This window comes from Somniosus microcephalus, chromosome 4, assembly GCF_052327205.1.
Source record: "Somniosus microcephalus isolate GS21.2 chromosome 4, FLI_Smic_1.0, whole genome shotgun sequence".
NCBI classification, from domain to species: Eukaryota; Metazoa; Chordata; class Chondrichthyes; order Squaliformes; family Somniosidae; genus Somniosus; species Somniosus microcephalus.
In genome coordinates this window covers 54,466,738-54,538,826 of record NC_140990.1, presented here as the reverse complement: position 1 = coordinate 54,538,826, position 72,089 = coordinate 54,466,738, and the positions used below count along the sequence as shown (strand labels likewise).

The 72,089-nt window shown below is 48.8% G+C and overlaps 1 pseudogene; it reads left to right on the top strand.

Moving 5' to 3' along the window:
• Nucleotides 1–41,042: 41,042 nt before the first annotated feature.
• On the top strand, nucleotides 41,043–63,753 carry LOC147118919 (uncharacterized; annotated as a pseudogene).
• The last annotated feature ends 8,336 nt before the right edge of the window (nucleotides 63,754–72,089 follow it).

Below are 72,089 nucleotides of genomic sequence, written 5' to 3'. Positions count from 1 at the left end.
TGGGCCTTTCCCTGATACACCCCTATAGCTATGGGTTGGGTAATACCTCACGTGGGCCTTTCCCTGATTCACCCCTATGGGTGGGGTAATACCTCACACGGGCCTTTCCTGATTCACCCCTATGGGTTGGGCAGTACCTCACATGGGCCTTTCCCTGATTCACCCCTCTGTGTTGGGTAATACCTCACATGGGCCTTTCCCTGATTCACCCCTATGGGTTGGGTAATACCTCACATGGGCCTTTCCCTGATTCACCCCTATGGGTTGGGTCATACCTCACATGGGCCTTTCCCTGATTCACCGCTATAGCTATGGGTTGGGTAATACCTCACATGGGCCTTTCCCCGATTCACCCCCATGGGTTGGGTAATACCTCACATGGGCCTTTCCCTGATTCACCCCTATAGCTATGGGTTGGGTAAGACCTCACATGGGCCTTTCCCTCATTCACCCCTATGGGTTGGGTAATACCTCACATGGGCCTTTCCCTTATTCACCCCTATGGGTTGGGTAATACCTCACATAGGCCTTTCCCTGATTCACCCCTATGGGTTGGGTAATACCTCACATGGGCCTTTCCCCGATTCACCCCTATGGGTTGGGTAATACCTCACATGGGCCTTTCCCTGATTCACCCCTATAGCTATGGGTTGGGTAAGACCTCACATGGGCCTTTCCCTCATTCACCCCTATGGGTTGGGTAATACCTCACATTGGCCTTTCCCTGATTCACCCCTATGGGTTGGGTAATACCTCACATGGGCCTTTCCCTGATACACCCCATTAGCTATGGGTTGGGTAATACCTCACATGGGCCTTTCCCTTATTCACCCCTATGGGTTGGGTAATACCTCACATTGGCCTTTCCCTGATTCACCCCTATGGGTTGGGTAATACCTCACATGGGCCTTTCCCTGATACACCCCATTAGCTATGGGTTGGGTAATACCTCACATGGGCCTTTCCCTTATTCACCCCTATGGGTTGGGGAATACCTCACATTGGCCTTTCCCTGATTCACCCCTATGGGTTGGGTAACACCTCACATGGGCCTTTCCCTGATTCACCCCTATGGGTTGGGTAATACCTCAAATGGGCCTTTCCCTGATTCACCCCATGGGTTGGGTAATACCTCACATGGGCCTTTCCCTGATTCACCCCTATGGGTGGGGTAATACCTCACATGGGCCTTTCCTTGATTCACCCCTATGCTTTGTTAATACCTCACATGGGCCTTTCCCTGATTCACTCCTATGGGTTGGGTAATACCTCACATGGGCCTTTCCCTGATTCACCCCTATGGGTGGGGTAATACCTCACACGGGCCTTTCCTGATTCACCCCTATGGGTTGGGTAATACCTCACATGGGCCTTTCCCTGATTCACCCCTATGGGTTTGGGTAATACCTCACGTGGGCCTTTCCCTGATTCAGCCCTATGGGTGGGGTAATACCTCACATTGGCCCTTCCCTGATTCACCCCTATGGGTTGGGTAATACCTCACATGGGCCTTTCCCTGATTCACCCCTATAGCTATGGGTGAGGTAATACCTCACATGGGCCTTTCCCTGATTCACCTCCATGGGTGGGGTAATACCTCACATGGGCCTTTCCCTGATTCACCCCTATGGGTCGGGTAATACATCACATGGGCCTTTCCCTGATTCACCCCTATGGATTGGGTAAAACCTCACGTGGACTTTTCCCTGATTCACCCCTATGGGTGGGGTAATACCTCACATGGGCCTTTCCCTGATTCACCCCTATGGGAGGGGTAATACCTCATGTGGGCCTTTCCTTGATTCACCCCTATGGATTGGGTAATACCTCACATGGGCCTTTCCCCGATTCACCCCTATGGGTGGGGTAATACCTCACATGGGCCTTTCCCTGATTCACCCCTATGGGTGGGGTAATACCTCACATGGGCCTTTCCCTGATTCACCCCTATGGGTGGGGTAATACCTCACATGGGCCTTTCCCTCATTCACCCCTATGGGTGGGGTAATACCTCACATGGGCCTTTCCCTGATTCACCCCTATGGGTGGGGTAATACCTCACACGGGCCTTTCCCTGATTCACCCCTATGTGTTGGGTAATACCTCACACGGGCCTTTCCCTGATTCACCCCTATGGGTTGGGTAATACCTCACATGGGCCTTTCCCTGATTCACCCCTATGGGTTGGGTAATACCTCACATGGGCCTTTCCCTGATTCACCCTGTATAGCTATGGGTTGGGTAATACCTCACATGGGCCTTTCCCTGATTCACCCCTATGGGTTGGGTAATACCTCACATGGGCCTTTCCCTGATTCACCCTGTATAGCTATGGGTTGGGTAATACCTCACGTGGGCCTTTCCCCGATTCACCCCTATGGGTTGGGTAATTCCTCACATGGGCCTTTCCCTGATTCATCCCTATAGCTATGGGTTGGGTAATAACTCACATGGGCCTTTCCCTGATACACCCCTATAGCTATGGGTTGGGTAATACCTCACATGGGCCTTTCCCTGATTCACCCCGATAGCTATGGGTTGGGTAATAACTCACATGGGCCTTTCCCTGATTCACCCCTATGGGTCGGGTAATACCTCACATGGGGATTTCCCTGATTCACCCCTATGGGTTGGGTAATACCTCACATGGGCCTTTCCCTGATTCATCCCTATGGGTGGGGTAGTACCTCACATGGGCCTTTCCCTGATTCACCCCTATTGGTTGGGTAATACCTCACATGGGCCTTTCCTTGATTCACTCCTATGCTTTGTTAATACCTGACATGGGCCTTTCCCTCATTCACCTCTATGGGTTGTTAATACCTCACATGGGCCTTTCCCTGATTCACTCCTATGGGTTGGGTAATACCTCACACGGGCCGTTCCTGATTCACCCCTATGGGTTGGGTAATACCTCACATGGGCCTTCCCTTATTCACCCCTATGGATTGGGTAATACCTCACGTGGGCCTTTCCCTGATTCACCCCTATGGGTGGAGTAATACCTCACATGGGCCTTTCCCTGATTCACCCCTATGGGTGGGGTAATACCTCACCTGGGCCTTTCCCTGATTCACCCCTATGTGTCGGGTAATACCTCACATGGGCCTTTCCCTGATTCACCCCTATGGATTGGGTAAAACCTCACGTGGACCTTTCCCTAATTCACTCCTATGGGTCGGGTAATACCTCACGTGGGCCTTTCCCTGATTCACCCCTCTGGGAGGGGTAATACCTCATGTGGGCCTTTCCTTGATTCACCCCTATGGATTGGGTAATACCTCACATGGGCCTTTCCCCGATTCACCCCTATGGGTGGGGTAATACCTCACATGGGCCTTTCCCTGATTCACCCCTATGGGTGGGGTAATACTTCACATGGGCCTTTCCCTGATTCACCCCTATGGGTGGGGTAATACCTCACATGGGCCTTTCCCTCATTCACCCCTATGGGTGGGGTAATACCTCACATGGGCCTTTCCCTGATTCACCCCTATGGGTGGGGTAATACCTCACACGGGCCTTTCCCTGATTCACCCCTATGTGTTGGGTAATACCTCACACGGCCCTTTCCCTGATTCACCCCTATGGGTTGGGTAATACCTCACATGGGCCTTTCCCTGATTCACCCCTATGGGCTGGGTAATACCTCACATGGGCCTTTCCCTGATTCACCCTGTATAGCTATGGGTTGGGTAATACCTCACGTGGGCCTTTCCCCGATTCACCCCTATGGGTTGGGTAATACCTCACATGGGCCTTTCCCTGATTCACGCCTATAGCTATGGGTTGGGTAATAACTCACATGGGCCTTTCCCTGATACACCCCTATGGCTATGGGTTGGGTAATACCTCACATGGGCCTGTCCCTGATTCACCCCTATAGCTATGGGTTGGGTAATAACTCACATGGGCCTTTCCCTGATTCAACCCTATGGGTCGGGTAATACCTCACACGGGCCTTTCCCTGATTCACCCCTGTGGGTTGGGTAATACCTCACATGGGCCTTTCCCCGATTCACCCCTATGGGTTGGGTAATACCTCACATGGGCCTTTCCCTGATTCACCCCTATAGCTATGGGTTGGGTAAGACCTCACATGGGCCTTTCCCTCATTCACCCCTATGGGTTGGGTAATACCTCACATGGGCCTTTCCCTTATTCACCCCTATGGGTTGGGTAATACCTCACATTGGCCTTTCCCTGATTCACCCCTATGGGTTGGGTAATACCTCACATGGGCCTTTCCCTGATACACCCCATTAGCTATCGGTTGGGTAACACCTCACATGGGCCTTTCCCTGATTCACCCCTATGGGTTGGGTAATACCTCAAATGGGCCTTTCCCTGATTCACCCCATGGGTTGGGTAATACCTCACATGGGCCTTTCCTTGATTCACCCCTATGCTTTGTTAATACCTCACATGGGCCTTTCCCTGATTCACTCCTATGGGTTGGGTAATACCTCACATGGGCCTTTCCCTGATTCACCCCTATGGGTGGGGTAATACCTCACACGGGCCTTTCCTGATTCACCCCTATGGGTTGGGTAATACCTCACATGGGCCTTTCCCTGATTCACCACTATGGGTTGGGTAATACCTCACGTGGGCCTTTCCCTGATTCAGCCCTATGGGTGGGGTAATACCTCACATTGGCCCTTCCCTGATTCACCCCTATGGGTTGGGTAATACCTCACATGGGCCTTTCCCTGATTCACCCCTACAGCTATGGGTGAGGTAATACCTCACATGGGCCTTTCCCTGATTCACCTCTATGGGTGGGGTAATACCTCACATGGGCCTTTCCCTGATTCACCCCTATGGGTCGGGTAATACATCACATGGGCCTTTCCCTGATTCACCCCTATGGATTGGGTAAAACCTCACGTGGACCTTTCCCTGATTCACCCCTATGGGTGGGGTAATACCTCACATGGGCCTTTCCCTGATTCACCCCTATGGGAGGGGTAATACCTCATGTGGGCCTTTCCTTGATTCACCCCTATGGATTGGGTAATACCTCACATGGGCCTTTCCCCGATTCACCCCTATGGGTGGGGTAATACCTCACATGGGCCTTTCCCTGATTCACCCCTATGGGTGGGGTAATACCTCACATGGGCCTTTCCCTGATTCACCCCTATGGGTGGGGTAATACCTCACATGGGCCTTTCCCTCATTCACCCCTATGGGTGGGGTAATACCTCACATGGGCCTTTCCCTGATTCACCCCTATGGGTGGGGTAATACCTCACACGGGCCTTTCCCTGATTCACCCCTATGTGTTGGGTAATACCTCACACGGGCCTTTCCCTGATTCACCCCTATGGGTTGGGTAATACCTCACATGGGCCTTTCCCTGATTCACCCCTATGGGTTGGGTAATACCTCACATGGGCCTTTCCCTGATTCACCCTGTATATCTATGGGTTGGGTAATACCTCACGTGGGCCTTTCCCTGATCCACCCCTATGGGTGGGGTAATACCTCACGTGGGCCTTTCACTGATTCACCCCTATGGGTGGGGTAATACCTCACGTGGGCCTTTCCCTCATTCACCCCTATGGGTTGGGTAATACCTCACATGGGCCTTTCCCTGATTCACCCCTATGGGTGGGGTAATACCTCACATGGGCCTTTCCCTGATTCACCCCTATGGGTTGGGTAGTACCTCACATGGGCCTTTCCCTGATTCACCCCTATGGGTTGGGTAATACCTCACATGGGCCTTTCCCTGATGCACCCCATGGGTTGGGTAATACCTCACATGGGCCTTTCCTTGATTCACCCCTATGCTTTGTTAATACCTCACATGGGCCTTTCCCTCATTCACCTCTATGGGTTGTTAATACCTCACATGGGCCTTTCCCTGATTCACTCCTATGGGTTGGGTAATACCTCTCACGGGCCTTTCCTGATTCACCCCTATGGGTTGGGTAATACCTCACATGGTCCTTTCCCTGATTCACCCCTATGGGTTGGGTAATATCTCACGTGGGCCTTTCCCTGATTCACCCCTATGGGTGGGGTAATACCTCACATTGGCCCTTCCCTGATTCACTCCTCTGGGTGCGGTAATACCTCACATGGGCCTTTCCCTGATTCACCCTTATGGGTTGGGTAATAACTCACATGGGCCTGTCCCTGATACACCCCTATAGCTATGGGTTGGGTAAAACCTCACGTGGGCCTTTCCCTGATTCACCCCTATGGGTGGGTTGATACCTCACATGGGCCTTTCCCTGATTCACCCCTATGGGTTGGGTAGTACCTCACATGGGCCTTTCCCTGATTCACCCCTCTGGGTTGGGTAATACCTCACATGGGCCTTTCCCTGATTCACCCCTATGGGTTGGGTAATTCCTCACATGGGCCTTTCCCTGATTCACCCCTATGGGTTGGGTAATACCTCACATGGGCCTTTCCCTGATTCACCGCTATAGCTATGGGTTGGGTAATACCTCACATGGACCTTTCCCTGATTCACCCAATGGGTTGGGTAATACCTCACATGGGCCTTTCCTTGATTCACCCCTATGGGTTGGGTAATACCTCACATGGACCTTTCCCTGATTCACCCTATGGGTTGGGTAATACCTCACATGGGCCTTTCCTTGATTCACCCCTATGGGTTGGGTAATACCTCACACGGGCCTTTCCCTGATTCACTCCTATGGGTTGGGTAATACCTCACATGGGCCTTTCCCTCATTCACCCCTATGGGTGGGGTAATACCTCACATGGGCCTTTCCCTGATTCACCCCTATGGGTGGGGTAATACCTCACATGGGCCTTTCCCTGATTCACCCCTGTGGGTGGGGAAATACCTCACATGGGCCTTTCCCTGATCCACCCCTATGGGTGGGGTAATACCTCACGTGGGCCTTTCACTGATTCACCCCTATGGGTGGGGTAATACCTCACGTGGGCCTTTCCCTCATTCACCCCTATGGGTTGGGTAATACCTCACATGGGCCTTTCCCTGATTCACCCCTGTGGGTGGGGTAATACCTCACATGGGCCTTTCCCTGATTCACCCCTATGGGTGGGGTAATACCTCACATGGGCCTTTCCCTGATTCACCCCTCTGGGTGGGGTAATACCTCACATGGGCCTTTCCCTGATTCACCCTTATGGGTTGGGTAATAACTCACATGGGCCTTTCCCTGATTCACCCCTATGGGTGGGGTAATACCTCACATGGGCCTTTCCCTGATTCACCCCTATGGGTGGGGTAATACCTCACGTGGGCCTTTCCCTCATTCACCCCTATGGGTTGGGTAATAACTCACATGGGCCTTTCCCTGATACACCCCTATAGCTATGGGTTGGGTAATACCTCACGTGGGCCTTTCCCTGATTCACCCCTATGGGCGGGGTAATACCTCACACGGGCCTTTCCTGATTCACCCCTATGGGCTGGGTAGTACCTCACATGGGCCTTTCCCTGATTCACCCCTCTGTGTTGGGTAATACCTCACATGGGCCTTTCCCTCATTCACCCCTATGGGTTGGGTAATACCTCACATGGGCCTTTCCCTGATGCACCCCTTTTGCTATGGGTTGGGTAATACCTCACATGGGCCTTTCCCTGATTCACCCCTATGGGTTGGGTAATACCTCACATGGGCCTTTCTCTGATTCACCCCATGGGTTGGGTAATACCTCACATGGGCCTTTCCTTGATTCACCCCTATGCTTTGTTAATAGCTCACATGGGCCTTTCCCTCATTCACCTCTATGGGTTGTTAATACCTCACATGGGCCTTTCCCTGATTCACTCCTATGGGTTGGGTAATACCTCACATGGGCCTTTCCCTGATTCACCCCTATGGGTGGGGTAATACCTCTCACGGGCCTTTCCTGATTCACCCCTATGGGTTGGGTAATACCTCACATGGGCCTTTCCCTGATTCACCCCTATGGGTTGGGTAATATCTCACATGGGCCTTTCCCTGATTCACCCCTATGGGTGGGGTAATACCTCACATTGGCCCTTCCCTGATTCACTCCTCTGGGTGCGGTAATACCTCACATGGGCCTTTCCCTGATTCACCCTTATGGGTTGGGTAATAACTCACATGGGCCTTTCCCTGATACACCCCTATAGCTATGGGTTGGGTAAAACCTCACGTGGGCCTTTCCCTGATTCACCCCTATGGGTGGGGTAATACCTCACATGGGCCTTTCCCTGATTCACCCCTATGGGTTGGGTAGTACCTCACATGGGCCTTTCCCTGATTCACCCCTCTGGGTTGGGTAATACCTCACATGGGCCTTTCCCTGATTCACCCCTATGGGTTGGGTAATACCTCACATGGGCCTTTCCCTGATTCACCCCTATGGGTTGGGTAATACCTCACATGGGCCTTTCCCTGATTCACCGCTATAGCTATGGGTTGGGTAATACCTCACATGGGCCTTTCCTTGATTCACCCCTATGGGTTGGGTAATACCTCACACGGGCCTTTCCCTGATTCACTCCTATGGGTTGGGTAATACCTCACATGGGCCTTTCCCTCATTCACCTCTATGGGTTGTTAATACCTCACATGGGCCTTTCCCTGATTCCCTCCTATGTGTTGGGTAATACCTCACATGGGCCTTTCCCTGATTCACCCCTATGGGTGGGGTAATACCTCTCATGGGCTTTTCCTGATTCACCCCTATGGGTTGGGTAATACCTCACATGGGCCTTTCCCTGATTCACCCCTATGGGTTGGGTAATATCTCACGTGGGCCTTTCCCTGATTCACCCCTATGGGTGGGGTAATACCTCACATGGGCCTTTCCCTGATACACCCCTATAGCTATGGGTTGGGTAATACCTCACGTGGGCCTTTCCCTGATTCACCCCTATGGGTGGGGTAATACCTCACACGGGCCTTTCCCTGATTCACCCCTATGGGTTGGGTAGTACCTCACATGGGCCTTTCCCTGATTCACCCCTCTGGGTTGGGTAATACCTCACATGGGCCTTTCCCTGATTCACCCCTATGGGTTGGGTAATACCTCACATGGGCCTTTCCCTGATTCACCCCTATGGGTTGGGTAATACCTCACATGGGCCTTTCCCTGATTCACCGCTATAGCTATGGGTTGGGTAATACCTCACATGGGCCTTTCCTTGATTCACCCCTATGGGTTGGGTAATACCTCACACGGGCCTTTCCCTGATTCACTCCTATGGGTTGGGTAATACCTCACATGGGCCTTTCCCTCATTCACCTCTATGGGTTGTTAATACCTCACATGGGCCTTTCCCTGATTCCCTCCTATGTGTTGGGTAATACCTCACATGGGCCTTTCCCTGATTCACCCCTATGGGTGGGGTAATACCTCTCATGGGCTTTTCCTGATTCACCCCTATGGGTTGGGTAATACCTCACATGGGCCTTTCCCTGATTCACCCCTATGGGTTGGGTAATATCTCACGTGGGCCTTTCCCTGATTCACCCCTATGGGTGGGGTAATACCTCACATTGGCCCTTCCCTGATTCACTCCTCTGGGTGCGGTAATACCTCACATGGGCCTTTCCCTGATTCACCCGTATGGGTTGGGTAGTACCTCACATGGGCCTTTCCCTGATTCACCCCTCTGGGTTGGGTAATACCTCACATGGGCCTTTCCCTGATTCACCCCTATGGGTTGGGTAATACCTCACATGGGCCTTTCCCTGATTCACCCCTATGGGTTGGGTAATACCTCACATGGGCCTTTCCCTGATTCACCGCTATAGCTATGGGTTGGGTAATACCTCACATGGACCTTTCCCTGATTCACCCTATGGGTTGGGTAATACCTCACATGGGCCTTTCCTTGATTCACCCCTATGGGTTGGGTAATACCTCGCACGGGCCTTTCCCTGATTCACTCCTATGGGTTGGGGAATACCTCACATGGGCCTTTTCCTCATTCACCCCTATGGGTGGGGTAATACCTCACATGGGCCTTTCCCTGATTCACCCCTATGGGTGGGGTAATACCTCACATGGGCCTTTCCCTCATTCACCCCTATGGGTTGGGTAATACCTCACATGGGCCTTTCCCTGATTCACCCCTGTGGGTGGGGTAATACCTCACATGGGCCTTTCCCTGATTCACCCCTATGGGTGGGGTAATACCTCACATGGGCCTTTCCCTGCTTCACCCCTGTGGGTGGGGTAATACCTCACATGGGCCTTTCCCTGATTCACCCCTATGGGTGGGGTAATACCTCACATGGGCCTTTCCCTGATTCACCCCTCTGGGTGGTGTAATACCTCACATGGGCCTTTCCCTGATTCACCCTTATGGGTTGGGGAATAACTCACATGGGCCTTTCCCTGATTCACCCCTATGGGTGGGGTAATACCTCACGTGGGCCTTTCCCTGATTCACCCCTATGGGTGGGGTAATACCTCACGTGGGCCTTTGCCTCATTCACCCCTATGGGTTGGGTAATAACTCACATGGGCCTTTCCCTGATACACCCCTATAGCTATGGGTTGGGTAATACCTCACGTGGGCCTTTCCCTGATTCACCCCTATGGGTGGGGTAATACCTCACACGGGCCTTTCCTGATTCACCCCTATGGGTTGGGCAGTACCTCACATGGGCCTTTCCCTGATTCACCCCTCTGTGTTGGGTAATACCTCACATGGGCCTTTCCCTGATTCACCCCTATGGGTTGGGTAATACCTCACATGGGCCTTTCCCTGATTCACCCCTATGGGTTGGGTCATACCTCACATGGGCCTTTCCCTGATTCACCGCTATAGCTATGGGTTGGGTAATACCTCACATGGGCCTTTCCCCGATTCACCCCCATGGGTTGGGTAATACCTCACATGGGCCTTTCCCTGATTCACCCCTATAGCTATGGGTTGGGTAAGACCTCACATGGGCCTTTCCCTCATTCACCCCTATGGGTTGGGTAATACCTCACATGGGCCTTTCCCTTATTCACCCCTATGGGTTGGGTAATACCTCACATAGGCCTTTCCCTGATTCACCCCTATGGGTTGGGTAATACCTCACATGGGCCTTTCCCCGATTCACCCCTATGGGTTGGGTAATACCTCACATGGGCCTTTCCCTGATTCACCCCTATAGCTATGGGTTGGGTAAGACCTCACATGGGCCTTTCCCTCATTCACCCCTATGGGTTGGGTAATACCTCACATTGGCCTTTCCCTGATTCACCCCTATGGGTTGGGTAATACCTCACATGGGCCTTTCCCTGATACACCCCATTAGCTATGGGTTGGGTAATACCTCACATGGGCCTTTCCCTTATTCACCCCTATGGGTTGGGTAATACCTCACATTGGCCTTTCCCTGATTCACCCCTATGGGTTGGGTAATACCTCACATGGGCCTTTCCCTGATACACCCCATTAGCTATGGGTTGGGTAATACCTCACATGGGCCTTTCCCTTATTCACCCCTATGGGTTGGGTAATACCTCACATTGGCCTTTCCCTGATTCACCCCTATGGGTTGGGTAACACCTCACATGGGCCTTTCCCTGATTCACCCCTATGGGTTGGGTAATACCTCAAATGGGCCTTTCCCTGATTCACCCCATGGGTTGGGTAATACCTCACATGGGCCTTTCCCTGATTCACCCCTATGGGTGGGGTAATACCTCACATGGGCCTTTCCTTGATTCACCCCTATGCTTTGTTAATACCTCACATGGGCCTTTCCCTGATTCACTCCTATGGGTTGGGTAATACCTCACATGGGCCTTTCCCTGATTCACCCCTATGGGTGGGGTAATACCTCACACGGGCCTTTCCTGATTCACCCCTATGGGTTGGGTAATACCTCACATGGGCCTTTCCCTGATTCACCCCTATGGGTTTGGGTAATACCTCACGTGGGCCTTTCCCTGATTCAGCCCTATGGGTGGGGTAATACCTCACATTGGCCCTTCCCTGATTCACCCCTATGGGTTGGGTAATACCTCACATGGGCCTTTCCCTGATTCACCCCTATAGCTATGGGTGAGGTAATACCTCACATGGGCCTTTCCCTGATTCACCTCCATGGGTGGGGTAATACCTCACATGGGCCTTTCCCTGATTCACCCCTATGGGTCGGGTAATACATCACATGGGCCTTTCCCTGATTCACCCCTATGGATTGGGTAAAACCTCACGTGGACCTTTCCCTGATTCACCCCTATGGGTGGGGTAATACCTCACATGGGCCTTTCCCTGATTCACCCCTATGGGAGGGGTAATACCTCATGTGGGCCTTTCCTTGATTCACCCCTATGGATTGGGTAATACCTCACATGGGCCTTTCCCCGATTCACCCCTATGGGTGGGGTAATACCTCACATGGGCCTTTCCCTGATTCACCCCTATGGGTGGGGTAATACCTCACATGGGCCTTTCCCTGATTCACCCCTATGGGTGGGGTAATACCTCACATGGGCCTTTCCCTCATTCACCCCTATGGGTGGGGTAATACCTCACATGGGCCTTTCCCTGATTCACCCCTATGGGTGGGGTAATACCTCACACGGGCCTTTCCCTGATTCACCCCTATGTGTTGGGTAATACCTCACACGGGCCTTTCCCTGATTCACCCCTATGGGTTGGGTAATACCTCACATGGGCCTTTCCCTGATTCACCCCTATGGGTTGGGTAATACCTCACATGGGCCTTTCCCTGATTCACCCTGTATAGCTATGGGTTGGGTAATACCTCACATGGGCCTTTCCCTGATTCACCCCTATGGGTTGGGTAATACCTCACATGGGCCTTTCCCTGATTCACCCTGTATAGCTATGGGTTGGGTAATACCTCACGTGGGCCTTTCCCCGATTCACCCCTATGGGTTGGGTAATTCCTCACATGGGCCTTTCCCTGATTCATCCCTATAGCTATGGGTTGGGTAATAACTCACATGGGCCTTTCCCTGATACACCCCTATAGCTATGGGTTGGGTAATACCTCACATGGGCCTTTCCCTGATTCACCCCGATAGCTATGGGTTGGGTAATAACTCACATGGGCCTTTCCCTGATTCACCCCTATGGGTCGGGTAATACCTCACATGGGGATTTCCCTGATTCACCCCTATGGGTTGGGTAATACCTCACATGGGCCTTTCCCTGATTCATCCCTATGGGTGGGGTAGTACCTCACATGGGCCTTTCCCTGATTCACCCCTATTGGTTGGGTAATACCTCACATGGGCCTTTCCTTGATTCACTCCTATGCTTTGTTAATACCTGACATGGGCCTTTCCCTCATTCACCTCTATGGGTTGTTAATACCTCACATGGGCCTTTCCCTGATTCACTCCTATGGGTTGGGTAATACCTCACACGGGCCGTTCCTGATTCACCCCTATGGGTTGGGTAATACCTCACATGGGCCTTCCCTTATTCACCCCTATGGATTGGGTAATACCTCACGTGGGCCTTTCCCTGATTCACCCCTATGGGTGGAGTAATACCTCACATGGGCCTTTCCCTGATTCACCCCTATGGGTGGGGTAATACCTCACCTGGGCCTTTCCCTGATTCACCCCTATGTGTCGGGTAATACCTCACATGGGCCTTTCCCTGATTCACCCCTATGGATTGGGTAAAACCTCACGTGGACCTTTCCCTAATTCACTCCTATGGGTCGGGTAATACCTCACGTGAGCCTTTCCCTGATTCACCCCTCTGGGAGGGGTAATACCTCATGTGGGCCTTTCCTTGATTCACCCCTATGGATTGGGTAATACCTCACATGGGCCTTTCCCCGATTCACCCCTATGGGTGGGGTAATACCTCACATGGGCCTTTCCCTGATTCACCCCTATGGGTGGGGTAATACTTCACATGGGCCTTTCCCTGATTCACCCCTATGGGTGGGGTAATACCTCACATGGGCCTTTCCCTCATTCACCCCTATGGGTGGGGTAATACCTCACATGGGCCTTTCCCTGATTCACCCCTATGGGTGGGGTAATACCTCACACGGGCCTTTCCCTGATTCACCCCTATGTGTTGGGTAATACCTCACACGGCCCTTTCCCTGATTCACCCCTATGGGTTGGGTAATACCTCACATGGGCCTTTCCCTGATTCACCCCTATGGGCTGGGTAATACCTCACATGGGCCTTTCCCTGATTCACCCTGTATAGCTATGGGTTGGGTAATACCTCACGTGGGCCTTTCCCCGATTCACCCCTATGGGTTGGGTAATACCTCACATGGGCCTTTCCCTGATTCACGCCTATAGCTATGGGTTGGGTAATAACTCACATGGGCCTTTCCCTGATACACCCCTATGGCTATGGGTTGGGTAATACCTCACATGGGCCTGTCCCTGATTCACCCCTATAGCTATGGGTTGGGTAATAACTCACATGGGCCTTTCCCTGATTCAACCCTATGGGTCGGGTAATACCTCACACGGGCCTTTCCCTGATTCACCCCTGTGGGTTGGGTAATACCTCACATGGGCCTTTCCCTGATTCAACCCTATGGGTCGGGTAATACCTCACACGGGCCTTTCCCTGATTCACCCCTATGGGTTGGGTAATAACTCACATGGGCCTTTCCCTGATTCAACCCTATGGGTCGGGTAATACCTCACATGGGCCTTTCCCTGATTCACCCCTATGGGTTGGGTAATACCTCACATGGGCCTTTCCCTGATTCATCCCTATGGGTGGGGTAATACTTCACATGGGCCTTTCCCTGATACACCCCTATGGGTTGGTTAATACCTCACATGGGCCTTTCCCTGATACACCCCTATGGGTTGGTTAATACCTCACATGGGCCTTTCCCTGATTCACCCCTATGGGTTGGGTAATACTTCACATGGGCCTTTCCCTGATTCACCCCTATAGCTATGGGTTGGGTAATAACTCACATGGGCCTTTCCCCGATTCACCCCTATGAGTTGGGTAATACCTCACGTGGGCCTTTCCCTGATTCACCCCTATGGGTGGGATAATACCTCACATCGGCCTTTCCCTGATTCACCCCTATAGCTATGGGTTAGGTAATAACTCACATGGGCCTTTCCCCGATTCACCCCTATGAGTTGGGTAATACCTCACGTGGGCCTTTCCCTGATTCACCCCTATGGGTGGGATAATACCTCACATCGGCCTTTCCCTGATTCACCCCTGTAGCTATGGGTTGGGTAATACCTCACATGGGCCTTTCCCTGATTCACCCCTATGGGTCGGGTAATACCTCACATGGGCCTTTCCCTTATTCACCCCTATGTGTTGGGTAATACTTCACATGGGCCTTTCCCTGATTCACCCCTATAGCTATGGGTTGGGTAATACCTCACATGGGCCTTTCCCTGATTCACCCCTATGTGTTGGGTAATACCTCACATGGGCCTTTCCCTGATTCACCCCTCTGGGTTGGGTAATACCTCACATGGGCCTTTCCCTGATTCACCCCTATAGCTGTGGGTTGGGTAATACCTCACATGGGCCTTTCCCTGATTCACCCCTATGGGTGGGGCAATACCTCACATGGGCCTTTCCCTAATTCACCCCTATGGGTTGGGTAATACCTCACATGGGCCTTTCCCTGATTCACCCCTATGGGTTGGGTAATACCTCACATGGGCCTTTCCCTGATTCACCCCTATGGGTTGGGTAATACCTCACATGGGCCTTTCCCTGATTCACCCCTATGGGTTGGGTAATACCTCACATGGGCCTTTCCCTGATTCACCCCTGTGGGTGGGGTAATACCTCACATGGACCTTTCCCTGATTCACCCCTATATTTTCTATTTAGTACAGGGTATATTTTCTATTTAGTACAGGGGATAGGATGCTTGGTCATTACTGTCATCATCAGAACCAACCTGAGGTATTGTGGGAGGTTAGTTATACAGTTTGTGTCCGTGGGATATACTCGGATCGGGCCTCATAATTGACATGCCGTCATGTTGCCTGAGCTACTGGCCAAGTCTTTCAATTTCTTGTTGCTTATCCAGCTGGGGACCTCCCCCTGATGTAGCTGGTTCGTGTTAGCATGGACTTGGCCTGTTATCCATGACGCATAAGCGTGTCACAACATTTCCGCCTTAGTATGCCCTTCATCATACTCAATGGCATTCATTAGACAGTTAGTGGTTTTTGCGTGGGCCTCTAGAGTATGGGTAATTCCCAATAGGGTTTCCACTGTGGGTCCCTAGCTGACTCTCATGTTGAGCCTCAGTGTTTGTCTGCTTCAATACCTGTTTCAGTTTTTCACTCGGACTTTCGAGTTCCCTATCTACTGCCTCAATGCCTAAGGCATTAGCTAGTGATGTCCCTGTGTTAAATACTGCTCCCGCATCTCCTAACACACTTCTTTTCCTTCTAATCCTCCTTCTCCGCATTCCCAGTGCCTGGGTAGCTTGGTCTATAACATTTTGTATCAGGTATTTTTTCATACAACCGCTGGGCTTGTGGGCTACACCACACTGGGGGATATATTGGTGACAAATTCAATACCACCAGTACAAGCTCATGGCGCACGTTATCATATAATATTCTGCCATTGTCCACTAATACCAGTCCTCCTTTTGGTGCTGGGGGTGCCTCTGGACATTCCATAGAAACATAGAAGATAGGAGCAGGAGTAGGCCATTCGGCCCCTCAAGCCTCCTCTGCCATTCAATGAGATCATGGCTGATAATCCAAATTCAGTACCCTGTCCCTGCCTTCTCCCCATATCCCTTGATCCCTTTAGCCTTAAGAAATATATCTAACTCCTTCTTTAATATATTTAATGAATTGGCCTCCACTGCCTTCTGTGGTAGAGAATTCCACAGGTTCACCACTGTCTGAGTGAAGAAATTCCTCCTCATCTCTGTCCTAAATGGCTTACCCCTTATCCTTAGACTGTGACCCCTGGTTCTGGACTGCCCGGCCATCGGGAACATCCTTCCTGCATCTAGTCTGTCTAGTCCTGTTAGAATTTTATAAGTTTCAATGAGATCCCCTCTCATTCTTCTAAACTCCACCAAGTATGAGCCCAATCAACCCAATCTCTCCCCATACATCATTCCTGCCATCCCAGGTATCAGTCTGGTGAATCTTCGCTGCACTCCCTCCATGGCAAGAACATCCTCCCTCAGATAAGGCAACCAAAACTGCACACAATACTCAAGGTGCGGTCTCACCAAGGCCCTGTACAACTGCAGCAAGACATCCTTGTTCCTGTACTCGAACCCTCTCGCTATGAAGGCCAACATACCATTTGCCTTCTTAACCGCCTGCTGCACCTGCATGCTTACCTTCAGCGACTGGTGCACAAGGACACCCAGGTCTCACTGCACTTCCCCTTCTCCCAATCTATTGCCATTCAGATAATAATCTGCCTTCCTGTTTTTGCCACCGAAGTGGATAACCTCACATTTATCCACATTATACTGCATCTGCCATGCTTCTGCCCAATCACCCAACCTGTCCAAATCATACTGGAGTTTCTCGGCATCCTCCTCACAGCACACACGCCCACCCAGCTTTGTGTTGTCTGCAAACTTGGAGATATTACATCTAGTTCCATCGTCCAGATCATTTACATATATTGTGAATAGCTGGGGTCCAAGGACCGATCCCTGCGGTACCCCACTAGTCACCGGAAAAAGAGCCGTTTATTCCAACTCTTTGCTTCCTGTCTGCAACCAGTTCTCTATCCAAGTCAGTACCTTGCCCCCAATCCCATGTGCCTTAACTTTACTCTTATGCGGGACCTTATCGACAGCCTTCTGAAAGTCCAAATACACCACATCCACTGGTTCTCCCTTATCTATTTTACCAGTTATATCATCAAAAAATTCCAGTAGATTAGTCAAGCTTGATTTACCTTTTGTAAATCCATGTTGACTTTGTTCGATCCTTTCACTGTTTTCCAAGTGCTCTACTATTACATCTTTTATCATGGACACTAGCATTTTCCCCACTACCGATGTCAGGCTTACCGGTCTATAATTCCCCGCTTTTTCTCTACCACCTTTTTTGAATAGTGGGGTAACATTAGCAAGGGTTTTGGCGTGGTGGCTGTGGTTTGTAATGTGGTTGGTCTTGTTGTAGATGATGCTGTAGGTGCTGTGGTTTGTAATGTGGTTGGTCTTGTTGTAGATGATGCTGTAGGCGCTGGGGTTTGTAATGTGGTTGGTCTTGTTGTAGATGATGCTGTAGGCGCTGGGGTTTGTAATGTGGTTGGTCTTGTTTTAGATGATGCTGTAGGCGCTGGGGTTTGTAATGTGGCTGGTCCTGTTGTAGATGATGCTGTAGGAGCTGGGGTTTGTAATGTGGTTGGTCTTGTTGTAGTTGATGCTGTAGGCACTGTGGTTTGTAATGTGGTTGGTCTTGTTGTAGATGATGCTGTAGGCGCTGTGGTTTGTAATGTGGTTGGTCTTGTTGTAGATGATGCTGTAGGTGCTGTGGTTTGTAATGTGGTTGGACTTGTAGATGATGCTGTAGGCGCTGTGGTTTGTAATGTGGTTGGTCTTGTAGGTGATGCTGTCGGCGCTGTGGTTTGTAATGTGGTTGGTCTTGTTGTAGATGATGCTGTAGGCGCTGTGGTTTGTAATGTGGTTGGTCTTGTTGTAGATGATGCTGTAGGCATTGTGGTTTGTAATGTGGTTGGTCTTGTTGTAGATGATGCTGTAGCTGCTGGGGTTTGTAATGTGGTTGGTCTTGTTGTAGTTGATGCTGTTGTAGGGGGGCATCTATTACCTGGTTTATGGTAACGTACCTGGCCAGCAGCCTTTTTGCCTGCTGCACTGTAAACCAATTTTAACAGCGGTTCCGAATCGCTACCCCACCTTTCAGTTCTGACTGGAGGACTTACAATTAATGATGTTAAAGCAGACAATTGGTTTGGATATGAGCAAAGTCAAAATTTATTAATCTAAAGAACCATAATTATAAACTATACCACACGAACATAGTAAATGCAACAAAAGTATATAACAAGGGGGTACAGACGGCAAAAACGAGGGATACAATGACTACAACAATGTTATTTAAACAATCTTAGTAATTCCCTTAAATCACCACCCCAAACTCCTTGCTAGGTTGTCTTGTTGAGGAGTCAGAACACCCCGCTCACCTGTGATCCAGCAAAGTAAAAAGAGGGCTGATAGCTTCTCAGTAGCTATCTTTATACCTGTGTGCTGCTGCCGTTCTGTCTGGAAAAATTCCCGCCTAAAGTTCCAGTACACAAACAAAAGGACTGTGATTGGTTGCTGAATTGCTTGTTTAAACATAGCCAGCCATAATCGGCCTTGGGTCAAGTGGGCAACTCCTGACCTCCCTGGTTTGATTGACAGGTCTTTCATTCTCCTGTCGTTCTGTCTGGCCAGTACACAAAAAAAGGACTGTGATTGGTTGCTGAATCATAGCCAGCCATAACAACCTGTCTCTGTGGCCTCGGGTCAAGTGGGCAACTCCTGACCTCCCTGGTTTCATTGACGGGTCTTTCACACAAACACATTACAAGCTGCTTAGCTGACTGTGATTGGTTGCTGAACATAGCCAGCCATAATAACCTGTCTCTGTGGCCTCGGGTCAAGTGGGCAACTCCTGACCTCCCTGGTTTGATTGACAGGTCTTTCACACAAACACATTACAAGCTGTAAACCTCTGTGTTTGACCGGGCTCAAAAGCACAAGTTTTAATCAAGATGTTCTTCTCAATGTGTGTGAATACTTCCACGAATTTCCTCGATTCCGTTGTAGTCCAGCTCAGCCCAGCTCAGCAGTCTTTCGTGGTTCTGAGCATGCTTTAAAACATTGATCTGACCCAGAGGCAATTCAAAACACAAATCTTCATCCACGATGTGGACCAATGTTTCTCTTGTTTTCAGGGGAATTTTGCGAAACTCCTACACTGTAGGTGCTGGGGTTTGTAATGTGGTTGGTCTTGTAGTTGATGCTGTAGGTGCTGGGGTTTGTAATGTGGTTGGTCTTGTTGCAGATGATGTAGGCGCTGTGGTTTGTAATGTGGTTGGTCTTGTTGTAGATGATGCTGTAGGCGCTGTGGTTTGTAATGTGGTTGGTCTTGTTGTAGGTGATGCTGTAGGTGTTGTGGTTTGTAATGTGGTTGGTCTTGTTGTAGGTGATGCTGTAGGTGTTGTGGTTTGTAATGTGGTTGGTCTTGTTGCAGATGATGTAGGCGCTGTGGTTTGTAATGTGGTTGGTCTTGTTGTAGATGATGCTGTAGGCGCTGTGGTTTGTAATGTGGTTGGTCTTGTTGTAGATGATGCTGTAGGCGCTGTGGTTTGTAATGTGGTTGGTCTTGTTGTAGGTGATGCTGTAGGTGTTGTGGTTTGTAATGTGGTTGGTCTTGTTGTAGTTGATGCTGTAGGCGCTGTGGTTTGTAATGTGGTTGGTCTTGTTGTAGTTGATGCTGTAGGCGCTGTGGTTTGTAATGTGGTTGGTCTTGTTGTAGTTGATGCTGTAGGCGCTGTGGTTTGTAATGTGGTTGGTCTTGTAGATGATGCTGTAGGCGCTGTGGTTTGTAATGTGGTTGGTCTTGTTGTAGATGATGCTGTAGGTGCTGGGGTTTGTAATGTGGTTGGTCTTGTTGTAGTTGATGCTGTAGGTGCTGGGGTTTGTAATGTGGTTGGTCTTGTTGCAGTTGATGCTGTAGGCGCTGGGGTTTGTAATGTGGTTGGTTTTGTTGTAGATGATGCTGTAGGCGCTGGGGTCGTTGTTGTGTTTGGATTGCAGGCCTTCCACCATGGATTGGCTCCTGCTCCACCCCTGCAGGGTGTCTGCTCGTTTTCAGGTTTTCCGGGTGGAGCCAGCACCATTGTGGAATCATCCCTCTTCCAGCAAGCCAACCACTGGCATTCGGTCTTGTTCCAGCCCTCGAGGCAGACCGGTTTCCCCTCTGTGCAGGGAATGCACATTGGTGTTTGGTGTATGAGCGTCCTGTTGTTACGCCAGTGCATGTCCGTGCCTCCCTCTGTGTTGCCGGTTAAAGTTAAAGCTACGGCAAATATCAGTAGTAACTCCATAGTGGTGGTTTACCTGTGGGAACAGAATGTGGTCTTGGTCGTCACCAGGAGTTAGTGGCCATCTATTAAAGCAGTTTCTTATGCACTTTATTTTTTAAGCTGGGACCAGTGTTTCCACTGTCCTTTACCATTCATATCCACATATGCACACGTATCACTGGTCATTATCACTTCATAGGGTCCTGTCCACCGCGGGGCAAACCCTTCTTTAAACATTTTTAGAAAGGCTATATTGTCTCGGGTAAGGCCTGCCACTATTCCTGAATGTGCTTGGAAGCTCCGGAATTTCCTTCCCCATATTCACTCGCCGATTCTTCTTTGTTCTGTGTTACCCCCATTTATCTTCTGGCATTTTTGCTCCTACTAATCCTTTGACGTCCTTTATTATTTTTCCTTTTTCTGGGCTATTATGAATTCATTAGTTCTTTTACTTAATTCACAATACGATCGGGTTATTATTATCACTGCCTTCTCTTCTTTGTTTTTCTTTTCACCTTCCCACCATTCTTTATGTTTGGCGGGGGCAGCGTTGGGATCCCAATTACTTGCTCACATTCTGGCTTATTCTTTTTCTTATTCAGTCAGGGACCCTTCTGGTCCCCAATCCATCTCCCTATCCCCCATGGTTATTTGTTGTCAGAGGTATCTCTCTTTTTCTAAGACTCTCCCGAGTGAGACCGATACTTGCAACTTATACCGACTTCCGCAACGTTATCGATTCAATCTAGATAACTCAGTATTACATAAGAACATAAGAAATAGGAGCAGGAGTAGGCCAATCGGCCCCTCGAGCCTGCTCCGCCATTCAATAAGATCATGGCTGATCTGATCCTAACCGCCAATCCACTATCACAGAACCATCTCCTGAATCTAACAGAATTAGACACATGAAATAGGAGCAGGATCAGGCGACACGGCCCCTGGGCCCGCTCCGCTACCCACAGGGCCATGACCGATCCGAACCTAGACTCATGTCCAAATTCCTGCCTGCTCCCCGTAACCCTTAATTCCCTTTACTTCTAGGAAACTGTCTAATTCTGTTTTAAATTTATGTAATGATGTAGCTTCTACAGCTTTTTGGGGCAGCATATTCCATGGACCTACCACCCTCTGAGTGAAGTAGTTCCTCCTCATCTCAGTTTTGAAAGAGCAGCCCCTTATTCTAAGACTATGCCCCCTAGTTCTAGTTTCACCCATCATCGGGAACATCCTCCCCACATCCACCCGATCCAACCCCTTCACAATCTTATATGTTTCAATAAGATCGCCTCTCATTCTTCTGAACTCCAATGAGTAGAGTCCCAATCTACTCAACCTCTCCTCATATGTCCATCCCCTCATCCCCAGGATTAACCGAGTGAACATTCTTTGTACTGACTCGAGAGCAAGTATGTCCTTTCTTAAGTATGGACACCAAAGCTGTACGCAGTATTCCAGGTGCGGTCTCACCAATACCTTGTACAACTGAAGCAATACCTCCCTATTTTTATATTCTATCCCCCTAGCAATGAAAGCCAACATTCCATTGGCCTTCTTAATCACTTGCTGCACCTGCATACTAACCTTTTGAGTTTCGTGCACCAGGACCCCCAGATCCCTTTGTACTTCAGTACTTTCCAGTTTCTTGCCATTAAGATAATAACTTGCTCTCCGATTTTTCCTGCCAAAGTGCATAACCTCACACTTTCCAGTATTGTATTCCATCTGCCAAATCTCTGCCCACTTACTTAGCCTGTCTATGTCCCCTTGCAGGTTTTTTATGTCCTCCTCACTCACTACTTTCCCTCCCATCTTAGTATCATCTGCAAACTTTGATATGTTACACTCGGTCCCCTCCTCCAAATTGTTAATATAGATTGTAAAGAGTTGGGGACCCAGCACTGACCCCTGCGGAACACCACTAGTTACTGATTGCCAGTCTGAGAATGAACCATTTATCCCAACTCTCTGCCTTCTGTTAGATAGCCAATTCTCTATCCATGCTAGAATATTACCCCCAATCCCGTGATTTTTTATCTTAAGCAATAATCTTTTGTGTGGCACCTTGTCAAATGCCTTTTGGAAGTCTAAATACACTACGTCCACTGGTTCCCCTTTATCCACCCTATATGTTACTTCCTCAAAGAACTCCAGCAAATTTGTCAAACATGACTTCCCCTTCATAAAACCATGCTGACTTTGTCCTATTAAATTATGATTATCCAAATGTCCTGTTACTGTCTCCTTAATAATGGACTCCAAAATTTTACCTACCACAGATGTTAGGCTAACCGGTCTATAGTTTCCAGCCTTCTGTCTACTGCCCTTTTTAAATAAGGGTGTGACATTAGCAGTTTTCCAGTCTGCCGGGACCTTTGCTGAGTCCAGGGAGTTTTGGAAAATGATTACCAATGCATCCACAATCCCTACCGCCACTTCCCTCAAGACCCTAGGATGTAAGCCATCAGGTCCAGGTGATTTATCCGCCTTGAGTCCCATTATTTTACTGAGTACCACTTCCTTAGTGATTTTGATCGTGTTCAGCTCCTCCCCCGCTATAGCCCCCTGTTTGTCCAGTGTTGGGATATCCTTAGTGTCCTCTACTATAAAGATTGATACAAAATATTCATTCAGTGCTTTTGCCATCTCCATATTTCCCACCATTAATTTCCCGGTCTCATCCTCTAAGGGACCAACATTTACTTTAGCCATCCTTTTTCTTTTTATATAACTATAAAAACTCTTACTATCTGTTTTTATATTTTTTGCTAATTTACTTTCATAATCTATCTTCCCTTTCTTAATCAATCTTTTTGTTATTTTTTGCTGTCTTTTAAAGTTTTCCCAATCCTCTATCCTCCCACTAGATTTGGCTACCTTATATGCCCTTGTTTTTAGTCGAATACTATCCTTAATTTCTTTACTTAGCCACGGATGGCTGTCTTTTCTTTTACACCCTTTTCTTCTCAGTGGAATATATATTTTTTGGAAGTTGTAAAATAACTCCTTAAATGTACACCACTGATCATGTATCGTCTTACCCTTTAATCTATTTTCCCAATCCACTCTACTCAATTCCACTCTCATACCTTCATAGTCTCCTTTATTCAAGCTTAGCACGCTTGTTTGAGATCCAACCTTCTCACCCTCTAATTGAATATGGAATTCAACCATGTTATGGTCACTCATTCCAAGGGGATCCTTTACTAGGACATTTTTAATTAATCCTGTCTCGTTACACAGGACCAGATCTAAGGTTGCTTGCCCCCTGGTCGGTTCAGTTACATACTGCTCAAGAAACCCATCCCTAATACACTCAATGAACTCATCCTCAAGGCAGCCCTGCCCAATTTGATTTGTCCAATTAATATGATAGTTAAAATCCCCCATAATTATAGATGTTCCCTTATTACAAGCCTCAACTATTTCCTGATTGATACTCCGCCCAACAGAGTTGCAACTGTTCGGAGGCCTATAGACTACGTCCACTAGTGCTTTTTTCCCCTTATTATTCCTTACCTCCACCCAAACTGTTTCATTATCCTGACCTTTTGACCCAATATCATTTCTCTGTATTACAGTGATTCCTTCCTTTATTAACATAGCCACCCCACCTCCCCTTCCTTCCTGCCTGTCCTTCCTGATCGTTAAATAACCTGGTATGTTTAATTCCCAGGCATTGTCACCCTGCAGCCATGCTTCTGTAATGGCCACAAGATCATACCCATATGTAGTTATTTGTGCCATTAACTCATCTATTTTGTTACGAATGCTACGTGCATTCAGATAGAGAACTTTCAAATATGTTTTGTGATACTTATTTCCTGCTTTTGCCCTTTTTATTACTTTACCTTTTACTCCATACCTTCTGCCCCTTCCTGACATGCTCAGGTTTTTAATTTCCCCACTGCTACCTAAGTCTATGACCTTCTCTGTTGTCATTTTTATTATTTGCTCTCCAGGAACCTCCCCCCCCACTAGTTAGTTTAAAGCCCTCTCTACAGCCCTAGTTATATGATCCGCCAGGACTCTAGTCCCAGCACTGGCCAAGTGAAGCCCGTCCCAATGGAACAGCTCCCTCCTGCCCCAGTACTGGTGCCAGTGTCCCAGGAAGCAAAACCCATTTCTCCCACACCAGTCTTTGAGCCACGCATTTAACTCTCTAATTTTATTTGTCCTAGCCAAATTCGCTCGTGGCTCAGGTAATAATCCAGAGATTATTACCCTTGAGGTTCTGTTTTTTAATTTGACCCCTAGCTGTTCATACTCCTTTAACAGAACCGGCTTCCTAGTCCTATCTACGTCGTTTGTACCAACATGGACCACGACAACTGGATCCACCCCCTCCCACTGCAAGTTTCTTTCCAGCCCAGAGGAGATGTCCTTAACCCTGGCACCGGGTAGGCAACACAGCCTTCGGGACTCTCGCTCTCGGCTGCAGAGAACTCTATCTATCCCCCTAATAAAGTATCCCCTACCACTACAACATTTCTATTTACTCCCCCCTCTTGAATGGCCCCCCGTTCCACGGTGCTGTAGCCAGGTTGCTCATCCTCCCTGCAGTCCCTGCTCCCGTCCCCACAGGGAGTAAGAACCTCGAATCTGTTGGACAAGAGCAAGGGCTGCGGCTCCTCCAGCTCTACCTCCTGGATCCCCGTACCTGCCTCACTCGTAGTCACACCGTCCTGTCCCTGACCATGGGTTACATCTGCATTAATTAACTTCATAGGTGTGACCACCTCCTGATACACAGAGTCCAGGTACTTCTCCCCCTCCCTGATGTGTCGCAGTGTCTGAAGCTCAGACTCCAGCTCATCAACACGGAGCTGGAGTTCCTGTAGCAGCAGACACTTGTCACAGACGTAATCACCGTGAGCCTCAATGGGGTTCACCGGCTCCCACATCTCGCAACAGTAACACATCACCTGCTCCATTCTATGTAATTAATTAAATTTTTAATTGTTAGTTATGGACACCCTCTGCCCGATTTTAGATGCTAGTATCCCCTTTAATTAAGTGGATTTAAATTAAATCAATCCCTCTAGTTACACCAGTTAAATGGTTTACCAACAGTCACTCTGCACCAGAAAGGCCTTATTAACTACAACCCACAGAGTTAAAGTTTGAAAAGAGCACCTAACACCCCACTTACCCTAACTCACACTTACCCAAACTCACAGCACTCTTTGATGACTCGCAATCTGTGCTTGCTCGCACTAGGACTGGTCTTTCTATAATGTTTGTTTGTTTACAGCCAAATGAGTCACCCCTGCTGATTGGTTAGAAAACTGGTTTCCACTGCCTGCTGTGCCAATTTACTCCTACTGCAGTGTAACCTTGTTTTACTCTTAAACCAACAGAATCCCAAATATTTAACTTTTCCCTTTACTTAAACTGCTTAAGTAATCTTATCAAGAATGATTTAAAGAGAAATAACAATTAAAGAAATCTCACACTTACCCAAACTCACAGCACTCTTTGATGACTCGCACTTAGTAAGAGTCGAGTCATTTCTCCTGGGGTTGTGATCCGCAGGCTGCGTGGAGCCTCGTTCAAACCTGCAGATTCGGATCTCTCGGGCAGCCGACACGGAGCAGACTTCAACTTTGTCCTAGCTATGCCTGGTCATTTTAAACGTACTCAAGCAGTTGACATGCTTCCGTCTGCCGGTGTCTGCCATCCGCTGCGAGATCCTGCCGACTACACCAATTGTTGTGGAGGAATTTCAAATCACTCGACACAAGTCGGAAATCGAGAGTCCAAACAGCCTTTATTCGCACCGGTGGGAAGACAGCCTGCTCCCGCCTTAGTCAAGCTTCTTCAAATTGTTACAGCAGTTGGTAGATATTTATACAGACAGTCTGATGTGCTATATGTTGTTCCCGTCTACCTTCTAGAATGTTCTGCGTTATAACATCATTTCGATCTTATTAGCATTTGTTTACTGGCCCTTTATCCTAATCCCAAGAATCATTGATTCGTGTCTGTTTCCTGATCTACTTACTGTCCTTGGGATATTGTTAGGCCGTCTGGTTTCTAGAACATCCCCTTTGTCTTGCAACGTTTACATTTCTATGTTTCTGATTGTACCTTGTAGCCGGCCCAGTCACGTGATTATGTGAGGTAATGCTATGCACTGCCTCTCCTGACCATTTTGTATAGAGCCAAATCCCCATCATGCACCAGTACTCCACACCAACCCCCAGACATCTACAAGGCTACGGACCAAGAGCTGGACAGTGGGATTAGGCTGGGTAGCTCTTTTTTGGCTGGTACAGACATGATGGGCTGAATGGGCTCCTTCTGTGCCATAAATTTCTATGATTCTATTAACGTTTCATGTCAATGAACATTCGTCAGAACTGGAAAAAGTTAGAGATGTAACAGGTTTTATGAAATTACAGAGGCAGGGAAAGGGGAGGAAAGAACAAAATGGAAGGTCTGAGATAGGATGGAAGATGGGAGAGATTAAATGACCAAAGGGATGTTGGTGCAAGACAAAAGGAGATGGTAAGGGACAAGTGAAGAAACAAAAGATGGGTCTAGAGGAGGTGTAAATGGGAATATCAGAATCATCAGCAACAGCTGCCATCAGAAAAAATGGGGGCAGAGGTTGTGTTCTGAAATTGTTGAACTCAATGTTGAGTCTGGAAGGCTATAGAGTGCCTAATAGAAAGATGAGGTGTTGTTCCTCGAGCTTACGTTGAGCTTCACTGGAACAGTGTAGGAGGCAGAGGACGGAGAGTTCACCGTTATAGTGGGGCGGAGAATTAACCCTTCTCTATGTTGTGTGTTTTTTGGGTAAAGGTAGAGTGCCTCTGCTTGCCTGTGGGCGTAAGGTCATTCTTTAAAGAGACAGTGTGTGGGAAGCGATTCACTCAGTCATGCACCAATGTTTGCACATTGATAGACCAGCTGGTTCACACTGGTGACGGACCTTTTAAATGTCTGGACTGTGAGAAGAGCTTCAAAAGCAAAAACAATCTGCAGACACACCAACACACTCACACAGGGGAGAGGCCGTTCACCTGCTCTGTGTGTGGGAAATAAATTACTCGTTCATCCAAACTGCTGAGACACCAACAAGTTCACATGTGATGGCAGGGGTTGGAAGCTGCTGTTATTGCTGCTCTTAATCAAATCTCGGACTGAACCGTGTTCATTCTGGCAGTTGAGGTATGTTTCTGTTGATATTAATAACCCCTATCTGAATGAATTTCGAGCTCGACACGATGCTGAGCTCTTCTTCCATCGCCTTCGTCTACATGCCCACTTCTCTGGCCAGGAGTCTTCCCCCCGCACGGCTGATCCTTTCTCCCACTTTCTAAATTCTCATTCTACTTGGACCCCTCCCTCTGGCCTCTTACCCTCTCTAGATCTTTTCATTGCGAACTGCCGACGTGACATTGGCCGTCTCCATTTCTCTGCTCCCCTCTCTCACTCCAAACTACCTCCCTCTGAACTTGCAGCACTCCGTTCTCTCCGATCCAACCCAACATTGTCATTAAACCTGCTGATAAGGGTGGTGCTGTTGTTGTTTGGCGAACCGACCTCTACCGTGCGAAAGCTGAACGCCAACTCTCCGAAACCTCCTCCTACCTCTGCCTGGACCATGACCCCACTACTGAACATCAAACCACCGTTTCCAAGACTGTCACTGACCTCATCTCCTCTGGAGATCTTCCCCCCACGGCCGCCAACCTCATAGTCCCCCAACCCCGCACAGCCCGCTTCTACCTCCTTCCCAAGATCCACAAACAGGACTGCCCTGGTACACCCATCGTTTCAGCCTGTTCTTGCCCCACGGAACTTATCTCTTCCTATTTCGACTCTATATTTTCTCCCCTTGTCCAGCCTCTTCCCACCTACATTCGCGACTCTTCCGATGCCTGACGCCACTTTAACAGTTTTCAGTTTCCTGGCCCCAACCGTCTCCTTTTCACTATGGACGTACAATCCCTCTACACCTCCATCCCCCACCAGGATAGCCTTCGGGCGCTCCGTTTCTTCCTTGAACAGAGGCCCAACCAGTCCCCATCCACCACCACCCTCCTCCGCCTGGCTGAACTTGTTCTCGCATTGAACAACTTCTCCTTTGACTCCACTCACTTCCTCCAAATTAAAGGTGTTGCTATGGGAACCCGCATGGGCCCTAGCTATGCCTGCCTGTTCATGGGATATGTGGAACACTCTTTGTTCCAGTCCTACTCAGGTCCCCTCCTTCACCTCTTTTTCTGGTACATCAATGACTGTATTGGTGCTGTTTCCTGCTCTCGCCCTGAACTAGATAAGTTCATTCACTTTACTTCCAATTTCCACCCTTCCCTCACCTTCACATGGTCCATCTCCGACTCTTCCCTTCCCTTCCTTGACTTCTCCGTCTCCGTTTCTGGCGATCAGCTTTCGAAAAACATCCACTACAAGCCCACCGACTCCCACAGCTACCTGGATTACACTTCCTCCCACCCTGCTTCCTGTAAGGACTCTATTCCATTCTCCCAGTTTCTCCATCTCTGCCGTGTCTGTTCTGACGATGCCACCTTCCATACCAGTGCTTCTGACATGTCTTCCTTTTTCCTCAACCGAGGATTCCCCTCTACTGTGGTTGACACGGCCCTTGACCGTGTCCGTTCTATTTCCCGCACTTCCGCTCTCACCCCTTCACCTCCCTCACAGAACCACGATAGGGTGCCCCTTGTTCTCACCTTTCACCCCACCAGCCTCCACATTCATCCTCCGCCATTTCCGCCACCTCCAACGTGATCCCACCACCAAACACATCTTCCCCTCACCTCCCTTTTCAGCATTCCGAAGGGGCCGCTTCCTCCGCGACACCCTAGTCTACTCCTCAATCACCCCCAACAGCCCTTCTCCTTCACCTGGCACCTTCCCGTGCAAGCGCAGGAGATGCAACACATGCCCTTTTACCTCCTCCCTTCCCACTGTCCAAGGCCCCAAACACCCCTTCCAGGTGAAACAGCGATTTACTTATACTTCTTGCAATTTAATATACTGTATTCGCTGCTCACGATGTGGTCTCCTTTACATTGGGGAGACCAAACGCAGATTGGGCGACCGCTTTGCGGAACACCTCCGTTCAGTCTGTAAGGGTGACCCTGAACTTCCGGTCGCCTGTCACTTTAATTCTCCGCTTCACTCCCACTCTGATCTCTCTGTCCTCGGGCTATTGCATTGTTCCAATGAAGCTCAACGTAAGCTCGAGGAACAGCACCTCCTCTTTCGATTAGGCTCTTTACAGTCTTCCGGACTCAACATCGAGTTCAACAATTTCAGATAATAATCCCTGCCCCCATTTTTCATGCAGTATGATTTTGCCATCCCCATTTGCAACATTTTCACAGGATGTTCTTTCAATTCCTTCCTCCCCTCCTAAACCCCTCCACCCCCCCCAGTCTCTGCACCTGCTTAATATCTGTTACATCTCCAGCTTTTTCCAGTTCTGATGAAGGGTCCCAGACCTGAAACGTTAACCCTGTTTCTCTCTCCATGGATGCTGCCTGGCCTGCTGAGTATTTCCAGCATTTTCTGTTGTTATTTCAGATTTCCAGCATCCACAGTATTTTGCTATTATATTAATAACCCCTATAACTGGGCTGGAATTCAATATTCTGGGTATATATCAAATTAGTCAGGGTCAGGTAAAAATTCTGCTGATTGTGTTTACCTCCAATGGAGTTTATTTTTACTTTTGCCAAACACTTCATGTTTTAAAGGACTTTCTTCAAATACTGAAAACTACCACAATGCAGCTACTATCAGACTCACCGATAAATGGAAAGTTTCTCCTTCTCCACGGTTTCAAACCCTGACATAATTTTAAAGACCTCGAACAGGTCTCCTCTTAGTCTTCTCTTTACCAGAGAAAAGAGCCCCAGCTTGCTCAATCTTGCATGATAGTTGCATCCTCTCTGGTGACACCTTTGTAAATCTATTCAGCACTTTCTTCAGTGCTTCAATATCCTTTGTTATATGGAGACCAGAACTGCCCACAGTACTTCAAGTGTGGTCTAACCAAGGTTCTATATAAATCTAACATTACCTCCCTGCATTTGAATTATATTCCTTTAGAAATGAACCACAGTATTTTCTTTCCACGCTCCAGTATGATTTGGACAGGTTGGGTGATTGGGCAGATGCATGGCAGATGCAATATAACGTGGATAAATGTGAGGTTATCCACTTCGGTGGCAAAAGCAGAAAGGCAGATTATTATCTGAATGGCAATAGATTGGGAGAAGGGGAAGTGCAACAAGACCTGGGTGTCCTTGTGCACCAGTCGCTGAAGGTAAGCATGCAGGTGCAGCAGGCAGTTAAGAAGGCAAATGGTATGTTGGCCTTCGTAACGAGAGGGTTCAAGTACAGTGTTGTGTCCGTGTGTTAATGGTGACACGGAATGCAGGAGTTGGTTTCACAGGTGTTTACTGAACAAAGTCTGGAGGTGAACTAACAGATACAAGACACTATACAGGCTTATATAGCCCGAGTGGCCATTACCGGCATTACAGTACACAGGGGGCTCTTAAAGGCACATACACCACAATTCCTCCCCTTTTAGACAACCAGTACATAACATTTTAAGTAATCATTAATTAACATGTTACAAGAACAATAATCTACACGTTTGCTGCAGTTAATCAATTATAAGTCAGTCTCTCTGGAGGCTTCCTGACTCGGTCCGGATAACGCCTCGGTGGTGTAGTAGTTTTTGGTGGTGTAGTAGGTTCTTTTGGCAAGGTCGATTCGGCTTGAATGCCAGTGTCGGGTTCATCTGGTTCCAGTATCACCGGATCGGAGGTAGATACTATGGGTATCTCTGCTTCATCATTAGGCGTATAGAGTTGTGGTGTAGGTTGTCCCTTTTCGGATGACTGTATGATCTGGTCAGCATGGCACCTTATTATGCTTTCTCCAATGTCCACGGTATACATCAGCGGTCCTAGTCGTGTGCAAATAGTTCCAGGCTGCCATTTCTCGGTACGGTAGTCCCGGCCCAAAACTTGTTGACCTATCTGGAAGGTTCTAGTTGGCCTTTCATTCATGCCTTGAAATTGCCGGTTCTCCACGTCCCTTCTGATGTTTGGCTTGATCAAATCCAGCCGGCATCTTAGGCTTCTATTGAAGAACATCATGGCGGGAGTTTGGTTTGTAACCACATGTGTTGCATTCCTGTACGCAAACAAGAAGTTATCTACCTTATGCTGTAGATTTATGTCTTCATTACCCATGGCCTTTATGGCCTTCTTGAAGATCTGGACAAACCTTTCAGCCAATCCATTGGTGGTGGGATGGTATGGGGCGGACGTATAGTGCTTAACCCCATTGTTTTTTAAGAACTTCCTGAATTCTTCGGACACAAATTGCGGTCCATTATCAGAACAGATCTGTTCAAGCAGCCCATTCCTGGCAAATATGGTCCTTAATACTGTGATGGTTTTTTCCGTGGTGGTGGAGGACATCTTTATTACCTCCGGCCACTTGGAGTGTGCATCAACCACGATTAAGAACATTGAGTCCATAAATGGACCAGCAAAGTCGATGTGTACCCTTTGCCATGGAGATGAGGGCCACTCCCATGGATGTAGAGGGGCTTGTGGTGGGGCGTTTTGGACCTTCTGGCATCCTAGGCAGCTCTTGGTCATTTCTTCGATGTCTCCATCGATACCTGGCCACCACACAAACGCTCTGGCTAGGTTCTTCATTTTCACTCCACCCAGATGCCCCTCGTGAAGCTCCTTTAGCACTTTATCCTGGAGTTTGGGTGGAATCACCACCCTGGATCCACACATCAAGGTTCCTCGGCACACTGACAGCTGTTCTCTTCTTTGCAAAAATGCTGGCAACAGTGGTTCGCCATGTGCTGGCCATCCCTTCACCATTAAATCGTAGACTCATGAGAGAGTCGGGTCATTTCTCGTTTCCTTTTCAATGGCAGAATTTGTTACTGGTAGACATTCCACTATGGTTGAGTGGAACATCTCCACTGGGTCCACTGTAGGTGCCTCTTCTACCGTTGGCAACGGTAGGCGCGATAAACCGTCAGCATTCCCATGCTGTTTTGATCCTTTGTATTCTACGTCATATTGGTGTGCCCCTAGGAAAAGGGACCACCTCTGTAGCCTTTGCGCTGTCATAATGGGAACACCCTTTTTAGGGTTGAATATGGAGACGAGGGGTTGATGGCCAGTCAACAAGGTAAATTTTTGTCCGTGTAGGTAATGGTTGAATTTCTTCACTCCCCACACCAGGCTGAGTGCTTCCCTGTCGATCTGGGCATAGTTACGCTCAGCTGAGTTCAATGAGCATGACGCAAAAGCTATCGGCCGCTCCGAGCCATCAGGGAATCTATGCGATAATACCGCTCCTACGCCGTAAGGGGATGCATCGCACGCCAGTCTGATTGGCAGTGATGGGTTGTAATGAGCCAAAACTTCCTTGGACGTGATCAAGCCTTTGCATTTATGGAAGGCACGTTTACAGTCTTCGCTCCATTTCCAAATTACTCCCGTTTGTAGCAGTTCGTTAAGAGGGTGCAGAAGAGTTGACAAGTTCGGTAAAAATTTATGATCGTAATTTATCAATCCCAGGAATGACCCTAATTGTGAGACATTTTCAGGTGCTGGGGCTTTTATGACCGCTTCAATTTTTTCAGGTGACTTATGCAACCCTTCTTCGTTAATTATGTGGCCACAATATGATATTTATTTCTGGAAAAATTCGCACTTGGGCCGATTTGCTCATAGGCCCCGTTCTCTCAGCCTAGTGAGCACCTGCTGCAAATTGGCAAGGTGCTCGTTGTCGTTTTCTCCTGTTACAAGGATGTCGTCTAGGTAGCAATGAGTCCCCGGAATCCCTTGGAGGACTTGCTCCATAGCTCTTTGCCAGATAGCTGGAGCTGATGCTACTCCGAAAACCAGTCGATTGTACTGGTACAGGCCTTTATGAGTATTTATCGTGAGATACTTTTTAGAGGTCTCTTCAACCTCCATCTGTAGATATGCCTGTGCCAAGTCAATTTTGGTGAAACGTTTCCCTCCGGATAGTGAGGCGAAAATATCTTCTATCCTCGGAAGAGGAAACTGTACCATGTGAAGGACCGGGTTTACAGTCACCTTGAAGCCCCCACAGATGCAAATTTTTCTCTGTTCTTCAGATTTATCATTATTCAACGTTTTCTTCAAGACCGGGACGATGGGTGTTGCCCACTCGCTCCAATCTATCTTGGATAATACGCCTGCCTTTTCCAAATTCTCCAGCTCTGCCTCGACTGCTGGACGAATTGCGTATGGCACCGGCCTTGCCTTAAAAAACTTGGGAATTGCCGCATCTTCCACTTTTATTGAGGCAGTGACGCCTTTCAAGGTTCCTAGTTCCTGTTGAAACACTTCCTTGGCGTTGGCCAAGGTGTCTTTTAATCGTTCAGGTATGATGTCATCATCATTTTTTTTCTTACTGGTCACCGTCAGTGCCTGAATGGAGTGCCAGTCTAAATGTATCTTCCTGATCCATTCACGTCCCAACAGCGGTGGACCACCATCTTGCAGAACGTATAAATACAACTTCTGTATTTCCTTGCCGTTGCATACAACAGGCACCCTTATTTTCCCTTTGGGGTATACTTTCTGCCCCGTATATGTTTTCAAGACAATGGATGTGTCTTTCAAAGGTATATGCGGAAATAGCCGCTCGTAATCCCATCGACTTATGACAGTCAGAGCTGATCCTGTATCTAGCTCCATTTTAACTGGGGACCCCGCTATCGTGAGGGTAACCCAAATGGTCTGGTAATCTTCTTTGGCAATTACATTATGTAATTTGAGACAGCTTAGTCTCTTGATTCTGGAGTCGCTATCGCTCTTCTGGTCTTCGGAGCTACTGTCCGTCATCATTTGTACCTTTCTGTACTTTTCCTTACTGATTTTTTTCCTGTCCGTGGATTTTTTGTTTCCAGATCGGCATACACGTGCAATGTGTCCAATCTTTCCGCATTGCCTGCATGCTTTGTCCTTGAACCAGCAGTCCCTCTGGTCATGGGTGGATCTGCTGCAGCGATAACATCTCTCGAAACCCTGTGTCATTTCATGGGTGCTGAAGTCCTGTGGCTTTTGCTGTATCTCTGCAGCTCCTCTTGCTGCTGCTTCGTATGATACAGCCACACTGAAAGCCTTGTCCAGTGTCAAATCTTTCTCAGAAAGTAGCCTTTTCTGTGTTCCTTCACTTAGGAGACCGCAGACGAATTTGTCTCGAAGAGAATCTGCCAGTCCTGCCCCGAATTGGCAATGCTTTGACAGCTTCCTTAATTCGGTGAGGTAATCAGCGTTACTTTCATTCTTGTGCTGATTCCTCCTGAAGAATTTGAATCGTTCCGCTATCAGCAGAGGTGTTGGGTTTAAGTGCTCCTGTAGGGTATCAAGAATCTCCTTAAAATTCTTGTCCTTCGGTTTGGCTGGAGTGATTAAGTTTCGTAACAGCCCGTATGTCCTTGCGCCCATTAGATTTAGAAGTACTGATGCCTTTTTATCATCCTCTATTTCATTTGCTGTGCAATATACCTCCACTCTTTCCACATATATGGTCCAATCCTCTATATCGCTATCGAAAGCAGTAATATTGCCAGTCTTAGGCATCCTGAAAAAAAAATGGCGCCTCCCGCGCTTTCCTTTCTTCCCCGCAGAAAAAAAATGGCGCCTCCCGCGCTTTCCTGCCGCTGCCGCTGCTGACAACGCTGTTCTCTGCGGTTTTTATTTACATAGGTATTTTTAATAGGTGGAGACTCGGTCCTGCCGGACTCTCTGGGACTTTTCCCTCCCTCTGCTTGGTCCGAACGCCGACCTGCTTTGCAGCACCAGCCGTCTCCCGAGTGCTCCACCCTCTGTCTCTGTTTGCCTCCGCCTTCGCTGCTCGGCCCCGCTGCAGAGCGAGCCGATGGAGCCCCAGCCCGCCGCCCAGGAAGGATTATTGCAGTACCTGCCACCAGCTCGGCTAGCTGGTGAAACCACAGTTTTTTTTTCTTTCTTGTTTTTCTTCGACTTTCGTCTGAGGAATCGATCTCCTTGAGGTGCTTCCGAATTGCAGGTAAGTCCGTTTCCAATTCGTCGCCACTGTTGTATCCGTGTGTTAATGGAGACACGGAATGCAGGAGTTGGTTTCACAGGTGTTTACTGAACAAAGTCTGGAGGTGAACTAACAGATACAAGACACTATACAGGCTTATATAGCCCGAGTGGCCATTACCGGCATTACAGTACACAGGGGGCTCTTAAAGGCACATACACCAAATACAGGAACAAGGATATCTTGCTGCAGTTGTACAGGGCCTTGGTGCGACCACACCTTGAGTATTGTGTGCAGTTTTGGTCACCTTATCTGAGGAAGGATGTTCTTGCCATGGAGGGAGTGCAGCGAAGATTCACCAGACTGATACCTGGGATGGCAGGAATGATGTATGAGGAGAGATTGGGCTTATACTTGCTGGAGTTTAGAAGAATGAGAGGGGATCTCATTGAAACTTATAAAATTCTAACAGGACTGGACAGACTAGATGCAGGAAGGATGTTCCCAATGGCCGGGGAGTCCAGAACCAGGGGTCACAGTCTAAGAATAAGGGGTAAGCCATTTAGGACTGAGATGAGGAATTTCTTCACCCAGAGAGTGGTGAACCTGTGGAATTCTCTACAACAGAAGGCAGTTGAGGTCAATTCATTAAATATATTCAAGAAGGAGTTAGATATATTTCTTAAGGCTAAAGGGATCAAGGGGTATGGGGAGAAAGCAGGGACAGGGTACTGAGTTTGGATGATCAGCCATGATCTCATTGAATGGCGGAGCAGGCTCGAAGGGCCGAATGGCCTACTCCTGCTCCTATCTTCTATGTTTCTATGTTTATGACCTTATCAACTTGCGTTACTACTTTTAGCAATTTATGTGTGTGTGTATTTCCAGATTTCTTTGCTACTTTACTCCATTTAGTTTCTTACCTTCTTAGGAATAGGTGGCCTCCTTATTCCTCCCACCAAAATGAACCACCTCACATTTCACTATATTGAATTTCATTTCCCATTTATCTGCAAACCTGTTTATGTATTCCTGTATTTTGGCGCCGTCAAAATTATGAGCTATATATCACCCAATTTGGTGTCACCTCCAATTTCTGAGTCCAGTTTATGGTAAACAATCATTTACAATTGGGGCAGTCAAAGTCGTTTACCCAGAATCCCCCGCACGGCTGAATGTGCCCCATCAATTACTAAAGGAGCTCAGTGCGCAGGTGCAGGATCAAGCTGTGCTCTGAGCATGCGCAGTGCCAGTGGTAGCGATGGTCTGATGAGGAAGACACGGTTCCGGGAGGCGGTAGGAGATTGTGGGCTCGGGGAGTAATTGGAGCCGCGGGTGAGCTGGGAAGCTTCATGAACACCTGGTGTAGGACTCAGGCCCCGAATAAGAGCCCACAGGCACTGTGTTTGCCCTGCGGTGACAGGCCCGGCCGCACGGGTCAGCGGGGTCACTGGCCGCCATCTTGGACAGGGCGGGATCACGGCGCATGCGCGGCCATTTGCCCAGAAACAGGGAGTGGGCGGGGCTTCAGGGTCTCGGTGACCAGGAGAGACAATCATTGACTCATTGATTTTATTCTCACTCTGCACACAGAGGGTGGAGAACTGAACCCAACCAGAGTAGAGGGAGGGGGAAACTGCGAGTGGAGGAAAGAAATGTTGGAGATGATGCGATGGGTTTGGATTTCAGCACAGGGAGGAGGGAGAGTGTGTGAGATGGGGATTTACAGCCTTTGGGGGAACAAGAGAGGAAAGAATGTTCCATAGAAACTAGAATTGTCTGTTCTGAATTTCTATCCTGTACTTACAGTGATGACTTTTGTAAACTCCTTTTACAGGAAGGGTATTAGAAGGGGAGGATTTACAGGCGGGAAACTCAAACCAAACATCACGTCAACATCTGACAGTCACTCGATTCATCAGGACCTGAATATCATCAGCTTTTGAATGTGGAAGGAGAAATATTTGTCTGTTCACTTGGGATGCTCTAACCTGCAGGGCTACAGACCAAGAGCTGGGAAGTGGGATTAGGCTGGATAGCTCTTTGTTGGCCGGTGCGGACAAGATGGGCCGAAATGGCATCTTTCCGTGCTGTAACTCAATTCAATTCAATTCAATTTTATTTGTCATATATGCAGCAGACATGTGTACGGCACAATGAAATGTTGATTTTTACGAGTCCTCCCAACATTGGAATAAATATGGCCTAACAATGATAAAAATACTAATAGAAATACAGTAATAATAAATAAAACAACAGTAATAAAAATAAATTATACGTTCATGAGTCTTATGGCTTGGGGGTAGAAGCTGTTTCGAAACCTGCTGGTACGAGACCGTGTAAGGGTTGGGGGCTTCTTTAAACTGGTTTAAAGTAATTTTCCTGGTCTTGCAGCCTTTGCCTGCACTCAGACCAATTCCAATAAAACCAATTTTATAACAGCGGTTTCGAATCGCTACCCCACCTTCCAGTTCTGACTGCAGGGCTTATAATTATTGATATTAAAACAGACACATAGTTTGGATGAGAGAAAAAATCAAGTTTTATTAACTAAATAAACTACAATCCAAGAATAAACTATACCACACAAACACAGTAATTACAGTAAAACTATATAACAGGGGGGTTGCAGACGGCGAAAACGAGGGATACAATGACTACAATGTTATTTAAACAATCTTAGCAATTACCCTTAAATCACCACCCCAAACTCCTGCTAGGTTGCCTTGTTGAGGAGTCAGAACACCCTGCTCACTTGTGTTCCAGTGAAGTAAGAGAGCGAGAGATAGCTTCTCAGCAGCTATCTTTATACCTGGTCAGGTCCTGCTGTTCTGCCCGCCAAGGGCTGTGTGCAAAGTTCCCCACCCAAAGGGTCCAATACACAAGAGAAAGCTGTGATTGGCTAACTCTAGAGTGGTTGGACTGGGTTAATGTGTCTTCCGGAGCTCCCTGGGCTGAAACAAAAGGGAAATACAACTGCTCTATTGTCCAGAATGCTAGGTGATTTAAGCCCATTCAAATCTTAAACGTTTCCCATTCAAGATACAAAAGTCTCTTCTGCAGTTTAGATGTATCCACTCGATATACAAACAAATGCTAATAGCATTCAATTGCTTTGTAAACAAAGCATTGTCCTGTGGTAACGTTTTGTCTCCATTGAACCTTACTTCCAGACACAGAAAGCTGCTTTCCAAGCCCCTTAGTCTTCGGCCATGTGGTGACAGCCATTTTTATCCCTGGAAATTTAAAAGCACAACGCCCAGGGATTCTTTAATCAAAAAAAATTGATCTTCAGAACTGTAAATTATTGCAAATTCTTACAACCGTATGCTTCGGTATCTCTTACCGGACGGGAGCAAGGCGAAGAGGATGTGGCTGGGGTGGCTCGCATCTTTAATGATTCTCAGGGCCTTCCCCCGGCACCTCTCAGGGTAGATATCCTGGACAGCAGGTAGTTTAATTCCTATAGTATGTTGTGCAGCTTTCACCACCATCTGTAGAGCCTTGCGGTCTGTGGCGGTGCAGTTGCCATACCAGGTAGTGATGCAGCCGGACAGGATACTCTCGATGGTGCACAGGTAGAAGTTGGTGAGAATCTGGGGGCCATTCCAAATTTCTTCAGTCTCCTGAGGAAGAACAGGCATTGGCATGCCTTCTTCATTACATTGTCGATGTGATGGGACCACGTTAAGTCCTCCGTAATGAATACACCCAGGAATTTGAAGCTGCTGACCCTCTCCACCTCAGCCCCTTCGATGTAGATTGGGGTGTGACCCTCCCCCTGCCGCTTCCTGTAGTCCACAATCATCTCCTTTGTTTTGCTGATGTTGAGGGAGAGGTTGTTGTACTTGCACCATTCTGCTAGAGCTCTTACCTCCTCCCTGTAGCCTGTCTCGTCGCCATCTGTGATCAGGCCTACAACGGTAGTGTCATCAGCAAACTTGATGATGGAGTTGGATTTGTGCGTGGCCACGCAGTCGTGAGTAAACAGGGAGTACAGAAGGGGGCTGAACACACAACCCTGGGGAGCTCCCGTGTTCAGGATCAGTGTTGAGGAGGTGTTACTGCCTATTTTCACCACCTGGGGTCTGCCCGTCAGGAAGTCCAGGATCCAGTTGCATAGGGAGGTGTTAAGTCCTAGCTCACTGAGCTTGTTGACAAGCTTGGAGGGGATAATGGTATTGAATGCTGAACTATAATCAATGAACAACATTCTCACATAGGTGTTCCTCTTATCTAGGTGTGATAAGGCAGTGTGCAGTACAGTGGCGATGGCATCATCCCTAGATCTTTTTGGGCAGTAAGCAAATTGGAGTGGGTCCAGTCTGTCAGTTATTAAGGAGTTGATGTGGGTTTTGACCAGCCTCTCAAAGCACTTCATGATGACAGAAGTGAGTGCTATGGGGCGGTAGTCATTTAAACAGGTTACTTTTGTATTTTGGGGGACTGGAATAACCGATGTCATCTTGAAGCAGGTGGGGACTACAGACTGGTACAGTGAACGGTTGAATATATCCGTAAACACGGCTGCCAGCTGGTCAGCGCATGCTCTAAGGACATGCCCAGGGATTCCATCTGGACCGGGTGCTTTGTGGGTGTTCACTCTCTTAAAAGTCTTGCTCACGTCAGCCACGGAGATTGAGAAGACCCGGTCGTCCTGAGCCGTGGGCGCCCTTGTAACAGGCCAGTTGTTGTTGGCCTCAAACCGGGCATAAAAAGAGTTAAGCTCGTCCGGGAGAGAGGAATTGCTGGGCATGACACAGCTGGGTTTCCCTTTGTAGTCCGTAATAGATTGTAGTCCACTCCACATCCTTCGCGAATCTGAGCTATGATAGTGTGACTCCACTTTATCCGTGTATTGTCTTTTTGCATTTTTGATGGTTTTTCTTAGCTCGTACTTTGATTTCTTGTACTCATCTATGTCCCCAGAGTTTAACTTTCTATGATTCGACGATTCTGTCTGTGGGAAAAGATTTCAGACATCACTGTGACTGGAAAAGCACCGAGACACACACACCCGAGTGAGAGTGTTCCAGTGCACTGACTGTGGAAAGAGCTTTAACCAGTTATACAGACTGAAAAATCATTGCATAATTCACAGCGGGGAGAAACCGTACACGTGTTCTGTGTGTGGTCGAGGCTTCAACTGATCGTCCAACCTGGAGAGACACAAGGACACCTGCACCATGGCAAAACCGTGGAAATGTGGGGACTGTGGGAAGGGATTCAATTACCCATCCCAGCTGGAGATTCATTGGCGCAGTCACACCGGGGAGAGGCCGTTCACCTGCTCTGTGTGTGGGAAGGGATTCACTCAGTTATCCAATCTCCAGACACATCAAGGTACTCACACTGGGGAGAGACCATTCACCTGCATTGAATGTGGGAAGGGATTCACTACTTTATGTAGCCTGCTGAAACACCAGAGTATTCACACAGATAAGCGACCTTTCAAATGTTCTGACTGTGAGAAGTGCTTTAAAAGCAGAAACGAACTACTGAAACATCAACGAGTTCACAGTGGGGAGAGGCCATTCACCTGCTCTGTGTGCAGAAAGGGATTCACTCGTTCATTCAACCTGCTGACACACCAGCGAGTTCACACTGGGGAGAGGCCATTCACCTGCTCCGTGTGTGGGAAGAGATTCACTCAGTCATCCAGTCTGCTGACACACCAACGTATTCACACTGGGGAAAAGCCGTTTGCCTGCTCTGTGTGTGGGAAGGGATTCACACAGAGATGCACACTTGTGACACACCAGCGAGTTCACAAGTGACTGCAGGGGTTGGATTCTGCTGTTATTGCTGCTGTTAATCACATCCAGGACTGAACCATGTTCATTCTGACAGTTGGTGTATTTTTCTGCTGATTTTAATAACCTCAATAACTTGGTTGGACTTTATTATTCTGGATAAATGTGAAATAAATCAGCTTTGTTCCACGGGAAAATGCTGGAATCCATTGTTAAGGAAGTGGTATCAGGGCACTTAGAAAATTATAACATGATTAGGCAAAGTCAACATAATTTTATGAAATTTAAATCATGTTTGACAAATTTATTAAATTTTGAGGATGTAACTAGCAGGGTAGATAAAGGGGAACCAGTGGACGTAGTATATTTGGATTTCCAAAAGACATTCGATAAGGTGCCACATAAAAGGTTATTACACAAGATAAGGGTTCATAGGGGTTGGGGGTAATATAGTAGCATGGATAGAGGATTGGTTAATAGGTAGAAAATAGAGTAGGGATAAACGGATCTTTTTCAGGTTGGCAGGCTGTAACTAGTGGCGTGCCGCAAGGATCAGTGCTGGGGCCTCAGCTATTTACAATCTATATTAATGACCTAGATGAAGGGACCGAGTGTAATGTATCCAAGTTTGCTGACGATTCAAAGCTAGGTGGGACAGTAATGGGACTAAAATTTGGTAAATCCCCCGGATGACCTACATCCTAGGGTTTTGAAAGAGGTGGCCATTGGGATAGTGGACGCATTGGTTGTCATCTTCCAAAATTCTATAGATTCTGGAATGGTTCCTGCAGATTGGAGGATAGTAAATGTAACCCCGCTATTTAAGAAAGGAGGGAGAGAGAAAATGGGGAACTACAGACTTGTTAGCCTCACATCAATAGTTGGGAAAATGCTGGAATCTATTATAAAGGATGCAATAACTGGGCACTTAGAAACTAATAGTAAGATTGGGCAGAGTCAACATGGATTTATGAAAGGGAAATCCTGTTTGACAAACCTATTGGAGTTCCTTGAGGATGTAACTAGTGGAGTCGACAAAGGGGAACCGGTAGATGTGGTGTATTTAGATTTTCAGAAGGCCTTCAATAAGGTCCCACACAAGAGGTTGGTGAACAAAATTAGGGCACATGGAATTGGGGGTAATATACTAGCACGGATTGAGAATTGGTTAACAGACAGAAAACAAAGAGTAGAGATAAACAGGTCTTTTTCAGGATGGCAGGCTGTGACTAGTGGGGTACCGCAAGGATCGGTATTTGGGCCCCAGCTATTCACAATCTATATCAATGATTTGGATGAGGGGACTAAATGTAACATTTCCAAATTTGCTGATGATACAAAGCTAGGTGGCAGTGTCAGTTGCGAAGAGGATGTGAAGAGGCTTCAAGGGGATCTCGACAGGCTCAGTGAGTGGGCGAGAACATGGCAGATGGAATATAATGTGGATAAATGTGAAGTTATCTACTTTGGTAGAAAAAACAGAAAGACAGAGTATTTCCTAAATGGTGGAAGATTGGGGAATGCAGATGCTCAAAGGGACCTGGGTGTCCTTGTACATGAGTCACTGAAAGTGAATGTGCAGGTGCAGCAAGCCATTAGGAAGGCAAATGGTATGCTGGCCTTCATTACAAGAGGGTTTGAGTACAGTAGTAAAGAAGTCTGACTCCAATTATATAGGGCCTTGGTGAGACCACACCTGGCGTACTGTGTACAATTTTGGTCTTACCTAAGGAAGGATATATTTGCCATAGAGGGAGTGCAACTAGGCCTGTATTCTCTTGAATTCAGAAGAATGAGAGGGGATCTCATTGAAGCATACAAAATTATTACAGGGCTTGATAGGGTGGTTGCTGTAAGAATGTTTCCCTTGGCTGGGGAGTCTAGAACCAGGGGCCACAGCCTCAGGATAAAGGGTCGGCCATTCAGGACTGAGATGAGAAGAAATTTCTTCACACAGAGGGTGGTGAATCTTTGGAATTCTCTACCCCAGAGGGCTGTGGAGGCTCAGTCATTGGGTATATTCACAACAGAAGTCGATAGATGTCTGACTAGTAAAGGCATCAAGGGATACGGCGATAGGGCCGGTGAATGGAGTTGAGGCAGAAGATCAGCCATGATCTCATTTAATGGCGGAGCAGGCTCGAAGGGCTGAATGGCCCACTCCTGCTCCTATTTCTTATGTTCTTAGTAAGCTGTGAGGAGAACACAAAGTGTTTGCAAAGGGACTAAGGGACTGGGCAGTAAGGTGGCAGATGGAGTATAATGTAGGGAAACATAAGGTTATTCACTTTGGTAGGAAGAATAGAAAAACAATATTGTTTAAATGGTGAGAAACTTTTAAATGTTGGTGTTCAGTGAGATTTGGGTGTCCTCGTGCAAGAAACACAGAAAGCTAGCATGCAGGTACAGCAAGCAATGAGGAAGGCAAATGGCATGTTGGCCTTTATTGCAAGGGGGTTGGAGTATAAGAGTAAGGAAGTCTTGCTACAATTGTACAGGGCCTTGGTGAGACCACACCTGGAGTACTGTGCACAGTTTTGGTCTCCTTATCTAAGGAAGGATATACTTGCCTTGGAGGCGGTGCAACGAAGGTTCACTAGATTGATTCCTGTGATGAGAGGGCTGTCCTATGATGAGAGATTGTGTAGAATGGGCCGATACTCTCTGGAGTTTAGAAGAATGAGAGGTGATCTCATTGAAACATACAAGATTCTGAAGGGGATTGACAGGGTAGATGCTGAGAGGTTGTTTCCCTTGGCTGGAGTGTCTAGAACTAGGGGGCATAGTCTCAGGATAAGGGCTGGGCCATTTAAGACTGAGATGAGGAGGAATTTCTTCACTGAGGGTTGTGAATCTTTGGAATTCTCTGCCCCAGAGGGCTGTGAATGCTGAGTCTTTGAGTATATTCAAGGCTGAGATAGAAAGATTTTTGAACTCTAGGGGAATCAAGGGATACGGGGATCGTGCGGGAAAGTGGAGTTGAGGTCGATGATCAGCCATGATCTTATTGAATGGCGGAGCAGGCTCGAGGGGCCGAATGGTCTACTCCTCTTATTTCTTATGCTTTTATGTTCTTATTGTTGTAGATTTTTGTCTTTCCCACCTGAGTGTTTAGCATCACCTGGCTGGAGCTCAGAAAGGACAATCTGGGGGAGGATCGTACGGCGGGAACAGAACCTCAGCCTGACTAGCTGTTGGCATGGTTGAAAATGATCTAAGTAAGTTTGACCTTTATTATATTGAATCTGAATATTTTAGTGTCAGCTCATCAACATTCAGAGCGGGAGAGGGGGAGAGGCGCAGTCCCGGAGCACGCACTCGCCTCTGATTGGCGGGCAGCATGGCCCCCTTGTCATTGTGTGATGGATGGTGATGGAGAAGCCGGCAGATCCCAGGGCTGAGCTGGGCTGCAGGAGTAGGATGGAGCGAGGGAGGGAGGTGTTCACCGGAAAATGGGACTGCTGCCGGCAAGAGGTGAGCAGCAAACATGCAGCTTGCACAGTTACTGAGTCCGCCCTTGTGGAGTGTTAGAGGTTAGGGTATCTAAAATGTATATGGTTATGCAAATGTAATTGTGACACTGTGTTTAGATGATTGTATTAGAACTTGAGACAAAAGTGTCTCTTCAGACTAGCATTCGAATAGTTGGATAGATGCTTAGAATTTGCTGATGTTTTTGGTTCCCTGCGGATGTTATAACATTCTGCACCATGACAAGTCATATATAACCTTGTTTCTAGACTAAGCTAGCTGCTGTTTGTAAGTCAGGATTTCAACTTTGTTTTATGTATCTTTAATTTGACCAACTAAGGCCCAACACTTATGTTTCTTCCATTACTACTGATAACCATTTAAAAAAAAATCATTTATGGGCAGTGGCCATCACTGGCAATGCCAGCATTTATTGCCCATCCCTAGTTGCCCTTGAGAAGGTGGTGGTGAGCTGTCACCTTGAACCGCTGCAGTCCGTGTGGTGAAGGTGCTCTCACAGTGCTGTTAGGGACGGAGTTCCAGGATTTTGACCCAGCGATGATGAAGGATCGGCGATATATTTCCATGTCGGGATGGTGTGTGACTTGGAGGGGAACCTGGAGGTGGTGGTATTCCCATGCGCCTGTTGCCCTTGTCCCTCTAGGTGGAAGAGGTTGCGGGTTTGGGAGGTGCTGTCGAAGAAGCCTTGGCGAGTTGCTGCAGTGCATCTTGTAGATGGTACACACTGCAGCCACGGTACGCCGGTGGTGGAGGGAGTGAATGTTTAAGGTGGTGGATGGGGTGCCGATCAAGCGGGCTGCTTTGTATTATAATGCTAAGTTAGGATTTTGACTTTGTTTAACAAAGCTGCTTTAAAATGTGTAAGTTAACCAGTGTGTGAGAATAGAATAGAGAATGGCCTAGAAATTGGGTTTTGGCTTAGCCAGGGCTTTAGCGCCGGAAATTAGTGCCGGCGCTAAGTCCCCTGCGCGCGCCAAAAATTCAGTGGCGCCGCGCCCAAACGGCTGCCGGCGCTACTGAAGGGTCTTAGCGCCTGGAAAAGGGCGCTAACTGCCGTTTCGCGCCGCAATTCCGACGCTGCGGCACCCAATGCGGTGCGGCAGGCTGGGGAAGTGCAGGCCTCCTCCTTCCGTTAAGGAGGAGCTGCCTGCACCCGGCCGCGGCCCGCGCAAATCTGCTTAAAAATGAGCCCGGCACCTCGGACAAGTGCCGGGCTTGCATCTGTTCCGGGGGGGAAGAGAGAAGTCCGGGGAGGGAGCTGCGGGCAGGCGGCCGGCGGGAAAGCGGCCGGCCGCCGCGGGGCCTTTAATGCGCCGGCGCTAACTGCAGTAAGGCACCTCTGACAAAACGCTGGTTGCGGCTGCCACGGGCGAGGCGGCCGCAACTCAATTTCGGAGTTCGGGCGGGTTACCACGGCAACCGGGACGCTGCGCACACCGATGACGTCATCGGTGCCGGCGCAGCGCTACCGGAGCAACGCCGATTTAGGGCCCCAGGGAATTTCACTACTGGCCATAACTCCGGCGCAAGGCCCTCTAGCGCCTCAAATGAGGCGCTAAGGCTACTGAATTTTCAGCCGAAAATCTTTGGGGAATTTAATGATTCATTCCATGGTACAATAGTCTGATAATAGAATGAAATAGTTAGTTTTGGGGAATTTAATGATTCATTCCATGGTACAATAGTCTGATAATAGAATGAAATAGTTAGTTTTGCACAGCTAAAGCGTCAACATAAATAACTGATAACAAGCAGCTACGAACATCTGAAGGCCGAGAATGACATGTCTGATTCCAAACCTGGGAGGATAAGAAGGAGAGATAATAGGAATTCAGATGGATGGGCCTTGAGAATGTATAAACAGGAACGACATGAGGGAAGAGCATGAGACGCGTTAGGGGAGGGTTTTCATCTGAAGGTTAAGACAAAGAACTCGACATCCCATTGGGCACCTTGGTTTAAGAGGAACCCTTACGGGTTAAATGGTCCTGTCCATATTGTACATCGGGCCCACCCTTAAAAAAGAGAACAAAAGCCCTTAGCCCAGACGGTGGAGGGGAGAGCCATACAAGAGTGGGGCTGGTCTAACACTGCCGGGAGTGGACCCATTCTTGGAGGTTCTAGACGAGAGGGAGAAAGGCTGTAAGCCAGAGAACTGTTTGCGCACACCAGGCGTCTGTCCACCAGGACCGGTACCAGCTGCTTGTCACGGTCGTATGTTTTTGCTCTATAACTAGTGTGTTATATTCCATCTTAAGCTCTGATTAAACACGAAGGGGGTGAAGTTGGGTACCTTCGAGCCTCCTGTCAGCAGGGGCGCTAACGGGCGCAAATGGTTTGTGACTGGGCGCGGCGCTGATATCGACTCACGCCATATTCGGCCGGAGTTTTGCGGTGGCGCTACGGTGTTGTGCCTGATCTCCTACACCCAGAGATCGTGACGTCATCGCCCCCGGACCCGAAATTGACTTCGGCCCCCTGCAGCAGCACCGGTCAAAAACACCGACAGCTGCAGGAGACGGGCATCGGGCAGCCGGCCGCTTCGGGGGCGATGATTAAAGACGAGGGGGCCGAGGTAAGTAAAGAAAAACTTACCTTTCTCGTTCCAGTTTTTTTCGCGGGTTCCTGCCCACAATCGATCAGCGCGGCTCTCTGCTCGAGTGCCGGGCCGATCACCCGGGACCGTGGCTGCCTTGGTGGTCCAGGTAGGTAGTTTGTAAATTGCAGAGCCTGCAGTGATGGTCCTTCCCTTTAAGGGAGGGAAGGAGCCTTTGATCGTGGCAGTGCTGCTCGGCCCAGTATGTAGCGCTGCTGAAGTCTCCGCCCCGCCTGCTGCTGATTGTGCTCCAGGAAGGAAGTGAAACGCTTGATTTAACGCCCCACTTCCTTCTTGGAACGTAAACAGCAAATTTTTCAAAAGTTTGAAATCGTTACTGCCTGCCGCTAACTTTTCAAACTTTTAAAAATTAGCACCCAAACAGTGCGATAGTGAATTTCTTACACCCAATATTCCCACCATATTGGTTTGCAGTCAATTCTGATTGTCTGAAAGACCAGAGATATTCTAATCTCCACTTTCTCTGTGGAGTACCTCAGGGATCGGTGCTGGGTCCCTTGCTGTTTGTGATCTACATAAATGATTTGGATGAGAATGTAAAAGGTATGATCAGTAAGTTCGCAGATGACACGAAAATTGGTGGGGTGGTAAATTGCGAGGAGGAAAGCCTTAGGCTACGGGACGATATAAACGGGTTGGTCAGATGGGCGGAAAAGTGGCAAATGGAATTTAACCCTGAAAAGTGCGAGGTGATGCATTTTGGACGGACAAATAAGGCAAGGGAATACACAATGAGTGGTAGGACCCTAGGAAGTACAGAGGGTCAGAGGGACCTTGGTGTACATGTACATAGATCCCTGAAGGCAGCGGAACAGGTAGATAAGGTGGTTAAAAAGGCATATGGGATACTTCCCTTCATTAGCCGAGGCATAGAATACAAGAGCAGGGAGGTTATGATGGAGCTGTACAAAACGCTGGTAAGGCCACAACTGGAGTACTGTGTGCAGTTCTGGTCGCCTCACTATAGGAAGGATGTGATTGCTTTGGAGAGGGTGCAGAGAAGATTCACCAGGATGTTACCTGGGATGGAGCGCCTCAGCTATGAAGAAAGACTAAACAGGCTGGGGTTGTTTTCCTTGGAGCAAAGAAGGCTGAGGGGGGACCTGATTGAGGTGTACAAAATGATGAGGGGCATAGATAGGGTAGATAAAGAGGAACTTTTCCCCTTTGTAGGGGGGTCAATAACAAGGGGGCATAGATTCAAGGTAAGGGGCAGGAGGTTTAGAGGGGATTTGAGGAGGAACTTTTTCACCCAGAGGGTGGTTGGAGTCTGGAACTCACTGCCTGAAAGGGTGGTAGAGGCAGGAACCCTCTCAACATTCAAGAAGCATTTGGATGAGCACTTGAACTGCCATTGCATACAAGGCTATGGACCAAATGCTGGAAAATGGGATTAGATTGTACAGGCCTTGATGGACGGCGCAGACACGATGGGCTGAAGGGCCGCTTTCTGTGCTGTATAACTCTATGACTATCTATGACTATGTACAGTCCCGGGGCTGGACTCTCCCCCTGTACAGTCCCGGGGCTGGACTCTCCCCCTGTACAGTCCCGGGGCTGGACTCTCCCCCTGTACAGTCCCGGGGCTGGACTCTCCCCCTGTACAGTCCCGGGGCTGGACTCTCCCCCTGTACAGTCCCGGGGCTGGACTCTCCCCCTGTACAGTCCCGGGGCTGGACTCTCCCCCTGTACAGTCCCGGGGCTGGACTCTCCCCTGTACAGTCCCGGGGCTGGACTCTCCCCCTGTACAGTCCCGGGGCTGGACTCTCCCCCTTGTACAGTCCCGGGGCTGGAATCTCTCCCCTGTAGAGTCCCGGGGCTGGACTCTCCCCCTGTACAGTCCCGGGTTTGGACTCTCCCCCCTGTACAGTCCCGGGGCTGGACTCTCCCCCATGTACAGTCCCGGGGCTGGACTCTCCCCCTGTACAGTCCCGGGGCTGGACTCTCCCCCGTACAGTCCCGGGGCTGGAATCTCTCCCCTGTAGAGTCCCGGGGCTGGACTCTCCCCCTGTACAGTCCTGGGGCTGGACTCTCCCCCCTGTACAGTCCCGGGGCTGGACTCTCCCCCTGTACAGTCCCGGGGTTGGACTCTCCCCCTGTACAGTCCCGGGGCTGGACTCTCCCCCTGTACAGTCCCGGGGGCTGGACTCTCCCCCTGTACAGTCCGGGGGCTGGACTCTCCCCCTGTACAGTCCCGGGGCTGGACTCTCCCCCTGTACAGTCCCGGGGCTGGACTCTCCCCCTGTACAGTCATAGAGAGGGGTCATAGAGTTTTACAGCACAGAAAGAGGCCCTTCGGCCCATCGTGTCTGCGCCGTCCATCAATCCCTGTCCAGTCTAATCCCATTTTCCAGCATTTGGTCCATAGCCTTGTATGCAATGGCATTTCAAGTGCTCATCCAAATGCTTCTTGAACGTTGTGAGCGTTCCTGCCTCTACCACCCTTTCAGGCAGAGAGTTCCAGATTCCAACCACCCTCTGGGTGAAAAAGTTCCTCCTCAAATCCCCTCTAAATCTCCTGCCCCTTACCTTGAATCTATGCCCCCTTGTTATTGACCCCCTACTAAGGGGAAAAGTTCCTCTTTATCTAGCCTATCTATGCCCCTCATCATTTTGTACACCTCAATCAGGTCCCCCCTCAGCCTTCTTTGCTCCAAGGAAAACAACCCCAGCCTGTTTAGTCTTTCTTCATAGCTGAGGTGCTCCATCCCAGGTAACATCCTGGTGAATCTTCTCTGCACCCTCTCTAAAGCAATCACATCCTTCCTATAGTGAGGCGACCAGAACTGCACACAGTACTCCAGCTGTGGCCTCACCAGCGTTTTGTACAGCTCCATCATAACCTCCCTGCTCTTACATTCTATGCCTCGGCTAATGAAGGCAAGTATCCCATATGCCTTTTTAACCACCTTATCTACCTGTTCTGCTGCCTTCAGGGATCTATGTACATGCACACCAAGGTTCCTCTGACCCTCTGTACTTCCTAGGGTCCTACCACTCATTGTGTACTCCCTTGCCTTATTTGTCCGTCCAAAATGCATCACCTCGCACTTTTCAGGGTTAAATTCCATTTGCCACTTTTCCGCCCATCTGACCAACTCGTTTATATCTTCCTGTAGCCTGAGGCTTTCCTCCTCACAATTTACCACCCCACCAATTTTCGTGTCATCTGTGAACTTACTGATCATACCTTTTACATTCTCATCCAAATCATTTATGTAGATCACAAACAGCAAGGGACCCAGCACCGATCCCTGAGGTACCCCACTAGACACAGGCTTCCAGTCACAAAAGCAACCTTCGACCATCACCCTCTGCCTCCTGCCACTCAGCCAGTTTAGGATCCAACGCGCCAAGGCACCCTGGATCCCATGGGCTCTTACCTTCTTGACCAGTCTCCTATGCGGGACTTTGTCAAAAGCTTTACTGAAGTCCATGTAAACCACATCCACAGCATTTCCCTCATCCACACACCTAGTCACCCCTCGAAAAATTCAATCAGATTTGTCAGACATGATTTACCCTTGACAAAGCCATGCTGACTATCCCCGATTAATCCTTGCCTCTCCAAGTGGAGACTAATTTTGTCCCTCAGAATTTTTTCCAATAATTTCCCTACCACAGATGTTAGGCTCACTGGCCTGTAATTCCCTGGTTTATCCCTGCTACCCTTCTTGAATAATGGTACTACGTTAGCTGTTCTCCAGTCCTCTGGTACATCCCCTGTGGCCAGAGAGGTTCTGAAAATTTGTGTCAGAGCCCCTGCAATCTCCTCCCTTGCCTCACACAACAGCCTGGGATACATCTCATCCGGGCCTGGGGATTTATCCACTTTTTGGCCTGCTATAACCGCTAGTACCTCCTCCCTCTCGATGCTAATATGTTCAAGTATGTCACAGTCCCCTTGCCCGATTTCTATGTCTACATCATCTTTCTCCATCGTGAACACAGATGCAAAAAATTCATTTAAAACCCCGCCTACATCATCTGGCTCTACACACAGATTGCCACTTTGGTCCCTAATGGGCCCTACCCTTTCCCTGGTTATCCTCTTGCCCTTAATATACTTATAAAACATCTTAGGATTTTCCTTTATTTTGCTCACCAGTGTTATTTCATGGCCCCTCCTCGCCCTCCTAATTTCTTTTTTTAAGCATGCCCCTGCACTTTTTATACTCCTCTAGGGCTTCCTCCGTCTTTAGTCTTTTGTAACTGCCAAAAGCCCCCCTTTTTTTCCTAATGCATTTTTGTATATCCCTTGTCATCCAAGGTTCCCTTTGCTTGTTGGTCCCACCCTTGACCTTTACAGGAACATGTTGGCGTTGTACTCTCTCTATTTCCCCTCTGAAAGCCTCCCACTGCTTTGATGTGGATTTTCCTATAAGTAGCTGCTCCCAGTCCACTTTGGCCAGATCCTGCCTTATCATATTAAAATCGGCCATCCCCCAATTTAGAACCCTTATTTCCGGGCCGTCATTGTCTTTTTCCATGACCACCTTAAATCTCACCGAATTATGGTAACTGTCGCCAAAATGCTCTCCTACTGACACTTCCACCACTTGCCCGGCTACATTCCCTAGAATTAGGTCCAGTACCGCCCTCTCTCTTGTAGGACTTTCTACATGTTGGCTCAAAAAGCTCTCCTGGATGCACTTTAAGAATTCTGCACCCTCTAAGCCTTTCACACTCTGACTATCCCAATTAATATTGGGGAAGTTGAAATCCCCCACTATTATTACCCTATTATTTTCGCACTTCTCTGAGATTTACTTACATATCTGTTCCTCTATCTCCCCCTGACTGTTTGGGGGCCTATAGTACACTCCCAGCAAAGTGCTTGCCCCCTTTTTGTATTTAAGTTCTACCCATATGGCCTCATTAGAGGAACCCGCTAATATATCATCCCTCCTTACAGCAGTAATCGACTCCTTAATTAATATTGCAACACCCCCTCCCCTTCTACACCCCCCTCTGTCTCTCCTGAAGATTCTATACCCCGGAATATTGAACTGCCAGTCCTGACCCTCCCTCAACCATGTCTCCGTGATAGCAACAATATCGTACTCCCATGTGTTCAACAACAACTTCAGTTCATCCACCTTATTTGCAAGACTCCTTGCATTAAAATAAATGCCTTCCAGCCTTGCCATATTCCCTTTCGCCCTCACATATTTTCTCTGCCTTCCCAGCTGACTTGTTTTTTCCTCTGTATTTGGCTGTAAATCACCCCCTACTACAGCTCCACTCTGTACCCCAACCCCCTGCCAAGTTAGTTTAAACCCCCCCCAGCAGTGCTAGCAAACCTCCCCGTAAGGATATTGGTCCCCCTCTGGTTCAGGTGTAGACCGTCCGACTTGTACAAGTCCCACCTTTCCCAGAAGCAGGCCCAGTGATCCAGGAAACTAAAGCCCTCCCCCCTGCACCATCCCTTTAGCCACGCATTCATCTGTTCTATCTTCCTATTCCTATACACACTAGCACGTGGCACCGGGAGTAATCCAGAGATTACAACCTTTGAGGTCCTGCTCTTTAATCTTCCACCGAGCTCCCGGGGCTGGACTCTCCCCCTGTACAGTCCCGGTGCTGGACTCTCCCCCTGTACAGTCCCGGTGCTGGACTCTCCCCCTGTACAGTCCCGGGTCTGGAGCCTCCCCCTGTACAGTCCCGGGTCTGGACTCTCCCCCTGTACAGTCCCAGGGCTGGACTCTCCCCCTGTACAGTCCCGGGGCTGGACTCTCCCCCTGTACAATCCCGGGGCTGGACTCTCCCCCCTGTACAGTCCCGCGGCTGGACTCTCCCCACTGTACAGTCCCAGGGCTGGACTCTCCCCCTGTACATTCCCGGGGCTGGACTCTCCCCCTGTACATTCCCGGGGCTGGACTCTCCCCCTGTACAGTCCCGGGGCTGGACTCTCCCCCTGTACAGTCCTGGGGCTGGACTCTCCCCCTGTACAGTCCTGGGGCTGGACTCTCCCCCTGTACAGTCCCGGAGCTGGACTCTCCTCCTGTACAGTCCCGGGGCTGGACTCTCCCCCTGTACAGTCCCGGGGCTGGACTCTCCCCCTGTACAGTCCCGGGGCTGGACTCTCCCCCTGTACAGTCCCGGGGCAGGACTCTCCCCCTGTACAGTCCCGCGGCTGGACTCTCCCCCTGTACAGTCCCGCGGCTGGACTCTCCCCACTGTACAGTCCCGGGGTTGGACTCTCCCCCCTGTACATTCCCGGGGCTGGACTCGCCCCCTGTACAGTCCCGGGGCTGGACTCTCCCCCTGTACAGTCCCGGGGCTGGACTCTCCCCCTGTACAGTCCCGGGGCTGGACTCTCCCCCTGTACAGTCCCGCGGCTGGACTCTCCCCCTGTACAGTCCCGGGGCTGGACTCTCCCCCTGTACAGTCCCGGGGCAGGACTCTCCCCCAATACAGTCCCGGGGCTGGACTCTCCCCTGTACAGTCCCGGGGCTGGACTCTCCCCCTGTACAGTCCCGGGGCTGGACTCCCCACTGTATGGTCCCGGAGTTGGAATCTTGGGACTTTAGACGGAGGAAGAAAAAAATTGAGGGCAAGAATGTGAGTTGGGAAATATAATTAGAGAAACATGATTCAATTTCTGAACGAAACTATTTCAAATCAAATCAATCTTTGCAATTAATATATTCCTTTTGTGCCATGTGGGAAACGAGTGATGTCTGGGCTGTGCAGGAGTGTTCAATTCTGGGCACCACACTTTAGGAAGAATGTCAAAGCCTTGGAGAGGGTGTAGAAGAGATTTACTGGAATGGTCCCAGGGATGAGGGACTTCAGTTATGTGGAAAGACTGGAGAAGCTGGGGTTGTTCTCCTTGGAGCTGAAATGGTTAAGAGGAGATTTGATAGAGGTGTTCAGAATCATGAACAGTTTTGATAGAGTAAATAAGGAGAAAGTGTTTCCAGTGGCAGACGGGTTGGTAACCAGAGGAGGCAGAATTAAGATGATTAGCAAAAGAACCAGAGGCGACAAGTGGAATCATTTTTTAACATAGTGAGTTGTTGTGATCTGGAATTCACTGCCTGAAAGTGTGGTGGAGGCAGAGTCAATATTAACTTTCAAAATGGAATTGGATAAATACTTGAAGGGAGAACTATACAGAGCTGTGAGTAAAGAGCAGGGAGTGAGACTCATTGGACAACTCTACCAAAGAACCGACACAGGCACCATGGGCCGAATGGCCTCCTCCTCTGATGTACCATTCGATGATTATGGCAGATGCTCCTACACAGAGCGCCCCGCGCGGGTGAATACGGCCTATCTCCATCAGCACGGGTGTAGCGCGCAGGCGCAGGAAGGGCTGGTCCCCGGAGAGTGCCTTCCTGCGTGGAGCATGCGCGGTGCGGCTCCAGGACACTGAGCGGGGGTGAGCGCGGCCTCAGCAACACCGAGTGCGCGTCTCAGGCCCCAAATCAGAGCGGCCGGGCCCGGCGGACGTGCGGCCAGGGCCCCGGCACCAGGAAACCCAGGGTGCAGCGCCTCCCCCAGACAGGAGAAACCACAACTGGATCAACACAGCAGAGCCGCCAATCCAGAGCCGGCTTGTATCAGGGCGGGCGCTGGATGCGGAAGTCGGTCCCTGGCCGCCTGTGGAGGTCTTTTTGTTGCTTCAGTTTGAAATGGAGGAGAAGCTGCTGGGTTTAACCCCCAGTACTTCTGAGCCCAGGAGGACCCAACAATTTCCAATGTGGGACTGTCAAGGGAAGTGGATTCTGGGGGAGGTTAGGTTGTTAAACAGACACTGTCCCTACAATGTAAAAGATTATTGTTTTAGGAACAAGTATTTCTGTAAAGGCTTTTAGTCCATTTTACATACAGATTTGTTTCATTCTTGGGATGTGGGCGTCACTCGCAAGAGCAGCATATGTTGCCAATCCCCAGTTGCCCGTTGAGAAGGTGACAGTGAGCCGTTTTCTTGAACCGCTGCAGTCCGTGTGGTGAAGGTGCTCCCACAGTGCTGTCAGGATGGTGTGTGACTTAGAGGAGAACTGGGAGGTGATGTTGCTCCCCTACACCTGCTGCCCTTGTCCTTCTAGGTGCTGGAGTTCACGGGTTTTGGAGGTTCTGTCAAAGTTCTGGTCGAATTGCAGATGTATAAAGTTCCCCTCCTTCGCCCCCCTCCCACTCCCACCTCTCTCTCTCTCTCTCTCCTCCCATAGAGGCCAGAGTCTTGTATAGGCCCAGACCAGGTGGCGGATTCCCTACCCTGAAGGTGGGCGTGTGTGCTATGAGGAGGATGCCGAGAAACTCCAGTATGATTTGGACAGGTTGGGTGATTGGGCAGATGCATGGCAAATGCAGTATAATGTGGATAAATGCGAGGTTATCCACTTTGGTGGCAAAAACAGGAAGACAGATTATTATCTGAACGGCAATAGATTGGGAAAAGGGGAAGTGGAATGAGACCTGGGTGTTCTTGTGCACCAGTCGTTGAAGTTAAGCATGCAGGTGCAGCAGGCGGTGAAGAAGGCAAATGGTATGTTGGCCTTCATAGCGAGAGGGTTCGAGTACAGGAACAAGGATGTCTTGCTGCAGTTGTACAGGGCCTTGGAGGGACCACACCTTGAGTATTGTGTGCAGTTTTGGTCGCCTTATCTGAGGAAGGATGTTCTTGCCATGGAGGGAAGATTCACCAGACTTGTTAGATCCGTGTATCTTGATGTTGTGTGTCCTTCAATAACTTGACAAGAGACTGCAGGGAACAATCAACAGGTGTTTACTGGATGAGGGTTACTCTAAAACTAACTGTACAGATCCCTACTCAGGGTTTATATACAGGTGTGGTCACTGCCGGTACTGCAGTATACAGGAGCTGTAAAAAGTAGTTCTCCCCTTAAAGGTACATACACTACAATTCCTCCCCTTTTAGATTAACAGTACCATAACATTCATTTAACAATTAACACTTTTAACATGCAACATTAACTGAAAATAGTCCATTTATAAATTCAGTCTTTGGGGCGGCTTCCTGATCCTTTCTGGATAGCGCCTTTCCTGAGTGTCTTGCTCTTGGTGCGGAGGTGATTCTGGCCCCCTGTCGTCGGTTGGTTCATCAGCTTCCGATGCTACTGTTTCTGGGGTAGATGCTACCTGTATGTCGGGTTCATCACCACGTACGCGAGACATGGAGTTGACTCGTTCCTGTGACTCTAGGATCTGGTCGACATGGCGTCTCACAATGTTCTCCCCAACATCCACTGTGTACATTAGTGGCCCCTGCCGAGTGCATATCGTTCCTGGTTGCCATTTCTCTGTTCGGTAGTCGCAGGCCAAGACTGGTTGCCCTACATTGAAGCTCCTTGTCGGCTTCTCATTGATGTGCTGGAATTGCTTATTCTCAACATCTCTTCCTACCTTCGGTTAAAGAACATCATGGCCGGGGTCTGGTTGGTGACTGCATGTGTCGCATTTCTGTAGGCTAACAGGAAATTGTCCACCTTATGCTGCAGTGGAATGTCGTCATCGCACGTGGCCCTTACTGCTTTTTTAAAGGTTTGTACGAATCTCTCAGCCAATCCATTTGTGGCTGGATGATACGGGGCGGATGTGTAATGCCTTACCCCATTCCTTTTCATGAATCTTCGAAACTCTTCGGACACAAACTGTGGTCCGTTATCAGAGCAAATCTGTTCTGGCAAGCCGTTCCTGGCAAATATGGTCCGTAGGACTACAATAGTTTTCTCCGTGGTGGTGGACGACATTTTGATCACCTCAGGCCATTTCGAGTGCGCATCCACGGCTATTAGAAACATTGAGTCCATGAATGGACCAGCAAAATCAATATGCACCCGTTGCCATGGAGATGAGGGCCACTCCCATGGGTGTAGCGGGGCATGTGGTGGTGCATTTTGGACCTTCTGGCATCCTGAGCAGCTCTTTGTCAGGTCCTCGATTTGCTGATCAATCCCCGGCCACCACACATAAGCCCTAGCAAGGCTTTTCATTTTCACCCCTCCCAGATGGCCTTCGTGAAGCTCATTGAGCACTCTCTCCCTTAACTTGGGTGGAATTACCACTCGGGATCCACACATCAAGGTCCCCTGGCATACTGACAGCTGTTCTCTTCTGGATGAGAATGCTGGCAACAGTGAGTCGCCATGTGTTGGCCATCCCTTCACCGTCAAGTCATATACCTGAGACAGTGTCGGGTCATTTCGGGTCTCCTTCTCTATATCAGCGTTAGTTACTGGCAAGCGTTCAATTATAGTCGAATAAAATATTTCGACAGGGTCCACTGCTGGTGCTTCCTCCGCAGTAGGCAGTGGCAGGCGTGATAGCCCATCAGCATTTCCATGCTGTTTCGTGCCCTTATACTCGATTTCATATCGGTTCGCCCCTAGAAAAAGGGACCATCTTTGTAGCCGTTGCGCAGTCATCACCAGAACGCCCTTCTTTGGATTAAAGATGGAGACAAGTGGTTGGTGGTCAGTCAGCAAGGTGAACTTCAGCCCGTGCAGATAGTGGTTCAACTTTTTCACTCCCCACACTAGGCTGAGGGCCTCCCTGTCAATCTGGGCATAGTTACGCTCGGCTGAGGTTAGTGACCGAGACGCAAAGGCTACCGGCCTCTCCAAGCCGTCTGGGAATTTGTGCGACAGCACCGCTCCAATGCCATAGGGTGATGCATCACATGCCAACCGAATTGGTAGTGCTGGGTTGAAATGAGCCAGCACCTCTTTTGATGTGATCAATTCTTTGCAATTCTGGAAAGCTCGTTTACATTCGTCATTCCACTTCCATGCTACCCCCGTTTGCAGTAGGGTGTTCAGTAGGTGTAGTACTGTCGACAAATTCGGCAAGAACTTATGGTACTAGTTCAGCCCGAGGAACGACCTCAGTTGTGACACATTTTCCGGTGCTGGAGCCTTGACGACTGCCTCAATCTTTTCAGGGGACTTATGTAACCCCTCTTCATCAATAACGTGGCCACAATACAAGATCTGCTTCTGGAAAAACTCGCATTTGTGGCGATTAGCTCGGAGCCCATATTCCTTCAATCTAGTGAGCACCTGCTCCAGGTTGGCAAGGTGATCACTGTCATTTTCGCCCATGACCAGGATGTCGTCCAAATAACACTGGGTCCCTGGAATCCCTTGCAGGACTTGATCCATTGCCCTTTGCCAAATAGCCGGAGCTGATGCTACCCCGAACACCAGCCGGTTGTATTGGTAGAGACCTTTATGAGTGTTGATCGTGAGGTACTGTTTCGAGGCTTCTTCTACCTCCATTTGCAGGTACGCCTGGGCCAGTTCAATCTTAGTGAAGCGTTTCCCTCCAGATAGCGAGGCAAAAATATCTTCAATCCGCGGAAGCGGATATTGTACAGTGTGAAGGACTGGGTTCACTGTCACCTTAAAGTCCCCACAGATGCGAACCTTCTTTGGTTCCCCAGGCGTATTACTCAACGACCTCTTCATTACAGGAACGATGGGTGTAGCCCACTCGCTCCAGTCCACTTTGGACAGTACTCCTGAACGTTCCAAACATCCCAGCTCTGCTTCGACGGCTGGGCGGATTGCATAAGGCACCGGTCTGGCCTTAAAAAACTTTGGGCTTGCATTTTCCTCTATTTTGATCATCGCTGTTATGCCTTTTAGTGTTCCAAGTCCCTCCTGGAACACTTCTTGTGCGTCAGTTAGCATTTTTGACAGTCGTCCAGGTGTGATGTCGTCATCCTTTTTGGCATCTACAGTCAGTGCTTGTATGGAATGCCAATCTAGCTGTATCTTCCGGATTCATTCACGTCCTAGTAGTGGTGGTCCTCCATCTGGCAATACATATAGGTCCATTTTTGGTGTTTCCTTGCCATTATATATAACGTTCACCCTTATTTTTCCTTTGGGGTAGACTTTTTGCCCCATGTACGTCTTCAAGACAATCTCTGTATCTCTCAAGGGTATATGTGAGAATAGCCGCTTGTAGTCCCTTCGGTTTATGACTGTTAGGGCTGATCCTGTGTCCAATTCCATTTTCACTTGGACTCCGGCTATCTTGAGCGTGACCCAGATAGTTTGGTGATCCTCCGTTTTGATCACATTATGTAGTTTCAGACAACCCAGCTCCTTGCTTCCGGAGTCTGTATCACTTTTCTGTTCGTCTGAACTACTCTCCGTCACCTTATGTACCTTCTTGTACTTCTCCTGTGGAGATTTCTTGCTGCTGGTTTTCTTTCCCGACCCGCAGACTCTTGCTATGTGTCCTACTTTTCCACACTGTCTGCACACATTGTCCTTGAACCAGCAATCATTATGGTCATGTGTTGTTCTGCCGCAGCGATAGCACTTCACTGTTCCGTATGACATTTCATTTGTGCCATATTCTTGCGGTCTCCGTTGTATCTCTGCAGCGCCCCGTGTGGCTGCTTCGTGTGATACTGCCATGCTGAAAGCCTTGTCCAGCGTAAGATCCTTTTCTGATAGAAGCCGTTTCTGGGTTCCTTCACTTTGAAGCCCACATACAAACTTGTCCCTTAAAGTATCTGCTAGTCCCGTTCCAAACTGGCAGTGTTTCGATAGTTTGTGCAGTTCCGTTAAATACTCAGCATTACTTTCATCTTTATGCTGGTTCCTTTTGTGAAACTTAAATCTTTCTGCTATCAGCAGCGGTGTGGGGTTTAAGTGGTCCTGTAGGATTGACACTATGTTTTCAAAATCCTTTTCCACTGGCTTCTCTGGGGTTACTAGGTTTCGCAGTAAGCCATACGTTTTTGCACCCATTGAATTCAACAATACCAGCGCTTTCCTCTCATCTGGTACTTCATTCGCCTTGCAGTACACTTCTATGCGTTCGACATATGTCGTCCAATCTTTGACTTCATTGTCGAACGCTGTGACACTGCCACTCTTCGGCATCCCTGGGTGTGGTTAAACTGGCTCAAAATGGCGTTTTCCCGCGCTCTCCCTTCTCCGCTGTGGCTCAAAATGGCATTTTCCCGCGCTCTCCCTTCTTCTCCGCTGCGGCACAAAATGGCGTCTCCCGCGTTCTCCCTTCTTCTCTGCTGCGGCTCAAAATGGCGTCTCCCGCGCTTTCCTTTCTTCCCCGCTGACGCTGCTCGGCCCTCGAACACCGGCTGCGCTCTGCGCGTTTTCCTGCGCGCCTCTCTCTCTCGTTGACGCTGCTCGGCCCTTGAACACCGGCTATGCTCTGCTCTCTCTCATTGACACCGCTCGGTCCTGAACACCAGCTGTGCCCTGTGCGCTCTACCCTCTCTCTTCTCCCGTCGACGCTGCTCGGCCTTTTTCTGCGCCGTCGGTCGGCTCTAGCCGCCGCTGTCCGGGGAGGGTCTGCACCGTACCTGTTGCCAGCCCGTTTCGCTGCACCACCGTGACTGGAGAACCAAGCCCAGCTCTCAACAGCCTCCCCTGCGATGCTCAAGTCTCCGCTGGATGGTCGACGCCCGTGCTTCTCGACTCGGCCTTCTTCTTTCACTGTTCTCCAGGAGCGAATCCCTGGGAGGTGATGCAAAGTTACAGGTAGGTTTGAATCTTCTCGTCGCCAATGTTAGATCCGTGTATCTTGATGTTGTGTGTCCTTCAATAACTTGACAAGAGACTGCAGGGAACAATCAACAGGTGTTTACTGGATGAGGGTTACTCTAAAACTAACTGTACACATCCCTACTCAGGGTTTATATACAGGTGTGGTCACTGCCGGTACTACAGTATACAGGAGCTGTAAAAAGTAGTTCTCCCCTTAAAGGTACATACACTACAAGACTGATACCTGGGATGGCAGGAATGACATATGAAGAGAGATTGGGTCAATTAGGCTTATATTCGCTAGAGTTTAGAAGAATGAGAGGGGATCTCATTGAAACTAATAAAATTCTAACAGGCCTAGACAGACTAGATGCAGGAAGGATGTTCCCGATGGCGGGGGAGTCTAGAACCAGGGGCCACAGTCTAAGGATAAGGGGTAAGCCATTTAGGCAGAGATGAGGAGGAATTTCTTCACCCAGAGAGTGGTGAACCTGTGGAATTCTCTACCACAGAAGGCGGTTGAGGCCAATTCATTAAATATATTCAAGAAGGAGTTGGATATATTTCTTAAAGCTAAAGGGATCAAGGGATATGGGGAGAAGGCAGGAACAGGGTACTGAATTTGGATGATCAGCCATGATCTCATTAAATGGCCGAACAGACTCGAGGGGCTGAATGGCCTACTCCTGCTCTTATGTTCCAAGTTTCTATGACATTAGTGAATCGGTTAGGTTTTTACGATAATCCAGCAGCTTTCACGGTCACTTTTTTCTAGCGCCGGCCCCACAAATGACCAGTTTCATTGAGCTCAATTTCACAGCCTGCCTTTGTTTCTTTGTGGGTTCTCTCTCACGCTCCCTTTTTCCTGTTTTAAATTCATTTTACAGGGTATTAGAAGAGGGGGATTAGCAGATGGGAAACTCAAACCAAACATCACATTAAGATCTGACGAAGCCACGCGATTCATCGGACCTGAATATCATCAGCCTTTGAACGTAGAAGCAAAAAGCACCATTCACAGTGGGGAGAAACCGTACACGTGTTCTCTGTGTGGACGAGGCTTCAGCCAATCCTGCGGCCTGTCGAGACACAAGCGCAGTCACACCGGGGAGAAATGGAGTAAATGTGGGGATTGTGAGAAGGGATTCAAATATCCATTTGAGCTGGAAACTCAACAGTGCAATCAGACCGGGGAGAGGTTCACCTGCTCTGTGTGTGGCAAGAGATGCACTTATTTCTCTGCCCTGCTGATACACCAGTGGGTTCACACTAACAAGAGAGAGTTTAAATGCATCGAGTGGGAGAAGAGCTTTAAACGCCCTGAGACACTGAGAGAGCACCAGCACATTCACAGCGCTTACACGTTGTTCAGCTGCTCTCACTGTGGGAAGAGGTTCAGGGCATCATCGCACGAGTTCACACCAGTGAGAGGCAGTTCACCTGCTCCGAGTGTGGGAAGGGATTCACTCGTTCATCCACCCTGCTGATACACCAGCGAGTTCACACTGATAAGAGACCTTTTCAATGTTCTGATTGTGAGAAGAGATTTAAAAGCAGAAATGATCTGCTGAGACACCAGCGAGTTCACACTGGGGAGAGACCATTCACCTGCTCTGAGTGTGGGAAATAATTTATTCATTCATCCAATCTGCTGCAGCACGGTCGAGTTCACACCGACGAGAGACCATTTAAATGCCCAGACTGTGGGAAGTGCTATAAAAGTTCCGTGGACCTGACATGCCATCAAACTGTTCACACTGACGAGAGGCCATTCAGGTGCTCTCACTGCGGGACTGGGTTCAGGCGATCATTTGACCTCACTGTACACCAGCGCATTCACTCTGGGGAGAGGCCTTTCACCTGCTCCGTGTGTGGGAAGGGATTCACTCGGTCATCCAACCTGCTGAGACACCAGCGAGTTCACACTGGGGAGAGGCCGTTCACCTGCTCCGTGTGGGGGAAGGGATTCACTCGGTCATCCCATCTGCTGAGACATCAGCGAGTTCACAAGTGACTGCAGGGTTGGATTCTGCTGTTATTGCTGCTGTTAATCACATCCAGGACTGAACCATGTTCATTCTGACAGTTGGGTTTGTTTCTGCTGATGTTAATAACCCCTATAACTGGGCTGGAGTTTAATACATGAATCCCTCCCCAACCGCGGGCAATACTTCCTGGAAAACCCCCGTGGTTGGTAAAACCGTGGTTGGCCAATATATAACACCCTATGGGAAAAATGGGGTATGGGGGAACGCGGCCGCATTAACACTCGTCAGAGCCTGTGTAAGTTGCTTGTTCTTTTAATAAACACAAATAAAATACACAATAACCAAACAAAACAATAAATATTCAAATAACACAATAAAAAAGATCTTAAAGAATTCTGCGATGACTCTCTTTTTTCTGAATATCTTTCTGGACCTGCTTGTATGGTCTCATTAAATCCTCCAAACCTCACTTGAATTTTAAACTACTCTCCAAGAATGGGTCAATCTTCATAAAGAGGTCCCAGAGATTATTGGCAAGGAGCATTGCCTTGCTAAGGTTGGCACTTGTCATCTTCGACTTCTCCACCATAGCCTCGTCAACATGGATTTACAAAAGGTAAATCGTGCTTGACTAATCTACTGGAATTTTTTGAGGATGTAACTGGTAAAATAGATAAGGGAGAACCAGTGGATATGGTGTATTTAGACTTTCAGAAGGCTTTCGATAAGGTCCCGCATAAGAGATTAGCTTGTAAAATTAAGGCACATGGGATTGGGGGCAAGGTATTGACTTGGATAGAGAACTGGTTGGCAGATAGAAAGTAAAGAGTTGGAATAAACGGGTCATTTTCTGAGTGGCAGGCAGTGACTAGTGGGGTACTGCAAGGATTGGTCCTAGGACCCCAGCTGTTCACAATATATATTAATGATCTGGACGAGGGAATTGGATGTAATATCTCCAAATTTGCAGACGACACAAAGCTGGGTGGGAGGGTATGCTGTGAGGAGGATGTCGTGAAATTCCAGTACGATTTGGACAGGTTGGGTGATTGGGCAGAAACATGGCAAATGCACTATAATGTGGATAAATGTGAGGTTATCCACTTTGGTGGCAAAAACAGGAAGGCAGATTATTATTTGAATGGCAATAGATTGGGAGAAGGGGAAGTGCAAAGAGACCTGGGTGTTCTTGTGCACCAGTCGCTGAAGGTAAGCATGCAGGTTAAGAAGGCAAATGGTATGTTGGCCTTCGTAGCAAGAGGGTTCGAGTACAGGAACAAGGATGTCTTGCTGCAGTTGTACAGGGCCTTGGTGAGACCGCACCTTGAGTACTGTGTGCAGTTTTGGTCGCCTTATCTGAGGAAGGATGTTCTTGCCATGGAAGGAGTGCAGCGAAGATTCACCAGGCTGATACCTGGGATGGCAGGAATGACGTATGAGGAGAGATTGGGTCGATTGGGCTTGTACTCACTGGAGTTTAGAAGATTGAGAGGGGATCTCATCGAAACCTATAAAATTCTGTCAGGCCTGGACAGACTAGATGCAGGAAGGATGTTCCTGATGGCCGGGGAGTCCAGAACTAGGGGTCATAGTCTAAGGATAAGGGGTAAGCCATTTAGGACAGAGATGAGGAGGAATTTCTTCACCCAGAGAGTGGTGAACCTGTGGAATTCTCTACCATAGGCGGTGGAGGCCAATTCATTAAATATATTCAAGAAGGAGTTGGATATATTTCTTAAAGCTAAAGGGATCAAGGGATATGGGGAGAAAGCAGGGACAGGGTACTGAGTTTGGATGATCAGCCATGATCTCATTAAATGGCGCAGCAGGCTCGAGGGGCCAAATGGCCTACTCCTGCTCCTATCTTCTGTGTTTCTATGTCTTCGTCCTCTGCCTCACTAGAATGCTGTATCAGCTCAGCAAGGTCCTCCTCCGTCAACTCCTCGCCATGAGACTCAAGGAGCTCCTCGATGTCATCAGGCTCTATGTCAGCCAGCCCCTCACCTCCCAAACGTCACGCAACCTTCACAATGTGATCAACTGGAGGGAAGCCTCGGAAGTCATTCATTGCCTCCTTCCAAAGTTTACCCCAGCAGGCGTTGATTGTCGTCCTCTTCAGTTCATCCATCGATTCTTTTATGTTGGTGATGCAGTCAGCGATGGTGTAATCCTTCCAACAAGGTTTCACCATTAGTGTTGCGTCATCCTCCATAGCCTCCATCATGCGGTCAAAGCTGCGTCGTATGTAGTATGCCTTGAAGGTGGCTATCATACCTTGGTCCATGGGTTGAAGGAGTGAAGTCGTGTTGGGAGGCAGGAAGTCGACTTCGATATTAGGGTAGGCGAATTGGAGTGCCGGAGGGTGGCTGGGGGCATTGTCGAGGATGAGCAGGACCTTAAAGGCCAGGTTTTCTCTCGCAAGGCACCGCTCCACGTCATGCACAAAACAGTTATGAAACCAGTCCATGAAGACTGCAGCAGTAACCCACACCTTGCAGTTAGAACACCAAAAGACAGGGAGATAGTTTTTGCCCTTCAGAGCGCGGGGATTCAGAGAGCGGTAGAGCAGCATCTGCTTCACTAAACAGTCTCCCTCGGCGTGAGCACAAAGGAGAAGGGTCACCCTATCCTCAGCCACCTTGAATCCCGAAGCATGCTTCTCAGCCTCCGCGATGAAAGTTCGGGAAGGCATCCGCTTCCAGAAGAGCCCAGTCTCATCCGCATTAAATACCTGCTCCGGCAGGTAACCCTTCTCGGCGATCAACTTCTTCAGCTCCTCCTCAGTCAGGAGTGTGATGGAATACTCTCCACTTGCCTGCATGAGTGCAGCTCCAACAACACTCAAGAAGCTCGACACCATTCAGGATAAAGCAGCCCGCTTGATTGGCACTCCATCCACCACCTTCAACATTCACTCCCTCCACCACCGGCGCACTGTGGCTGCAGTGTGTACCATCTACAAGATGCACTGCAGCAACTCGCCAAAGCTCCTTCAACAGCACCTTCCAAACCCGCGACCTCTACCACTTAGAAGGACAAGGGCAGCAGACGAATGGGAACATCACCACCTACAAGTTCCCCTCCAAGCCACCACAACATCCTGACTTGGCCCTGTATCGCCGTTCCTTCACTGTCGCTGGGCCAAAATCCTGGAACTCCCTTCCTAACGGCATTGTGGGTGTACCTGCACCATATGGACTGCAGCGGTTCAAGAAGGCGGCTCACCACCATCTTCTCGAGGGCAATTAGGGATGGGCACTAAATGCAGGCCTAGCTAGCCAGCGACGCCCACATCCCATCAATGAATTAAAAAAAACTTGGCAGCGGCCTCGTGATCGGCTGAGGCCAATTTCCCCACAACCTTGAGGTTAGTCAAGGCGAACCCCTTCTTAAAATTTTCCAACCAGCCCTTACTCGCTTGAAACTTTGTCATCTACACTTTCCCCGGCAGCCACAGTAAGATGCTTGTAGATACTAAGGGCCTTCTTACGTACCCATGCGGAATTAACATTCACTTGTTTCTGGCTTTGGTTGTCCACCCAGATATTAAGAGCCTTCTCCATTTTTTCAAGCTAATGGTCCCGTGGCATAAACAACACTTTAGCACTTTTCGCAGAGCCGCCCGCAACACGAGCCCTCATCGACACCCCACTTTTTTTATGGTTCTAATGGTGGACTCGTTAACCCCCATTAGTCCAACCGACGCTGTACTTTCACCACGGGCAAGTCTATTAACCACATCTAATTTCCTATCTAAGGTTAGTACATTCCTTGCCCTTTTCGTTATTGAGTCACCTTTACCACTGAGATTACGCTTAGGTGCCATGATTAATGGCTGAACGTTCACACACCTGGTTGTTATTATGCTGAAAAGAGCGGCGTGGATGAATGCAGTCTCGTGGCAAACCGCGTCTATGCAAAATTCACTGCCGCGGTTGGCAAAAATTGCCGCAGAGATGAAACCGTGTATACGTGAATTCCACGTATGGCAAAACCGCGGTTGGGGCGGGATTCCTGTATATACGGCCCATGGACTCCTCTAGACCACAGAAAACACATCTGGCCTTGGAGTCCGGAAAGGAGTTTAAAAACTGTTGCACACGACAGCTCCCTGCAACAGTCTCCACCCCAGATCCCCAATGATGCAGGGAAGGACCCCCACGTAGAGAGCCCTCCATTGGGGAACCTCGCCTCCGCCGGACAGCAAGGTGACCCGCCAGTCTGATTGAGATTGGGTAATAAACTAAATTAATAAATAAATGATACAGAAACCCGAGTCCCCGGGTCCTCAGCCCTGGTGTGAAGTACGCAGGCCACCAATTTTCCATTACTAACTCACACCTCAGGCCCCGCCCAGTCTGGTTTAATTACTAAATGTTTTCTAACTCGGGTTCAGGCCTGTCATTCTGACAGAAACTTACGAGGGCTCAATTTTTTTGCGTGACCTACCGGAGAGGCTTTAATAAACTGGCAATAAGATTTTATGTCAAAGGTGGAAAGTGGTGAAAAACACCACGAGCGATGCCTTAAAACTCACGGACAGAGAAATCCACTTCATCAGCGCCCCTGCCACAGGACTCAATATCCACCCCCTCCACCACTGGTGCACTGTGTCTGCAGTATGTACGGTCTACAAGATGACCACGGTCAGGCCCTGTGAAGTCAAAGGCCAGGCAGCAGAATGGATGGACAGATCGCAACAAACTTCCCTTAACTCCAACCCTCTGATTTCTGTTTTGTAGCCAGCTTTCCATCCATTCTGCTGCCTGGCCCTTCACTCCACACGGCCTGACCTGGGTCATCTTCTAGATCGTACAAACTGTTATGGATAGCAAGCTGGCTATAAAACAGAAAACAGAGAGCAGGGGTTAAGAGTGACAAAAGGTGGGAAGCGGTGTTCCACAGGGATCGGTGCTGGGACCACTGTTGTTCACCATTTACAGAAACTATTTGGACTCGGGAATCAGAAGTACAATTTCAAAATTTATCAATGACACCAAATTGGGAGGAAGAGTTAATATTGAGGAAGATTGTGACAACATGCGAGGAGATGTTAATAAACCTGCAGAATGGAAGGGTAATTGGCAAATTAATTTTAAGATAGGTGGTGCATTTTGGTAGGAAGAATAAGGAGGCCACAAACTACTTGGAAAATAAGAGTCTAAATGGGGTAGAGGAGCAAAGGGATCTCGGGGTCCAGATACACAAATCACTAAAAGTAGCGACGCAGGTTAATGAGGCCATAACAGGAGCAAACAATGGACTGGGGATCATTTCTAGAGGGATAGAACTGAAAAGCAGAAAAGTTATGTTAAACTTGTATAGGACATTGGTTAGACCACACTTGGAGTACAGTGCACAGTTCTGGTCTCCATATTATAAAAAGGATATAGAGGCACTGGAGAAGGTGGAAAAAGGCTTTGCAAGGATGATCCTAGAACTGAGAGGATATACTTATCAGGAAAGGCTGAACAGGCTGGGGCTCTTTTCTCCAGAATAAAGAGAAGGCCGATGGGTGACCTGATCGAGGTCTTTAAGATGATGAAAAGATTATATCGGGTGGACCTGGAGAAAATGTTTCCGCTTGTGGGGGGAGTCTAAAACTACAGGTCATAAATATAACACAGTCTCTAATAAATCCAATGGGGAATTCAGGAGAAACTTCTTTACCCAAAGAGAGGTCAGAATGTGGAACGTGCTACCACAAGGAGTGGTTGAGGTGAATAGCACAGATACATTCATGGGGAAGGTAGATAAGCACATGAGGGAGAAAGGAATAGAAGGATATGCTAATAGGGTTAGATGAAGAGTGGTGGGAGGAGACTCGTGTGGAGCAGAAACACCGGCATTGACCAGTTGGGCCGAATGGCCTGTTCCTGTGCTGTAGACTCTGTGTAATTCTACAACAACTTGTATTTATATAGCACCTTTAACGTATTAAAATTTCCCAAGGTGCTTCACAGCAGTGTTAAGACAAAAAATTTGACACCGAGCCACATAAGGATAAATTAGGGCAGGTGACCAAAAGCTTGGTCAAAGGGGTAGGTTTTAAGGAGCGTCTTAAAGGAGGAGATGTAGCAAGGCGGACAGGTTTAGGCAGGGAATTCCAGAGCTTAGGGCCTAGGCAACAGAAGGCACGGCCAGCAATGGTTGAGTGATTATAATCAGGAATGCTCAAGAGGGCAGAATTAGAGGAGCGCAGATATCTCGGGGGGGTTGTGGGGCTGGCGGAGATTACAGAGATAGGGAGAGGTGAGGCCATGGAGGGATTTGAAAACAAGGATGAGAATTTTGAAATCAAGGCGTTGCTTAACCAGAAGCCAATGTAGGTCAGCGAGCACAGGGGTGATGGGCGAACTGGACTTGGTGCGAGTTAGGACACGGGCAGCCGAGTTTTGGATTACCTCAAGTTTATGTAGGGTAGAATGTGGGAGGCCAGCCAGGAGTGCATTGGAAAAGTCAAGTCTAGAGGTAACAAAGACATGGATGAGGGTTTCAGCAGCGGATGAGCTGAGGCAAGGGCAGAGACGGGCAATGTTACGGAGGTAGAAAGAGGCAGTCTTAGTTATGCTGTGGATATGTGGTCGGAAGCTCATTTCAGGGTCAAATATGACACCAAGGTTGCGAACAGTGTGGTTCAGCCTCAGACAGATGTTAGGGAGAGGGATGGAGGCTAGGGAACGGAGTTTGTGGCGGGGACGGAAAACAGTGGCTTCGGTCTTCCCAATATTTAATTGGAGAAAATTTCTGCTCATCCAGAACTGCATGTCGGACAAGCAGTCTGACAATTTAGAGACCGTGGAGAGGTTGAGAGGAGAGGTAGTGAGGTAGAGCTGGGTGTCATCAGCGTACATGTGGAAACTGACGCTGTGTTTTCGGATGATGTCGCCAAGGGGCAACATGTAGATGAGAAATAGGAGGGGCCAAGGATAGATCGTTGGGGGACACCAGAGGTAACGATGTGGGAGTGGGAAGAGAAGCCGTTGCAGGGGATTCTCTGGCTACGATTAGATAGATAAGAATGGAACCAGGCGAGTGCAGTCCCACCCAGCTGGGCGACGGTGGGGAGGCGTTGGAGGAGGATGGAGTGGTTAACCATGTCATAGAGTCATAGAGTTTTACAGCACAGAAAGAGGCCCTTCGGCCCATCGTGTCTGCGCCGCCCATCCATCCCTGTCCAGTCTAATCCCATTTTCCAGCATTTGGTCCATAGCCTTGTATGCATTGGCATTCCAAGTGCTCATCCAAATGCTTCTTGAATGTTGTGAGGGTTCCTGCCTCTACCACCCTTTTGGGCATTGAGTTCCACATTCCAACCACCCTCTGGGTGAAAAAGTTCCTCCTCAAATCCCCTCTAAATCTCCTGCCCCTTACCCTGAATCTATGCCCCCTGGTTATTGACCCCCCTACTAAGGGGAAAAGTTCCTCTTTGTCTACCCTATCTATGCCCCTCATCATTTTGTATACCTCAATCAGGTCCCCCCTCAGCCTTCTTTGCTCCAAGGAAAACAACCCCAGCCTGTTTAGTCTTTCTTCATAGCTGAAGCGCTCCATCCCAGGTAACATCCTGGTGAATCTTCTCTGCACCCTCTCCAAAGCAATCACATCCTTCCTATAGTGAGGTGACCAGAACTGCACACAGTACTCCAGCTGTGGCCTCACCAGCGTTTTGTACAGCTCCATCATAACCTCCCTGCCCTTATATTCTATGCCTCGGCTAATGAAGGCAAGTATCCCATATGCCTTTTTAACCACCTTATCTACCTGTTCCGCTGCCTTCAGGGATCTATGTACATGTACACCAAGGTCCCTCTGACCCTCTGTACTTCCTAGGGTCCTACCACTCATTGTGTATTCCCTTGCCTTATTTGTCCGTCCAAAATGCATCACCTCGCACTTTTCAGGGTTAAATTCCATTTGCCACTTTTCCGCCCATCTGACCAACCCGTTTATATCGTCCTGTAGCCTGAGGCTTTCCTCCTCGCAATTGACCACCCCACCAATTTTCGTGTCATCTGCGAACTTGCTGATCATACCTTTTACATTCTCATCCAAATCATTTATGTAGATCACAAACAACAAGGGACCCAGCACCGATCCCTGAGGTACCCCACTGGACACAGGCTTCCAGTCACAAAAGCAACCTTCGACCATCACCCTCTGCCTCCTGCCACTCAGCCAGTTTAGGATCCAACGCGCCAAGGCACCCTGGATCCCATGGGCTCTTACCTTCTTGACCAGTCTCCTATGCGGGACTTTGTCAAAGGCTTTACTGAAGTCCATGTAAACCACATCCACAGCATTTCCCTCATCCACCCCCCTAGTCACCCCCTCGAAAAATTCAATCAGATTTGTCAGACATGATTTACCCTTGACAAAGCCATGCTGACTATCCCCGATTAATCCTTGCCTCTCCAAGTGGAGACTAATTTTGTCCCTCAGAATTTTTTCCAATAATTTCCCTACCACAGATGTTAGGCTCACTGGCCTGTAATTCCCTGGTTTCTCCCTGCTACCCTTCTTGTATAATGGTACTACATTAGCTGTTCTCCAGTCCTCTGGTACATCCCCTGTGGCCAGAGAGGTTCTGAAAATTTGTGTCAGAGCCCCTGCAATCTCCTCCTTTGCCTCCCACAGCAGCCTGGGATACATCTCGTCCGGGCCTGGGGATTTATCCACTTTTTGGCCTGCTAAAAC